Here is a 72,089-nt window from a genome sequence, read left to right on the forward strand (position 1 = left end):
GAAGGTGGCATCACTGTTACATCATAAACTAAACAAAAAGTAAATATAAAAGTGGTTGCTTAAACATTAGGTAGAGTAAAGATGACAACAAAGCATCAATAATTAAAACTATTTAAATTGATTGAAATGGTAAGAAGAAGCATGTGACCGAGCAGAAATTTTCAAAAGAATTCATGTGTTACCCAAAAAAAAAAAAAAAAAAAAAATCAGAGAACTATTTCATGTGAAATATTGTCAATAATATACCATCAAAAGTATAACTACCACAAAAATGACACTGGAATGCAAATTTTTTGCATTTGTAAATAGCTTACCGAGAATAATTCCAGGTGCACCTCTATACTAAGAGCTTATCGATGTTCCAAACCTCTCCTGTCCAGCTGCAAACCAAAAAACTTAATAGCCTCATATCTGAATATTGAATAATATATGTTTGAATAAAATAAGTTCAGTAAAGCTTGTCCAGAAAAAAGCTTTTCTAAATTGTTGTTTTTGTTTGTGTTTCTATTTTGTAGGATAGATACATGTCAACATCTAATTTAAGGGCTCTCCTTCCACAACTCCAAAACCACTCGAACTTGCACAAACACTTTAGCAGTTATTTTTTATCTCAATTTTTCATAAAGGCATCCGTAGGGTTTTGGTATTGAAAAGTAGCTATTTTAGCAACTGTTTTAGCCATTTCACGAGGTGTAAAAAACTGCACAAAAAATCGTTTATGGAACATTATATTACCTAACCACATTTTTTATTATATTTCTCAAGGATAATTCAAAATTCATTGAAGTATTGTGTAAGAAAGTTGAAAAACCACCATTTATAGGCTTAAAAAGGCTTAACAAGCCAGGTTACTGTGAAAATGAAAACCAGTATAAAAAAAAATGAAACATTCCTGCCTTCAGTCGGAGATTTATAACAAAAACATCCAAGAAAAAACTAAAAAATCTGTTACATATATGAGGGGGAAATACCATTGGGATCCAAGAAATTTTCCACATTAAATAAACAAAATAGTTCCAAATAACAAGTCATCTATGTTAATTACCTGTGTCCGAAATCATAGGTTTCAGTCTTTTTCCACCAACTGTTAGCAGCTTGAGGACTTTAAGCTCAATATTTAATGAATTCAAATGAAAAATGAGTAAAGCCCATCAAAAGAAAAATAAAGTGCACATTGATTTTTTAGTTTATATCATTTCCATTCTTCACATGAAAACTATATTAGCTAAACAAGCAAAAAGAAACTGCATTTCTAAGCCAAATTGTTGCATGGAAGTTCAAAAAACACAAGTGGATAAAAAATTGTGAGGCATAGAGGATGTTCACTGCTGAGACTACTGATCCAATAAAAGGTAACATCTAGAGAATGCCAAGTATAGCAAGGATGTATTGCATATTCCATATTAGTAAAGTGCCATTAAGATAGCAAAGCCTTCCTACACAATTAGAAAGCATATTGCTACTGATACCAATGCTAAAGCCCCCTGAAATCTATTGTCCTGCTTAATTTTGCAAATTAGCAAAATGTAAGTCTGAGTGTACATGAGCTTTGCATTGCTGATGCTAAACATCTAGATCATCCAAATCAAATCACCAAAATGGAATTTACAAATTGTAATAACATACTAAGTCGTATGAAGTCTCTGCATAATATATGCCCCAACAATTATGTCAAGCGATAGAAATATGACATACATTATTATTTCCTTGCCATTCTTTTTGGCTCTTTTCTTTTCTTTTTAGGGGTTGCTATTAACAACAATATTAATTCCATCTATCCCCCTAATCACCCATTCAAATATTTTGAAAGGTTGAGTTAAGTGAATATGTATCATTTTCAGTCCAAAAAAAAAAAAAAAAAACCTATTCTCTGAAAGAGTTTTCCTTATGGTATTTTAATTGAAATAAATCAACAAACAAACAAAATCAAGAAAGTATGAATTATCCCAGTATGAGAAAACCCTTACAGAAACTTATGATTCCCAAATGGACAATTCAAAGAGCACAAGTTTGAAATCATAAAGAAACTAGCGATGATCCTCAGCATCATCATGAAAAAATGCCCAAGAACCATTACACAAGCATAAGGTGTACTTCCCTTATTAGCCAACCCAAAAACAGAGCAATCAAATTTGACCCCTGTTTATGTCGTTAAATTCACCTTGAAACTACCAACATAGAAATTTGCAACTAAACCCACAAACCTTCAATCAAATCTTCCAAATGTTCTACTCAAAATTGTTATAAACCCATAATTTAAGCCATGTTTATTGAAGAACCAACTACAAATATTCATAAACCAAGAAGAATCAAGTCGCGCACGCACACCCATGTGTTTGTTTGTATATATGTGTATGGAGAGAGAAAGAGTGGGAAAGAGGTATACCAATGGTAGAAGAGAGATCTCCAAAATCAACATAATAGATTATGCTAAAAGAGGCACCAAGGGGGTGGAAATCGTATAAGAGAATAGACTAACATCTCAATTTTCAAAATTCAAATAAAAAAATTCATTATGTAGTGCAATGAACAAGACAATATGAGGGAATGATTAAAATGATCTCCTATGATATTTATAAATTAAAAAAAAAAAGAAGATCTTCTATGATGTGCCTAAACTCACCAATGACAAAAGGTTGCTTATGAGCATGTTTAGGTGCTGATTGCTCCACCTCTGAATTTCTTAGCTCCAATCCATCCAAGTGAAATTCAGGAAAAATGAACCCCTGATGAACCTTCTATGAAATCAACAACTAATTTAGAATTAGAACCCATGTGGTGAGCCCTCCTACACCTTGGATGTTTGAAGAATAACGGTTAGTGAAGTGGTTTAAGAAATTATCTGCTCACAATGTCAATAAAAACTGTATATAGTTCATAGTGGCACTCCAGCAGAATCACTCAGAACTATGCCATAGTGTTTGTTGATTACCAAGAATCACTAAATCTTGAATCACATTAGCTTTCAATTCTAATGCAATAATAGTCAAGCCAGGCAATAAAAGACAACAATTTCATCGCTTGTCGTTTTTCGAGTTACACAAACAAAACAAAAAAAAATTCAGATGTAAGAAACCCATTCATCAGAGAATGAGAAAATAACATGCACCTGTTGTTCTTAGTCTCCATTCCTACAATTCAGCTACTTAAAACTTCAATTTGCCCTTGTTTTCATCAAATAAATCCCTACGCACTTATCCCAAAAAATAATCTTCCAAATTCTATTATACAATTTGACAAAGATAACATATGGCCACCTGTATCATTGCTATTTGCTTGGGAATCAACTAGTAGGGTATATAATTGATTTCAATAAATCATGGTTATGCCCATTTCCAATCAATCTGAGTGTAGGCATGAAAACATCTCAACCTTAAAGAAACACAATAGACATCCCAACAACAAATATATGAATATCTCCCAACAAAAAAAAAAAATTCCAATGATAAATGATGAGTAGTGAGGATCAATGCGGATACCTAGATTACTAACTGTAGACACCCCATTTTTGACTGCCTTTAAGACTTGGACGCAACTGATGGTTTACATGATGGAGAAAGGAGTGCAGGGGAAAGGTTCAGTTTCTTCGGCAAGAAGAGAGTCAAAGCTCAACTTCATACCCCTTTTTGGACCAAAACAATCTTGATTAAAAGATTTTAGACCTTAAAACCCTCTCTTTCAAAACATTTTTGAAATAAAGTTTTTACGATATTCCGAGGCTCGCATTTTGTCAAATGTTGCGCTTTTCGATAAACCGAGCAAGGACAAAGTGGAAATAAATGAAGGAGAGATGAAATCTTTGAAAAAATCTTTCAAAATACCTTACTTAGGGGTTTGAAGTTGAAGAAAAGAGGAGAAGAGGGAAGAAATCCAGTTGGGGGAGAAAATGGGCATGAACCGTTAAGAAAGAGTCGAACAGCCCTCGCCGAATCGGGCCTATTTATTGGCATACTTGGAATCAAGCTATGAGGCCACCACCGTTGGAAATAATACTTCCGGGGCTTCATTGTGCACTCAAGAATCTCCAAAATCCAATTCCGGACGGGGAAGATATAGTTGATTGAAGTAGGGCATCACTCCGGTTGGACCGAAATCTACGCGACTTCACCAAAACGGGCATAACTTTTTCCACAGGAGGAATTGTAATGCAAGGTTTGTTCCATTGGAAAGATAACTTCCGGGGATTCAATTTGGACACTTGAACGGCCACCATTGGACCTTCCTACCACCCACAGGCCACTTTTCTTTCCGGCAGTCTATTTTTTTGTCCTGAAAGTAGCTGGCCGGCCAGAAAACCTAGCAGGCCGGTCACATAGCTGGTGAAATGAACTTTTTGCCCTTTTTGAGCTGGCCGGCCATAATCCTTGCCCCAAGTGTGTTCTAGCCATGTATTTTGTTTTACACTTCGCCCATGTCCGAGGGTTTGGCCCTTTTGGGGGGAAACTTGATTCATTTCCCTCCATTTCCCCCCCCCCTTTTGTCCCCCTCTCTTGCCTATATATCAGCAGCTCCAGCTGCTGGTTTGAGGGTTACAAAATTGCCCTAAGAGCTTTGCATACATACACCTCCATCTCCCTCTCTTCCAAGCTTCAAACCTCTCAAACCCTACACCATTTCTTCACCAACCCATAGCCCCACCCTTCCATCCTTCATTCCAGCAGCTGGAGGTTGTCCTTCAAGGCCTAGGAGTGCTGCATCTCAAGCCAAGAGGGTGCCAAAGTTTAGTCTACAAGGGTAAGCTCTATTTCCCTCTTTTTGGTCCATATTTTGCATCCTTTCTAAGCCTTATTTTCTTGCTGTTTTGAGCTCCGACCCCAACTGGAACTAGGCTTATTTTGAGCAATTTTTCATGTTTGTTTAAGGGTATTTATCTGTTTGAGGTCTCCTTGTTGCACTTGCTTCATTATCCCTCTTGTATGCCATTGTCTTGTGTAGTATTTTTGGCCTATGTATAAACTGTTTTGAGCTTTGTCATGAACTGAAAAGTAGCTTATTTTGAGCCTTTATTCAATATTGTTGAAGGGCTCATTACTGTTTGAGGCTTCCATTTACCACTTGCCTTTATATCTCTCTTTTGGCCTCATTTTTGCATGATTTGTTAGCCTATTGTGCTTCTGTTTTTTGGCTGAGGTATGAACTAAAAATGACCTTATTTTGACCCCCTCTTCATATTTCATTAAGGGTCTTTCACTGTTTGAGGCATCCTTTATATACTTTGTGTTATATCTCTCTTTTTGGCTTTATTTTGCATAGCATTTTGAGCATTCTTGTACACTGTTTTGGGTCCGGCAACCAACTGGAAAATATCATGTTTTGGGACGCTCTTCAACTTTGTTGAAGGGCCCTCTCTTTTTTGGAGTCAGCAGCTGTGACTTGCTTCTTTATCTCACATTTAGGGCCATTTTTGCATGCTAGTTTTGCCCTATTTGTGTTTATTTTTTGGCCTTCTTTAAAACCGTAAAAATTCTTTTTTTGGGGCTGCCTCAAATCTTTCTTCACATGTCATGATCAAATAATGCATGCTTGATGCAGCTACAAGTCATTTCATGCGCTTAATCTTGCATTTCGGGACCATTTCATGCATCGGGTGCTATATTGTCATGGTTCGGGGCTGTTTTGTGTCGCATTTCAGTTCTGAAATTTGCATGCTAGCATATCATATTTCATGCCTTGCCATGTCTTGTTAGAGTGGTATTTGGTGCCTTAGGTTCGGTCCTCGGTTTGCGTGCATGCGTGCGCGTATCTCGAGTTATCTCTTTTTCATCTGATGGCCTCTTATGTGAGTGTGGCTGAGGTCCACTCATGTTAGTGTAAGTCCGAGTGCATTGTGTATGCCATTTCATTTCATAGCATTGTGTATGCTAGGCCGTATGTTAGCGCATTGTGTATGCCATGTTACCTCGTGCATCGTGTATGCCATTTCATAGCATCGAGCATGCTAGGTTGTATATTAGTTGCATTCATGCATGTCATGCATACTGCATTATGCTTGGGATAGGAGTTAGCCCGAGCACGGGAAACGAGGTACGTTTCGTACTCCGAGTGACGGAACGTGTCTCAATTCCCCAGTCACCGACACTCCGGATTCTCCATGATGGAGTTAGGTCTTGTTGTGTTTATATATGCATTCATTCTATATTGAGTTGCACAATTCGACTCCTCGGCCATCATGCATCGATATGCGTGATTGGTGGCACGAGGATCGAGACATGCATATATTTGTGAAAATACATTACTATGCCCCTTTCCTGCTCTCTATTGCAGCAAATCAAAAACTAGCAACCTTCCGAAGCTTGGCGCGCTTTCCAAGAATAATTATAAAACAGAGGCTAATCGGGGCATCCCAGTGGATTTCCGCGCAAGGCAGCCCAGACATGCATCATCCATCATCTGAAGAAGAGTCAAGGCAGTCCCTAGCTTGCATGCCAGTTTATTATTTTTCTTAGTTAATTGTAAATTAATTAGGAATTTGTATATATTTGGACTGTATTATTTGGACTGTAATTATTTGGGACTGTACTTATTCATTCGGACCCTCTGTGCGAGGGCATAATTATAATTAGTGTAGGTGAGTTTTGATGTATGTCTTCCAACCCCACATCTTTCTTCCCTTTTATTTACCTGCTTATGATGGTTAGATTAGGGCATGTTTCAATTAGCATACAGTATGATAGCATGTTTGCATTCATTCATATGTTTTGCATGCACCGGGCTCGGCGCATCATACTAACTGCATTTGTATTTCAATTCCAAGTTGAATACTTGTTAGCTGTTGCATCTCATATGCCATGTTTAGAATAGCCGAGCCTGCTATAGTTGCATTTTGCATGTGTTGCATTAGGCATTTCTGTATATTTAGGATCATGCATGATTTCTAACCTAGCTTCTGTTTTGGCTTGGAGTACTCGGTGAGTTTTATGCTTTAGCATCCTTGCATGCGTGTGAGTGACTGCCATGAATAGTATGCTTACCATGAGGCTATGTGCTTATGTGATATAAACTGCCTGAATGCCTGTGGGTGAAGGTTGGGTTATTTGGATTGGAACAATTCATCAAATGTATGTTTTAAGCCCACTAGATAGTGGCAAAATCATGTTTTCTAAGCCCACCCGAGGGTGGCAAATCCACGTCTTAGCCTACTTGCGAGTAGCACCATCAAACCATTTTCAAACAAACAAACATGAAATGTTTTGTTCCAATTCAGGCGATCCAGTCTATACTTGTATGCTGTGCGCATCACATAGTAAATCTAGGCTAATAACCGGAATAAGAACACATAATGTTTTCAAAACTTGATATCATGGTTAGTAGAGGCCGATCTTTGATCGGGCGAGCGGGGGTGCTCACGAAGTGACCTTCCCCAATCGTACCCAAGTTCCCGAGCCGAGGCAACTTTGGTGATGACGGACACGTGGCCTTAGGCAACGAGTCAGGATTTCCTAAATTTTCCCAAAATAAAATATTTAGGTGGCGACTCTGTATCTGGCAAAGCAGTCCATGTTTGGCACTTCTTTTCTAAAAATCTGTTTTTCTCAAAACGATTTGCCGGATTTGGACTCTTTGGTTCAGACTTAGAACCGTAACAATTTAAGAGTCCTGAGCTGTAGTGACCCCAAATGAACGGAACGGGAGCTCACCCTCCCGGGGCGTTCGGGGGACGTCTACACTAACCAATGAAATTTTCTTATGGCAATTACCAGTTATGGTTAATGCTAATTTATTACATTTTGCCCTATTATGAATTTTTTTTTGTGGTTTAGACATATTGGCAAACACATGGTAGGCAAATTTTAAAGGGAACCAAATATGAATAAACAAGAGCATGAATGTAGGGCAAGAAACATAATCAAATACATCATTGAAGATAGGATGAGACAGAGGAGAATATACCAGATTTTTTGGTTTGTTGCAGATAACACCTAACTATAGAATGAAGAGTTGTATATATAAAATTTTTTGCATTTAAGCATCTGATGCAAAGCACATAAATCACATGGACACACCGCTTGTCCAATCTGGAGGTCTAACCAATTCCCACAATCTGGAATATGTATTATATCTACAGATTTTGGGGCAAAACCATAGCCACATCTTAGAGATCAATTTTACCTCTTCTCTTACAATCATGTGGAATACATACACATATCTATGCAATTTCTTTCAAACAAGGTAGAAGGCATAGAAGAGGCAATAACCACATGTTAAAGCTAAAGTCTTCACTACTTTCGTTTGTAGCACATTCAGAATTCTTAGAGAAACCATTGAGCCAGCAAACAGAGGTTAAGCGGTTCAATTTGTCTGTTGCAAAGCATTAGAAATGAAGCAAGCAACAATGTTACACCACTGCAAACAGCAGCGTTATACCACTGTTACATGCTTTTTATATAGGTTATAGATATACTTCACAGCTTCATGGCACTGCACTGCACTCAGTATTGCTAGCTAGGGTTTTCTTTGTTAGAGAGCTCCTCTTGCTTTGTAGGTTTTCTTTTGTTTAACCTACAATGAGTGTTGTGGTTGGTTTGTTTCTTGTATTAGTCATATGTGGTGGAGTTGTTGTTACAGATGTTAATGGAGTTAAAGATGATAAACACTTACTTGGCCATCATGAAGGAGGTTTAGGGCATGGGATATACAAGAAGGGGTTTCGAAATGGGTTTGGTAAAGGTGGTAGGTTTGGTGGAGGTATAGGAGGTGGTGGTTTAGGTGGCAGAGGTTGTCTAGGGGATGGTGCTAGTAGTGGTTTAGGAGGTGGAGGGGGTCTAGGGGCTGGTGCTGGGGGTGGTTTAGGAGGTAGGGGAGGTCTAGGAGGTGGTGTTGGTGGTGGTGTAGGAGGTGGGGGTGGTCTAGGATGTGGTGTTGGTGGTGGCGTAGGAGGTGAATGTGGTGCTGGCGGTGGTTTAGAAGGCGGTTCTGATGGAGGCTTAGGAGGTGGAGGTGGTGTAGAGGGTGGTTTGGGAGGTGGAGGTGGTGCAAGTGGTGGTTTAGGAGGTGGAAGGGGCATAAACGTTGGTGTAGGTGGTGGTGGCTTAGGAGGTAGAGGTGGAGGTGGTGCTGGTGGTGGCATAGGAGGTGGACGTGGACTTGGAGGTGGTGCAAGTGGTGTTGGTGGTGGCGTTGGAGGTGGAGGTGGACTTGAAGGTGACGCAAGTGGTGGTTTAGGTCATGGTGAAGGAATAGGAGGTAGTGCAGGTGGTGGTGGGAGTCTAGGAGGTGGTGCAGGTCATCATGGAGGACTCGAAGGAGATGTCGATAGTGGGTTGAGTGGTGGTGCAAGTGGAGGAGCTGGTGGTGGAGGTGGACTTGGTAGTAGCCTTGGTGGCGGAGGTGATGAAGGCTTAGGTGGTGGTGTTGGCGGGGGTGTAAGTGCAGGTGCTGGTGGAGGTCCTGGTGGTGGTGGAGGCGGAGGTGGTTTAGGTGGCGGTGCAGGAGTAGGGTTTGGAGTCGGTGCAAGTTTCGGAGTAGAGGGAGGAGTTGGAGATGGGGGAGGTGGTGGCTTTGGTGGAGGTGGTGGAGTAAGCAACAGTACTGGTTTTGGTGGAGGAGCTAGATTTGGTGCCCGTGGTAGCCATTAATGTCACGCCCCGAATAATATACACAATATAAATCCCTCAATTTTTAATTACATTATCTTGTTTTCAAATCAATCCTTTCAATGCTTAACATGTATAAGGAAAAAAATAAAGTCTCAACGTAGACATCATCATCAATCTCTATCTTGTGTATTCATTTAACTCCAGAGATTTACAAAAACATATTCCACATGCGAGTATATATTCAACATTTCTAGAACATGAATCTATAGCATGTAACACAATAAGTCAAGCATAATCAAACGCCCTTAAGGGCCACAAATTCCAAGACTTATGCCCGGTTACACAAAAGTGATTTCTCAAACCCATATATATAAAGCCCTTGGCTTATCATAATTACAACAAAAGAGAAAAGCCTTGTGCTCTCAAAATATACTCCATGCCTTTAACTCGGCGGGATCACCACATCCTTTCCTGCACAAAATCTCATAGGGTGATCATAAAGCCCAGTAGAAAAATCTTAATAAAGTATATGCATTTTATACGATCTCCTAAGATGAATGCAAATGCTATGCCATGTTCAAAACATACATCTCTATCTTTGAAACTTTTGTTCACAATGCAAATTTGAGAATTTAACAATTCAATGATTTCAATGTACTTCAAAGGGGCGGTAAATACGACTCAGGTAATCTCTAGGTTGGTGTCTGCAAGTAGGCATAACTAGCACTACTAAATCCCCACTTTACCGGTAGCTAACCAGATGGCACGTGGTACCTCCTCCGCGCGTGTTTTCGATCTTTCACCATAGACACTCAGGCTAACTTAACCAATACCAACTGCACCCTCTATCTGAACTTACCAATGTATTTACCCCCAAAACAAATCCATATGATCTTGTTTTACGGATTAATTTCCTTTCTCAAAACAATACTTTTCTAATGCAATATTCAAAATCAATTGCATCAATGATAAAATGGGATGACAATGCAAATGTCCATTAAAATACTAAAGTTCCATTTAATAATCTCAACAGTGCCAATTCAAAGTATTTCTATATCAATGCCTTGAAATTTCTCAATTTCTTAATTCATTCACACAATCTTCCATTGTGATCAAATTCCACATCTCTTATCAATATAACAACATAATATATATTCCCAAGAGATAATGTAACAATATCAACATTCATGTATTCTCCGCATGTCAAACGTTATTTTCTAAACTCGATTTTCCAAGACAAACCACTGATAAGTTTTTAAAATTAACTATTCTCATTTCCTTCATGAAATTCCCTCATTTGATATGTACGGCGGTGAAATATTCTCAATTCTCCGTACTTCTTGAACCCAAGCTTCACGTAATGTCGCTTAACTTGAAAATAGAAAGATGGTGAGCTGTCCGACGGTGTGCTGCCGGATAAACCCTTCGACGATCAAGCCAACACACTTGGAGAAGAATTAGAAGAAGAATGGAGAGAGCCCTTTAGAGAGAGAGAGAGAGTTGGGAATTCCTTCGGATTGCTTACCATTATCCTCTCAATCTTTCTCATTTTCTAGGCTAGCCATGTAGTTTCAGAGATTGTGGACGCACTACTTCTGTTGTTCTTCTCTGGCCAGGTGGCTATGCTCCCATCTACCTTCCTTACACGTGTAGAGACCAATACCTCCAAACAGTATTTGTCGAACTGCCAAATGGTATTGATGTATACCAGGAGTGGATTTTCCCTTATTTACCATTGGTCCAGGTGGCCTACACAACCGGGCTATCACTTGGAATAAACAGACATCACAACGGACTGGAATGACCGAGCTATAGTAAACCGGTCCATCTGAATTGACTGGTCGTAGGGTGCGCGGTTCGGCATCTCGGCCTTGCCCTGCTATCTCGTAGGACGCCTCAGTCCTACGTTAGTCCGGACTGTCCGTAGCTCGGCCCAACGCATTAGTGCGGATCTAACCGAATATCGGGTTTTGCCATCATAGCTCGGTTGAGCACCTGCACGCTTCCACATTCTAGTCGGTGGTCTGCCCAGCCCAACGTAATGGACCAGGGAGCCGTATTGCTGTCGTTTGGTCAGGCATAGGGGTCTTTGGCCCTCGCAAGGCCTAACACCATATCCCGTGCTGCCGTAACTCGGCCCACTTGTTCGGTGCAAATCTCCCTCTTAATTGCCCCTTAATCCCATCCGAGCTGAGTGTGATTAGGATTACTACTCTGACCGAGCTATCCGATCTGGTCAGTCATTGAGGATTGCGCCAGTAGTCTTGTCATCGATCAATCAGCCGTATTGACAAACCATCTTTTTAACGCCATGTGGCTTTCCGTCATTGGTTTCGTGCAATCCCACAACTGTTTACATTATACCAAAGATTTGAAAAATTGCAGCCTATTCAGTTTCCCCTCATATGTACACACAAAAAGCCCAAAGACCCTCATCACTGTTCATCTCCCCTTTGCAAAAACCCTAAGCCTTAGACCTTTAAGCTTCTGCCACCGCCGTCGTTGCTGTCGCTATCGCTGTTGTTGTCGCCGTCGTCACTCATTTTCTAGCTGTTTTCAGCTTTTTCTGTCCTCATGAAGGCCACAGTTAGGGTCGTGGTCGACTGGGTCTTGACTTGGCATCCACACTCATAAGTTTTTCCCACTTTCCTTTCTATTCTCCATTTTTGTTCTTCGTGTTCTTAATTCCTATTTGTTTTGTGACTGTTGAAATATTGTCGATGCCCCTTTTGTGGGATTAACACCAGTGGAAATTAGGCTAAATCAAAACCCAAAGTATTAACGGGGCTTCTTTGCCCTTCATTTTCCTTGATTACTGTAGGTGATTCTGGATTTAGGATGAACACTGAAAATTCTGGGTAAAACCGATCAAAAACCCACTTTTAGATCTAAAAATAGGATTTAGCGGAGCCAAAATTGGTTCGAGGTCCTCCCTTGAGACTGAGACCAAGCTGTGAGTTGTAGGAAGATCGAACTAAGATAGGAACTGAAATATTAGAATGAGCACCACAACTGGTCAAACGCCCCAATATCTCATATTGAGCTAAAACACTTCCTCGTAAGAGTTGTGCAAGTTATTCCGCGCTAATACTTGGACTTATTTTTTAATAATGCAGAACAAACTAGGACCAACCAGGCTCATTCAGCATTACTGTCGGTGAGGCTCAAAGACCGAGCAAACAATCACCCAATTTTGACTGAGCTACAATCAAAATTACCCAACTAAATAAAACCGGGATAGATGGGAAAGTACCGATTTATTGTTTGTTTGCCTGGGGCAATGGCCGAGTTCCATAGAGAATACAATATTCCAGACGATGTCCACTTGGAGCTGGCCAAGAAAGGAGACACTTCCTGGGGTGAACTGGACAAATGCCCTTTCACGGTCATGTTTATTGTGGAAGGCGGCTTACGCTTCCTTGTCCAACCCCTAGTCTGCGAATTTTTTAGGCAGACTGGGCTGTGCCCTACCCAAGTCTCCAACAACACATACAAAATAATAAACGGCGTGGCCGCGCTGAATAGGATACTCGGTCTGAATCTCGGCCTCGCTGAGATATTCCACCAGTATACACTTAGCAAAAATAAAGGAGGATTTTGCTGGTATCTCAAAGTTAGGAAAGGCTGAGCAAAACTTATTGAGGGTAACCCGGATAAAGAGACAAGCGACGACGATTTCCTATGGGTGTCTGGTAATTACGAGGACACTGAAGCGCCCATACTGGGCTGGTACATAAGAAAAGACTATAGGAGCATTGGTGAGCACCTCAGTATGCTTTTAATTTTGTAACTGTTCTTGTTTTTGCCGATCTAACCCTTGCTTTCCTTTTGCAGACTATAAACTCTTGGCGGACGACTACTCTCGCGCCAACCAAGAAGCTACAAGGGTTGCTTTGCGGCACCCGGCTGAGGAGCGAAAGCCTTAAAAGTTGGTCGGTTAGGAACCAAGTTACCGTTACATGGCACCATACAGGAGCAGGGTGACCAACTTCCTTCGTGCCCCTTTTCCAGAGCTAGATCAAACCTTCCGCCAATCAAACTTGTACCACTGACAGAAGAACAAGAAATGGCCAAAATCCGAGCCATAAAGTCTATGATCATGGGGGAGCCGAGTGACTCACAACCGGCTAAGACAACATGAGGCTAAACTTCTAGGCCTGCCATGCAAGAAGGGCCCGTGCTAGCTCTTGCCAGTGAGCAAGTTGCTGGTTGGTCGAAAAAAAGGCCGAGGCGGGAGCAGACCGAGTAGCGCCTTGTCGACAAAGATTCAGCAGGCTGCCATTAGCTGAACAGGGAGAGCAGACTAAACAACAACTTTTCGGGCGATCCACCTATTCCACTGCCCCTCCAGTCTGGTCACCTGAGCTAAAATACAAGGGCCGAGCAATGACGGTGGAGGACTCCGTTTACGGGGATAAGGGCCATTCGCTCAGCTTCAACATGACCAAGGGTTTATTTCTCCCTTTTGACAGGAAGAAGCATAAGGAACTGTCCGATCTGAAAGGCTTTCGGGCGATGGCAAAATCAATCGTTCTAGTAAGTGATTACGTTATTGTACTTCAAGTTATTTATCGGTTTCTCATACTAACTTCTGCCCTACTGCAGGCTACGCAGAAAAACTACTTGGCGCACGAGTGTATGATTTCAGTGCGGTAGAATTTGAGGGAGGCTATTACTGACAAGGAGGCCAAAACGACCGAGCTGGAGAAGTTGAAAACTGCACATGAGGCAATATTGAACGAGTGGGATCTCCTAGCTGAGAAGTTGGCAAAGGTCGAGGAAGAGAAGGATAAGGTCGTGCAGGCAAAAAATGAGAGATATTTGGCCGAGCTATGCAAGCTCTATGCCGTCCACAGGGTTGAGCTGAAAAAAGAAGTGAACGACGCTGAAGATCGGGGAGACGCCAAGGGGGAAAGGATGTACGGGCGGCAGGTGACGAGCACCAAAGACATATTTTTTCAGTGCGGCTGGAAAGCAGTTGCGAAAAAAACTCGGTCAGACGCCGGAGTCCGAGGTGTTCAATAACCCCCCACCTACCTTCATTCATTCCTATATGCATGCATATGCTGCCGCCGTGCAGCAGAAGTTGATAGAGGACGCTCAAGGGGCTAGCGCGGTAAATGATCCAACTCCACAGCCAACTGACAAAACTCCACTGCCGGCCATATCAGAAGAGGCGACGCTGAGCAGCGAGCAGGAGCCATCAACTGCCGAACGAGAAACGAACTCTGGTGCTGAAACCGCACAGAAAGTGGCGGAAGAGGTGGTGGGCAATCTGGAAGACACCGTAGATATTGATTAGGGCACAACTACGCTTATGTTTGTCATTTTTGTTTTTGATGTAGCCGGGCTATGAGCCCCACTTTTGTAATCAGACTTTATTGTGAATGAAAAGTGAAGAACTTTTTGCTCACCATGTATTCGAATTTTTCTATGCCTTGTGGTCGTTTTCTTCAATTTGGCCGAGATAAAATCTTTTCGTTGCATTCTAAGCGTAATGATCTCTGTTAAGCCGAGCTGATTTCTTTTTAAACGCGCACAAATGCAAAATTCCTTTTCGAAATTAGGGAAGTGTAGCAAAATCAGCTTGGGGATGAAAACACTTTAACGAGCCAATACCACTGTTTGATGGGGCAAGCAAGGTCAGCTCGGTCAATTACGAGCCAAATCGGCTTGATGTAATGAGCAAAACCAGCTCTACAACGGCGAGCAGAAATCAGCTCGGTCAATCGCGAGCAAAATCAGCTCGATGTAGCGAGCAAAATCAGCTCTACATCAGCGAGCAAAAATTAACTCGACTCGAGTACAATTTGGGCAAAACACTACTGTTTGTACGGACGAGCAATGTCAGCTCAGCTTTAATACAAGTTGAGCAAAACACCAACTGCTTGTACGGGCGAGCAAGACCAGCTCGGCCTTAACACAAGTTGGGCGAAACACCAACTGTTTGTACGAACGAGCAAGGTCAACTTGGTTTATCGAGCAAAATCAGCCCGTAAACCGCTCGTACCGCAAAAGTCAGGCCGGTTTTGAATACTTGCCCCTGGCACTCATAGTAGCTTAATATCGTTGTAATATTTTTGTACACAAACGTATAGTATACAAGAAAGAAGGGGCTATCTTCTATTACACGTCACAGATTACACCCAATGCCAAAAGGCCAAGGTACAAAAAGCAAAGAAGTAGAAAAAATCATATTTCAAAAGTCAAATATCTTGAGGTTGGCCTAATTCCATGGCCTGGGGATAGCTTTGCCATCTAAGTCTTCCAGGTGGTATGCCCTTTTGCCTGCAAGGCTAGTTATCTTGTATGGCCCCTCCCAATTTGATCCTAATTTGCCCTCCCCAAGAATCACCGTGTTGCCCATTACTTTCCTCAAGACCCAGTCTCTGACCTTGAATAGCCTAGGATGCACGGTCTTGTTGTATTTCTTGGAGAGCTCTTGTTGGTAAGCGGCTATGTGGATTAGTGCCCTGTTCTCTTCTCTCTTTAGCTAGGTCAAGTTCCAGGTCTACAGCTTCATTGTTTAAGTTTGGTTCAAAACTTTTGGATCGGATGGTTGGCATGCCGATTTCCAATGGTATGACTGCCTTCATGCCGTAAGCCAAGGTGAACGGAGTTTCCCCGGTTGAGTGTCTTGGTGTAATGCGGTATGCCCAGAGCATATTGGGGAGTTCTTCAGTCCACCTCCCTTTGGCCTTCTCCAATCGCTTCTTTAGCCCATCCAAAATGGTTTTGTTCGAGGATTCAACTTGACCATTTGATTGAGGGTAGGCCGGTGTAGAGTTGTAAAATTCAATCTTTAACTCCTCACAAAACCCGCGAAAGAGTTTTTTGTCGAACTGAGTGCCATTATCTGAAATGAGGGCTTTTGGGATGCCGAAGCGAGTGATGACATTCTGCCAGACAAACCTCTTTACTTTTTTTTCCTTGATGGTGGAAAATGGCTCTGCCTCCACCCACTTAGTGAAATAGTCCGTCGCTGCGATGAAAAATTTGCGGTTGCCCGGAGCGGTTGGAAGCGGTCCTACAATGTCTAGCCCACAAAGCGCAAATGGCCAAGGACTTGTAAGGGGGAGCAACTCTCTGGCCGGCTGGTGGATTTGGTGAGCGAATTTTTGGCATTTTTTTCATTTGTGAACATACTTCTACGCGTCGGCCTGCATGCACGGCCACCAATAACCCTGAGAAATTGCACAGTATGCCAAAGATCTGCCCCCAATGTGGCTTCCACAGATGCCTTCATAGATCTCGAAGAGGAAAGCTTCAACCTTACTAGGGTGGACACACTTCAGGGATGGCCCAGTAAAGGATTTCTTGTACAAGTCGCTAGATGGAGAGAGCCAAAACCGCTCTGACTTGGTTCTGATCTTGTTGGCCTCTTTCTTTTCAATGGGCAGAATTCGATCCTTCAGAAAGGTGATGATTGGATTCATCCAGGACAGTCCCAAGTCGGCACAGAGTACTTCGGGCGCCTCTTGTTCCTTAATGCTTGGTCGGGGCAAGAATTCTATCATCAATGGATTGGGAAAAGTTGTCTGCATAGATGCTAGGCCAGCCAACTTGTCTGCTTGGCTATTTTCCTCGTGGTCAATTTGCTTGAAATCCGTATGAGCGGTTTCAATTCCGCACGAACAAAAATTTTGCCTTCACGGGTGGTTTGCTCCAAAAAGCTGTCTAGAAAATTCACCAAAATCCGCTTAAGAAGGACCCAAAATCCGCTCGAGCAGTTTCCTACCCAGAAACCTAGAAAACCCTGTGTTGATCCGCTCGGGTGGTTGCCAATTCCACACGAGTGGTTTTTGCCCTGAACCCAGAGTTTGATTTTTCAATCCAAAACAAGCTTCAATGCTCAAAGCTCAAAGTTTTCAACCCGGAAACATTACGATAGGTTAAATAAGAGTAGGAAAGGAAATTACACGACTCAATACGATAAACAAAATCCCGAAAGCAATGCACACTGCTTTACTACACAATACTATTTAAGTCCAATACCTGGGACATCACAATTAAGGTGTCATGTCACATGTTGCTTGCTATTAAATTTGTTACGTTACGTAAGTGAGAGTGGTAGCTATTATTAATATATACATAATTAACAAGATTTGTGCTACTTAGATTTTTCATTTTTCTTTGCATGGTTAGCTTTAATTGTTGCGAACCCTCCCCCGTGCAATATATCTCTCGTTATCAATGTAAAAAAAATAATTAATTAATTTCCAAGTTTGTTTGGGTTTCTTATCTTTTTTGTTTTATTTTCTTCTTCAGTTTTATTTTTTATTATTTTCAGGTCAAAAATTCAAACAAGTTGTAATGATATCGATAATTAGTATGAGATCTTGGCAATGTGCTCATCAAACCAATTTACAATCCAAGCTCGTGGAAATGCTGGTGGCTGTTCATGTTGAGTTGCCAAAGTTACATACAAAACACAATACTTGTTTTTTTAGATTAGTAAAATGAAAATTTTATTAAATAAGAGCACCTCGGGATAAAGAGGTTAAAGAAAAAACTTTCTACATAAAATTAAAAAAAGTTATGATTATTAAATCAATATAATTTTTTTAATGAATGATATAAATTGAGAATTTTATAAAATAAACAGTTCAAATTACTGATAATATATATGTAATAGATCTCATGAGTTTAGACAACACAATCAATGTCATATTTGAATTCGAAGAGATGCCCAAATTCACCTTATAAGTTGCCAAGTAGTTCACCAAATTTTATTGATAGTATGTGAGAAAGGGGTTTCGACTCCATCACACTATGGTGTGGATTTGTCAATTCTATGCCATTCTCACAGTATTTCGATTTTAATAGCAAATTAATGCATGTCTGTACTTGGGATGTTTTATTCTTCTTTCATCCATTTTTTTAATTAAAAAATAATATACAAATAATTTTTTTCTATAGAAAAATATAATCTAAATAATGTGAAAGTGACGTTTTTTAAAGGAAAAATTAGTCTAAGGTCCCTTTCCCATATTTAATAATAAAAGAGATCCACAATATTATTTTATGATGTCTAAAGTCCCTCAACCCTCATACTCATATATCACAGAGAAATTTCTCAAATCAAACCTCATTTTTTTTGTCTCTCTCTCTCTCTCTCTCTCACTCTAAACTCTTCTGCTTAATTCATCTCTTCTCCTTTCTCTCTCTCTCTCTCTCTCTCTCATCTCTATGTCTCTTTCTCTCTCTAAAATGTTCTATCTCTAAAGCAACAGTCTTGATCTTCTAGATTGTCCCCATTCCCACCACTATGCCCATGCTCGTCACCGATCTCTGCTCGTCACTAATCTAGGTGTGTTTGGTTGCTGAGAAGAGCAGAGATCACAGAGCTTCACTTTATGCTTTATTGATTAGTTGATTGTTGTATTAAAGGTTGCGTGTTTGGTTGCTGAGAAAATGTGTGAAATAGAAAGAAACTTAAAATTTGAATATTATTAGGTTGAAGGTCTATGATGAAGATGATGAAGAAGATGAAGTGGGTATGAGAGATGTTGGAAATCATAGAAAATGGAATTTATCTGATTTTGGAGAGAATTTCTCTGGAAAGGTTTGTTTGGGAATTTCTCTGGTTTTGAGAGAATTTCTCTAGGTTGGGGAGTCCAAAGAAATTTTGGAAAGAATTTCTCTAGACTTTGTATCAGTGGTTGCATGTTTGGTTGCTGAGAAAATGTGCGAACTGGGAAAAAACTTAAAATTTGAATATTATTAGGTTTAAGGTCTGTGATGAAGATGGTGAAGAAGATGAAGTGGGTCTGAGAGATGAATAGAGAGCTGCCATTGAAAATCATAGAAAATGGAATTTCTCTGATTTTGGAGAAAAGGTCTGTGATGAAGATGGTGAAGAAGATGAAGTGGGTCTGAGAGATAAGTAGAGAGTTGCCATTGAAAATCATAGAAAATGGAATTTCTCTGATTTTGGAGAAAATTTCTCTAAATTGGAGAGAATTTCTCCAGGAATTTCTCTAGTTTTGAAAGAATTTCTCTGGATTTGGGAGAATTTCTCTGGGTTTGCTCAATGATATTCTTAATAGAGATACTGCTATGCCACATGCCAATTGATTAATTTCAATAAATTTTCACAGTATTCTTTTTGCCTGTAATCAGGTTTCAGATTATTTATGGAAAAAATAATAAAAATAAATAAAATTTGGGCTATAAGTTTATGTATTCCCAAAGCTAGTATTTCAACAAATTATTATGAAGAGCAGAGCTTTCAGCCTTAGAGTTCCTTTCATCTATGGAAATGAAAAAAACACTTGTACGTGTAAAATGCTAGATGGCTTCGTTACGACTTATGACAATGGGGAACACTATGGGACATATTTTAATTTTTTGAGGCATAACTAAAAAAAAAAAAAAAATGTCATAAGTAAACATAACATGAAGAATAATTAAAAAACTCGTGAGTTATAACTAAAATAATGTCATAACTAAAAAAGAAAATGACATAACTAGAAGTGCACATTAAAATTTTGCACATGCAATATAATCAGAAATTTGAGTAATATCCAAATCTAGTTCTTATTACACACTTGAAATCCTGATAAATATTCAAATCTAGTTCTTATTACACACTTGAAATCCAAATGATATCAGAATGTCTTATGCAATTGAAATTCAAACTACTACAAAATCATAAACAGATCACACTTTTTATGTGTGATGTATATTATTTAATCACACGTTTTAAATTTTGTCAAAGTGTAATATTTGAAAGTGTGATTAAAAAGGATCATTTTTAATTACACGTTTTGAGTGTCATTAATCATTAAAAGATGATTCCATCACACATTTTGCATGTGCAATAATTATTTAGATCACATCTTTTATGTGTGATTAATAACATTTAGATCACATCTTTTAAGTGTGATTAATAACTAATAAAATTTGTGATAATAAACATTTAGATTACAGATTTTAAGTGTAATTAATATCTAATAAAACCTGTGATTAATAATGAGATAAAATCACGTGTTATATGCATTTCTCATCACAGTCAATACATGTGATAAAAAAAGGGTTCGACATATTTAAAGAATAATCAACATTGTTTTTGTACGCGCATTTGAAGAATGCAATACATACTATATACTATCGTTTGAATTACAACCACATATTGAATGAAATATTTTATAAATGAAAGTTGAATGTTCAAAAGTATATACAAAGGAATTAATAAAAAGTTTTTAACTATGATTACATATATTAAAAAATGAAAAAACTTCAACCACAAAGTTCTTGAATTCTTTGTCCATATTTTGCATCTCTCCAAGCAATTTCTGGCTCGAAAAATAAAAATATAAATTAATTCAAAGGCCGCTAGAAGCATATTAATAAACTTACTATTTGTAAGACAATTAAGTAAAAATTCATATCTAACACATTGCATGTATCAAGTATCTCATTTATCATACCCAATACATTGTTCTTGCTGACACAAAAAAACTAGCCACTTCACCACCACCAAAACAAACAAAATAAAGAAGTAAGCTAGGATAATTGAATTAAAAACAAGTATATCACCTCCATGACTTCATAGACAGACTAGCATTCATATGTGGAGACACATGCAAATTCTCAATTTTCAATCTTTAGTTATGTATTTATTATCAGCTCAACTTCAACCTCGTCCAAAAACTTGCAAGCCTGGTTTACCTGAACTAGTGCCTCGGGACAAGACTAAAAAATAATCAGGAGAACACCCAAGGGAGATGATGTCTTCTCTAAGATGAATCTGTCTGCAATCTGGATAAGAAAGTAGTCCAAAAATATCAGTTCATGAGATCAATGATGATGATGATCAAAGGCCACGAATAGAAAATCAAAAAGTAATAACCTCTTCCAGAAATGAGAAACAAAAAAAAAAAAATGGAAAAAAAGAATATGGCCAGTTGTGTTGATAAAAATTGTAGACGTGCATTCACATAATTTTCAAAGAAGCTAACCTAGTTTCTTCATTTCTAACACAAGGTGCAAAAGTCAGAATTTGATTGTGCAACAAAAGATAGCTTGAGTAGATAAAGGGAAATATTACTAGTTAAATCCTTTTAAACATATTAATGTTCTTTCTGTACCTTTCCCTTATCAAAATACCCAAAGTCTGAATAAATTAAATCCTCAAAATTCCATTTCAGTACCTTAGGTTTCTTCAAAACACGACCAATTGGCTCTTCCATGTTTGCAAGCACACGAATTGAGTTTGCAAGACTTGAAATTCACATATCATAAGATCGAATTTAGAAACAATAATACATGAATGCCCGGAGAAAGAAAGAGAGGGGTTTCCCAATGAGAACATTTTACAGAAGGAATGCCACTTCTGTAAGTAAATATATCTGGGAAATAATCATGAAGTAAAACAAAAATCGGAATCCAATCTAACCAAACTTCCATAAATCAACAGTCTTGCCTAGCTCAATAATATGCCCTGCTATCTATATCAAAATTAAAAGAAAGAAAGAAAAACTAAACACAAATCGACCAAAGTTTTGCCTTTCCAGGCTTTAGAGTCAGCCAAGCAATCAATGATTGTTCATAGCCAGCAACATCAGCTTCATTTTCTATGGCGATCAGTCTTTCATTTTCTTCCAGGGCATCAGCTATGCTCAGCAAAATTTTACTCCTGTCTTGTGGAGACATGGCCTGCAGGGCAAAGCATATCACAATACTCACAAAAGTCATGCTTCCAAACAAGAATATAAATCCATGCACATAAGTTTTTCTGGCAAAGAGAGCTTCAACTCATATATACAAGGATATCAAATCTTCATGATTTTTTACCTGTAGTTGTCTGCAACCCTCCCTTGCTGCAACTGTCATCTCACGTGCACCAACTTCTCCAAGTGGGACCCACTGGTGCGCATCCTGATGAAAGAGAATACCAATACGCTCTTGTTGAAGTACTTTTATGATATTATCAGTAGCATAGCCAGTTCAAAAAAAATTATTAAAAAAAAAAAAAAGTGTGCTTCAGAAAAAATAGCAGCAGAAGCCTACACATGTCACATGGTATAGCAAACACTTCCATTGCCAGAGCGAAGGGGGTTTTGGAGATAAATAGAATATTTTTTCCAATCTAAAACATTAGAACTCCAAAAATTTAGCCAAGAATCTCTCCTTATTCTCCATATCAATCTCACTTTCCAAATAATTTCCTCCCTGACCAAACTGACAAAGTATTTACTTTGCAATGAGGGTAATGATTAGTGAGACCAACAGAGTGATAAACTTACACTAAAAGTCGATGACGGGTCAAGGGGTCAAGGTAAAACATAAAATCAAGATCCAGAATCCAGAATCCAGATCCTTAAATGTGGCACTCTCATGGTCTTCTGCTCTGCTTTGTGATGAACCTCTGAGATCATAGCACCTATGTATGTATAGATCCAACTATAATACATTTTCCATGACAACAATGAAAACCAGTAGCCATATCAAGTGGTTAATTGAAGCTAGCTAAATAATTCAGATCAAGGAAAAAAATGAATTACTACGTCAGATTAAAAACAAAATTATATACCTTCTTAATAAAAACATCAAAGAATTTCCGATATATACCTTCAGACCTCCAATCAGTCTCACAAAACCATGAACTTTGTATTTAAAATTAAACTGCTTACCTTCACAAAATTGCAAGTCTTGTCCAATCTTGTATTGCGGTTCAGTACCTGTAGAACATCAGTAGCACTTAAGTGTCATGCTCAGAATTCCAGTGGTTATCACAATAGCGGGAGAGATTGATGCGGATGTGGCCCATAGGATTAAGGCGGAATGGTGTAAGTGGAGAAGTGCGTCTGGGATACTGTGCAATAAACGAATACCCACTAGACTAAAAGGTAAGTTCTATAGAACGGCTATTAGACCAGCGATGTTGTATGAGACGGAGTGTTGGGCAACCAAGAAATAACATACAGATAAGATGGGTGTGGCTAAGATAATGATACTAAGGTGGATGTGTGGCAAGACTAGACAAGACAGAATTAGGAATGAGTGTATTCGGGAATGGGTAGGAGTGGTATCAATAGAAGATAAATTGAGAGAGAATCGATTGAGATAGTTTGGTCACATTCAACAGAGACCAACAGAGGCAGTAGTGAAGAGATGCGATGCTGTAACGGTAGATGAGAGTGTTAGGAGACGGGGTAGGCTTAGATTAACGTTGACTAGCGTTGTAAATAGAGATATGAATCTACTAAATTTGACTAACAAAATAGCCTTGGAGAAGGTTGCGTGGAAAAGAAGGATTCATGTAGCCGACCCCATTTGATGGGACTTAAAGGCTTGGTTTGGTTTGGTTTGATTACATGAAATAATTTAACAAACATAAATGGAATGCTATCACTGTCTTTGATTATGAAGTCAAGTTCAAATAAGAATATGATTTCAACATATTCAATAAAAGGATCAACAACAGAAAAGCATCAACTAATTGCGTTAGGTTAGATGAAATCAATTAAAAAAATTCTTAAATAGTGGTTCTTATTGAAAAACCGTGCTACTATATGTAATTATCATCACATGGTAAGACAAAAAAAATGTACCTGTCCTCTTGCTATCTGATATTCATTGTTGTTCAGACCTGTAACAGATGTCATGCTGCCAGACATCAGCAAACAAACAGATTCTCAGAGCCAGCTCTTGAAAACAGCAAAATAAATGAACTAATACAACTATTCAGTACCATTCTGAAAAAGGACTAAAATCAGCATAAGATATAAATACTAATATCGGCATTGCCACCTAGGGATGTTGTTATTATAGTCATGAAACAATTTATGACTACATTAATATCCATATTTGTCATAATTGTTTAGCATCCTTGCATGCACTGGTTATTTGTATAAAATTCAGACATAGATTCAAGAAAATAGATCCTAAAAAACATTAAACTGAGGAACAAAAAATCACAATTTACCAGCCTTCCAGAAATAACGTTTTCAACATCAGAGTCAGCATTTAATTCAACAACAGGAAAAGTGGTATTGTAATCAGCATAATCATTACCCACAGATCCACAATGAAGTTGTACATCTCTTCATTCCATTATAATGATCGTTACCTACGATATTAACTTATTAGTAAGAGAAGTGTAGACAGGTATTAATATGAAAAAATAATGAGTTACAATCCGATGTGGTTCAAAACTAAATAGGTTTGTGATGCTCTCCCCATTACCTGTTTCTGGAGATCAACAATCTCCTTCTGTGTTATAGAGTAGTCTCCTTCACACCTTCTCGAATCAGCCTACGAAGCAAATATATAAGCATCAATGCAAAAATGAAAGAACAAAACCCTTGACCATGATAACATCACAAACCTTCAATTTCTGGATGGTCCTATCCAAATTAGTCTGTTCAGAAAGAGAATGCTTCAGTTTTTGGTTTAAAACAGAGTATGCTTCAACCAATCTCTCATGTTCCACTGTGTAAGTGACAGCAATGCAAAGGAAACATCAATATGACACTAAGAAACAAATCAAAAGAATAAAGTTTACTTCACATAACAATTTTTTAAATCATATTGATTTTAGCTAAATAAGAACAACATTTCTTCTACTTCACCCACTTCTTTCTTATAAGCAACAAAAATATTATTAAAAAAGAAAAAAAAAGAACAATGAAAGGTACAAAGAGTTCAATGGTGGACAAGAAGTCCATCAAACATGAAAAGAAAATTACATGTCACACACCGCACTCCAATCTCTACTACTCAAAACAATGGAATCACCATAAAGGAGACACCAAAACCAACACAAATGTCAAATAAATTTTTTTATCCCACTAACCCTCCATATCTTCTAATTTATCCTCAATTCTTCCGTTTCTTTCTAACCATAGAACACAAAACCACAAAAACTACACATCTTTAAAAAGCAAGAGGCCTTCCTATTACAACCAAATCCCCAAAAGTCAATGATAAGCATGTAAGCACAAGGGGGGATGACCCAATCAACCTCCACCAAATGAAATAATCTCCACCATAAGACCAAAGTCACATGACAATGCAAAAATAGGTCATCGATACTCTCTTCATCCCTTATATGTGAAGATCAACCTGAGACTTTAGTTTTAAAAACCTTCTAATATCGAAGGTACAAACTGATGATTGTTGGATATAGCAATAAAAAATTTGTAGGAGGCCAATTTTGGCAAAGTAACTATAAGTGGAACTGCTGGTAAACATTTGAGTTCCTTTCATTCAGGATAAGTCTGCTGGGATTTAGAACTTGGATCTTCACAGTTTGATTGTCTTATTTTTGTCCTGGTCACAATTTGATTATCTTATTGTTGGATGAAACATTGGTTACTGTTGTGAACTTCACTATGCAATCAGTTCCAAAGATAAGGAAAATTTGATTGGTGTCTGGATATGTTGTAGGGGTGTGCCTTTGAAATCTTGGATAATCTTCTTATCGAAGCAGGAGTTTCCAGGGGTTTTGCTGCTGTTGCCCATCCAGCTGGGTATATCTCCTCTTGCGCTTCCATTTCTACCTGAAGTCTTCAGGAATTTGAACAATCCTTCCAACTAAGTAAAAAAGTGTCAGGTCAAAGTGTTAGTTGGTCTTAAGATAGGATCATTCAGTCCCATGAACAAAGTTGAAACATCAAACCAAGCTCTGCCCACTACTTGCCGAATGATCAAAGCACAAGTGCAAGATGATTTATAAGATCAGTGGCTTATACAGAAGTATTTTATTAGATTCACTGAATCGCTGTCAACTTCTGCTCTTTGGTCGTCCCAGTCGAATTCGTGATGCAGAGGCAACAAGTCTAGGTCCTTAGGTAGGCCTTCGCTCATGTTCATGATTGCCAAAAAGGCAGCTGTATCTGGAACTATTGATTGTTAGCTCATTAACCACAAGTAGCACATTACCCACTATCTCTGTAACTGGTTAAAAAAAACAAAAAACAAATTAACTCAACCTAGAGGTCCTCTATTTGATTCAAGAAAATCAGACAGACACAAGAATATAAAATTTCTAAATCTTTTGTTTGCTATGTCTTTGATTTTGCTCCAAAATCAAACTAAACTAACCCAAAAAACCAAAGGCATGCTCATTTTAACTGAACCCATATAATGAAACACCAATACTCAAAATTTCTATAGTCTGATTGATTTTTCCTGCATTTTCTTGGCACCCAAACAGAAATAACTATCAATACAAAATGAGTAAATCTTCTTACCTTCATTTTGTGGCAACTTTGACTCGGAAAATCTCAATGACCATAAGCAACTCAGTCCAATAATCAAAAGCACAGCAGTGTTTCTATGAAGAACAAGAAGAGAAGAAGAGAAGAGAAGAAGAAAAGAGAAGAGAAAAATAGTTGTCGCCACCGCTCGCCGATCGCTGCCACTGCCGCCGCTAGCTGATCGCCTCCATCGTCACCGCTCGTCACTCTCCGCCGGTCGAAGAATGGAGACAGTGACATAAAAAATATGAATAATGCTTGAGGGCCCGAAATTAGTGGCTCGAATTTGGCTCAAAACCCAAAACGACGTCGTTTTGGGTTTTGATTTTTTTTTTTTTTTTTTTTTTCTCTTCTTCTTCCTCCGTCTGATACGCAGTGAGGGAAGAGAGAAAGAGAAAGAGAAAGAGAGGGAGAGGGAGAGAAAGAGAGGGAGAGGGAGAGGGAGAGGCCGTCGCCGTCGTCGTCGCCGATCGCCGGTCGCCGCGCCTCCGCCTTCGTCGCCTCCGCCCCTCGTCGGCTCTGCCCCGCTCGTCGCCTCGCCGATCGTGTCGCCTCCGCCGCCTCCTCCTCCATTTTTTAGGCCCCCTCCATTCCTTCCTCCCCCTCCTCCGTCGTCCCCCTCCCCCGTCGTCCCCCTCCCCCTCCCCGTCGTCCCCATCCCCCTCCCCCTCCCCCTCCCCCTCCCCTCCTCTTCTTCGTCTGCTGAAACAAAAAAAAAAAAAAAAAAAAATTAGGGCCATTCGGGGGTCCCGTTTTCGGGCCCCCAATCACTACTGAAAAAATATATAATCACATTTAATCGGGGAGTGACATAATTTTTTTTTAATTAGCTGGGATTGAAATATTGATTTGATTTTTGTAATTGTCGTTTCATTAAAAGCGTCATGTTTTGATATTCTTCAAGGTGATCTTTAAGTATTTTTGTGGTAGTGTTAAATAATATAAAAATAAAGATAAATTATAAATATATTATTGTGTTTTGATTAAAATATGAATTGTTCTTGTTATTTTTAAAATTACGTTTCACTTCCCGAGGTTTCTAATTTCATAATAAATCGCTCATTTTATTAATAAATCATAAAGTCAATTAACATTTTTTAATGATTTTAAAAATATGTTTCAATTAATAATTTAGGTAATTTTATTATGGTATAGAATAACAATTATGAACTAATTTTTTTAGTTAATTTTGTTAAATAAAATTTTTTAATAATGGGATATTTATAATTTTTTGAACCAAAAGAGCAATCTGTATTTTTAGTAAATTTTAGGAGGTCTATTTATAATTTACTTTAAAAATACATAGAACACAAACTTCAATACTGCAAAGCTTTAGTAAAAGGGTAAATTACAAACATACCTACTGAGGTTTAATTAAATTACAAATTATCCCATATAGTTTTAGAAATTACATTATACTCCCTAAGGTTTATAATTTCATAATAAATAGGTCATTTTATTAATAAATTATCAAGTTAATTAACAGTTTTTAATAATGTTAAAATTTTATTTCAATTAATAATTCAGATAATTTTATTATTGTATAGATGAACAGTTAGAAATTTCACTTTTTCGATTAATTTTGTTAAATAAAAAATTATGACAAGAAGGTATTGGTAATTTTTCAAACCACATGAGCCAATTCTTATTTTAAGCAAATCTCAGGGGGTGTATTTGTAATTTACTCTTAATAAAACTACCAATGATGTCTTGATTAGGCCTTGGACTCAACGTCTATAGCCAACTCTTGAGCTAGAAGGAATGGAGTCATTACGAGGTGAAGAGAGGAAAGCAGGTGGATTTGCTTGCTCCATTTTCGCACGCCACTCATCAATACTTGCAAATTGATCAGCATTATGCAGACAAAGTGTCACGACCCAAACATGGTACCCAGAGGTTTGATGTCACGACAAGATAATAACTGAAGTCCTAACAAATTAATAAAGTAACAGAGTAAAATAAAAGGGTAGCCAAAACTTTATTTAATAATAACAAAACATATACATTGAAGCTTCTATTTAATTACATTGCCCAAACTTAGACTGTGACTATAAAGTGTCTTGTGCCTACCCCATGTGATGATCCTAACACGTCACCTGAAAGTGGTTAACAACTATAAGCGTATGGTAGAGTGAGAAATATTATACTAAGAGCATAAGGGCATAAAAGTCACCATGGATAATTATTGAGCTAAACAGAGCTTGATATTAAAATACAGAGTATATAATATGGAAATCATTTTAGATAACAGACATATAATACAGAAATCATATAACCAAAATAATCATAACCACAATACAAAACATGACAGAATAGATGTATGGACTCAAGAGGTGGCTCGTGCAAATACTTTGCTTTGCACAACACTTTGCTCCACACCAGAAATCAGAGTGTCAGTGAATTCATGACAAACAGAGGATCACAGAGTGACTAATCAGAGGGCCACTGATTATTTAAGTCCCTGAAGGCATGGGACCTCTATTTATAACATAATTACTTAAAACACATTTTAATAAACAATTATATCCATGAGTTTCATTTTTAAGCAAATATGGTTCATTCAACCAATAATATACTTTAAAAACTAATATAATTTACAAAACATAATTTATATAAAACAAGTTAAGATAACTCAAAAATATAATAAAACTCACCTTAAATTTGATCCCTAATTTTATTCCCGACTCACCCTCTTCTATGGCCCTCGCTCGTTATATTTTCCGTCTTTCCTTGTTCTCCTTTCCTTCCTTTAACTGCGCCACCTATTTATAAGTGATTTGGGTGGCCAAGCTCAAACATGTGGCTTACCATGCTTACACGTGGTAGACCACGTGTTTCCTTTTCATGAATTACAACTCATTTCTTTTTTCTCTCTTTATGTTCTCTTTATTTTCTTCTTCTTCTTCTTATTATAATATAATAAAATATAATATAGATATAGATATAGATATAGATATATATTGTTTGCTTGATTCAAAGTGATCAAATAACATTATATTATTATTTTGTAAAATACAATAAGTTTTAATTTAAAGTACATTTTATATCTCACAATTATAAAATTAAATATTTTTTTGGGGTGTTACATAGAGTAGTTCATGTTGTTCAAAAATTTTCAGAATCTCGTCAGTTTTGCCGAGAAGTTGAGCTGCGAGCCGGACACTCTTCTCCCTCCGTTCAATGGTTCTAGAAAAGCACTTCATGGTTATAACACCAGGTAAGTTGGTAAGGTAAGTGTCACGACCTAACCCTAGGGGCTTAGGGCTGGAATCGCAACTTACTAAATAATTTCTAATCGTAACAAATTAAATGGCGCAGGTGGAGGCAAAATGGAAGTAAGAAAATAATTAAATAGAAAATAAACTTCATTCAACTATTTTGATAAAAGAAAGTACATCTATAGGGCTCTCTTTTTTTTTTTTTTTCCATTTAGTAACCAGCCCTTAAAAAAAAAAAAAGGAAGAAAAGGAAAGAAAAAAAATAACGGATCAATATCAAATTCTTATACGGGTTCCACTACATGAAGTTACGGGTCTTCCTTACATCTCATCACCTGAAAGAGTAACAACTATAAACATACAGCAGAGTGAGAAATATTATGCCAAGAGTATATGGAAAACAAAATAACAATGGATAGGTAGCTAGAATAATTTAATTTGAATAAGCAAATTATTTAAAGTTGCATAAACTGAAATACAGAAATTATGTAAATAAATAATCATAACCACGGTATAGAACGAAACAGAACAGAGGTCACTGGAGTGACAGTCAGAACAGGGGTCAATGGATCCATGACAAACAGAGGGTCACAAAGTGACCAAACAGAGGCCAATGGTTATTTAAGTTCCCCAAGGCATGAGACTCCTATGGTAGTACTTTCAAAACATAATTGTTTATAAAATCATTATCAAATAATTTTTAAAATTTAAACAAACATATTCATGGGTTTCAATTTAAGCAAATAGAGTTCAAAAAATAATTAACGTAATCGAAATATTAATATAATTTATAAAACACAAATTACGTAAAATAAATTATGCTAACTCTAAACATACGTAAAATATTTTATAGTGACTCAAGGTATAACATAACTCACCTCAAGATTATTTCCTCCTGTTTTCTTCCTATTTTCCCTATCTTTTCGAGACTCCTCTCTTTGCAGTACCTTCTCTGATTTTCCTTTTTTTGGTACCATCAATTTTCCTGCCTCGGCTTGCCTTATATACACAAGGCCCCGTGATGACTCACCATCTGGTGAGTATCTTCATAATGATGAATAGATCCAACAGATCCAAATTTATATATTCTGTACAAGTGACTTAACCCACAAATGCCACCTTCCATCCTAATTAACTCACAGATTTGCTATCTTGATTGGATAACTATCTTATTATTATTATTATTATTATTATTATTATTATTATTATTATTATTATTATTACTTTTATATTTATTTACTTAACTTTTGTGTCATTTTATTTGGTCCAATAATTCATATAATTATAAACTATTTATTTATTTACTTATTTATTTATTTAGTTATTTAATTTTTTTAATAATATATTATCACACACAACTATAATTATATATAGCTATAAATATTATGTGGTATTTAATTAAACATTCAGGATGTCACAACAAGCGCCCAATATACTTGCAATTACATAACACCAGGTAGGTAAGTTGATAACACAAGTACCAAGTTAAGTCATGATAAGCGTCTGATGAAGCGTAGGTCACGAGTTGAAATCTCATATAAACTGCTTGATTCTATTTAGGCCACCCTCAGAGTTTGGGCCCCGGTAATTGCCAAGTATGCATGGGTCGGGTGACTATAAAAAGTACAAGGAAAAGCCTCAGACACCCTTGTTAAAAAAAAGAGAAGAAAAAGAAGAAACATGCCTGTGATCACATCAAATAATTTCACGAACAGTTTGCCATGACTTATCTGGTGATTGTTACCTTCATCATCCAACAATAGAGATTTGCAAATTCTGTACATGGAATTAGCTGCTATAACATTAATGGGCCAATTGGTAGGGTTCCTATCAGGGCTTCCATTGATATCTGCATTTCATTTTATAACAATTTTCTGAGCACAACCAGTGAGTTTTTGAAAAGTCTCTCTACAAGATGTTTCTTTGGAAGCTATTTTGGTGAGTTCCTCACCAATCCACTTGCCATCAAATTTGACTTCTAACCGCACTTCATCAGCAGCATCTCTACTATTTATGAGATTCCTTTTAGTATCCATGGTTTCGTCTACATGTCTGACGTACGAGAGGCCTTTGCTCATGTGCGCACAAGCCTGTCAGCCATGTTCTTATTGATTTTGGAAACTGCAATGGCGATGCAAGTTAGAGTCACCACTGGCAGAGCCTAGCAATTAGGAGGTTCTTGAGAATCTAATTATGGAACAGTGTCACTGTGAAAGTCTAATATGCATTTGAAGCCACTTGTAGATTTCTGTTAAAGAAGCTCGATTAAATTTCTGGGCTGCTATTTGTTGGCCTTGACGATGAAATGATCCGCTGCTTTATTAATGTTCTTCAAGGTACTTTGAGTAAGTTCCTCTTAACCTTCAAGAATCAAAACATTATAATTGCCAATATCCAACTTCATAAGGGATGTTGAGTTATGTACAAGCTCCTTAAACAACTTATAGTAACATTAGTAACATGACATGAGCAGGCAAACGAAAAAAAGGGGAATGAGAAGAGTTAATTTGCTTGTTACCACAATCATAACTTGAACCATTATATAGAAGTTCAAAACTAGATTTTTGGTGCGCTGGACAAGTTTTCTAAATTTCGGACCACGTATTTGAAGAACTATGGAGCTCTTCTTCCATTCTTCCAACCTCTGAATCCAAGAACTCTCTGGTTTGAGCTCAGTTTTGAAGCCTTTGGTACTTTTCTCGGAGCATTTGAATTTTATGGCAGTGAACCATCTACATACTGGACCAATAATCCCCACATCCACTGTAGCAGTTTGAATTACAAAAATTAAAGTTGTTAACCCCCATAATCTGATTCCCAGATTATAACAATATCCCGCACTCAGAACTCCACTTTTGATAAAATTAGAGCAGTCATAAGATAGATCGCCCCTGAAGCAGAGCAAGTCATAGAATGTGCCATCACAAACTCTGGGCTCACAGTTTCTATCATCATCCAATACTTGTTGACAATTTTCTTTTAGTTTTTCAACTGCAATTTTCTCTCCAATGCGTTCTCTTAATGCTTTTTTTTTTTGTGTATTTCACTATATTCCAATTCTAGATATTTTTTAGTGGTAGCAACATTAACCGCCGAGAAAGTTGATATTACAAACAACATAAGCATGGAAAAATTAACAAGAACATGTTGTACTAGTATTTCTTTGGAAATTATAAAAGTGCCTAATTGGACGTAGACATACACAATCACAGTGATTATAAGAATACCCAAGGTTGTGATGTTGGTCAACATAACTTTGTCATTAATAGGGCGCAAAGAAGAAATAAAATTACCTATTACAATACACATCATGTCCGTGCTACTAAGTTTTGCAAGTTGATCGCTTCCTCCGTACATTTTGCTACTAAAATCTAGTGGCACCTTTATTGCTACACTTAACAAAGATTTTTTTTTATAACATGATTTTTTTTATAATGTTTCCCAATAACAAAAAAGTCAAATAAACTAAACAAAATATTTTTAAATAAGGACATATAAGTAAATTAAACTAATAGTATTAACTTACAATTGGTTACTGGAAGTAATCGGAAAATACAGAATTGTTTACTGGAAGTAACTGGAGAATACAGCTTCTACTTGCATCCTTAGAAACTGAATTTTAAAACAAACTTCAAATTTTACAGAGACTAAGAGAAATTGCGAAATAAAATTGTGAACTCTCTTTCTTCCTTTTGCCTTGGTCTTTGGCTGAGAAGCCTCTTTTATAGGCAAAGTGGATAACTGTTGAGCTTGTGAAACTTGGAACTATGAGACCCGTGATTGAAGCTGTGAGGCTTGTGACTTCAAAAGTTGGAAAATACTATGAAACTTGTGACTTCTGAAAAGATTGAAAATAAGAGGTACATGGGTGCAGAGAGCATCTTTTTGTGACCAAGAACTTTGTTACTTTTTTTTTTTACTTGCAGTGAGGGAACGTGACTGCACAGTTGACTGATGGGGAATCAATATATATATCAGCAGCTTTTCTCAGAGTAAGAGTAGTGACTGAAGATAATATATACATATATGAAATCCAATGACTGACTGTTTAAGCATATGGGTCCTGAGCATCTTAAAACTGGGGCCCATAAGGATCATTGTTGGTTGAAGCTTTAGAGGAACTAGATTCTTCAGAGGTTTCATCTCCAGTCTGTGACTTGGCTTGGGCCATCCAGATCAAATCATCACTGGATGACTTGGTCTTAGCTTTGGGCTTTGACTGAGCTGACTTGGATTTGGATGATTTGGGCTTCGAAGAGCTGGTTGTTGGGCTTCGAAGTCTGACTGGTGGAATTGGGCTTCCTTGAGTTCCTTGGGTGACTGAAGCAGTTGGGTTCTGCTGAGCTTTGACCATTGCAGGTGTTGGTGCATGGAGATTGACTAGGAATTCTTCTTGAACTTGATCAATTATGCGTTGGGGTTTAAAATTATCCCACCATTTAACAAAGTGTTGGCGAATAACTAGGTTATCAAAAATAGCATATTGCCATTTAAATATCCAGGGGACTTTGTATTTGGATATAAAAATGAGTAACCAAGGAAATTGTTTTTGTTGTTGACTGAGTTTAAAAACAGAAGAGAAATAATTTACTTGTTCAATTAAAACAGAGGGGAAGATCTCAAGAATAACACCATGCTGAGTCCACCATCGAAGAAGCCAAGTGGGAAATTCTGACTTGAATTTATGGTCAAATTGGAGGAACCAAGAGTGACTGTATGACTCATTTTGGTACAAGAGAACTTTAAACCAAGCATCCATAGAGTCATAATAACTATATTGGATTGTATGACCAGGTAAATCTCTGAGTTGAAAAGGAGAACCCCATTCATCAAGAGAAACTATATTGTGGATGTAAAGAGAATTGTAAACAATTTTACTACTGAATGTACGATCATAGATGGGTTTAATGACTATTGACTGATGATGAAAGAGAATATCTTTGTAGTAACAAAAAAGTCATATAAACTAAACAAAATATTTTTAAATAAGAATAGATAAGTAAATTAAACTAATAATATTAACTTACAATTGGTTACTGGAAGTAATCGGAAAATACAAAATTGTTTACTGGAAGTAACTGGAGAATACAGCTTCTACTTGCATCCTTAGAAACTGAATTTTAAAACAAACTTAAAATTTTACAAAGATTGAGAGAAATTGCGAAAGAAAATTGTGAACTCTCTTTTTGCCTTCTGCCATGGTCTTTGGCTGAGAAGCCTCTTTTATAGGCAAAGTGGATAACTGTTGAGCTTGTGAAACTTGGAACTGTGAGACCCGTGATTGGAGCTGTGAGGCTTGTGACTTCAAAAGTTGAAAAATACGATGAAACTTGTGACTTCTGAAAAGCTTGAAAATAAGAGGTACATAGGTGCAGAGAGCATCTTTCTGTGACCGAGAACTTTGTTACTTTTTTTTTTTTTACTTGTAGTGAGGGAACGTGACTGCACAGTTGACTGATGGGGAATCAATATATATATCAGCAGCTTTTCTCAAAGTAAAAGTAGTGATTGAAGCTAATATATACAAATATAGAATCTAATGGCTGACTGTTTAAGCATATGTGTCCTGAGCATCTTGAAACTGGGGCCCATAAGGATCATTGTTGGCTGAAGCTTCAAAGGAACTAGATTCTTCAGAGGTTTCATCTCCAATTTGTGACTTGGCTTGGGCCATAAATAGCTTGGCCATCCGGATCAATTCATCACTAGATGACTTGGTCTTAGCTTTGGGCTTTGACTGAGCTGACTTGGATTTGGATGATTTGGGCTTCGAAGAGCTAATTGTTGGGCTTCCTTGAGTTCCTTGGGTGACTGAAGCAGTTGGGTTCTGCTGAGCTTTGACCATTGCAGGTGTTGGTGCATGGAGATTGACTAGGAATTCCTCTTGAACTTGATCAATTATGCGTTGGGGTTTAAAATTATCCCACCATTTAACAAAGTGTTGGCGAATAACCAAGTTATCAGAAATAGCACATTGCCATTTAAATATCCAGGGGACTTTGTATTTGGATATAAAAATGAGTAACCAAGGAAATTGTTTTTGTTGTTGACTGAGTTTAAAAACAGAAGAGAAATAATTTAATTGTTCAATTAAAATAGAGGGGAAGATCTCAGGAATAGCACCATGCTGAGTCCACCATATAAGAAACCAAGTGGGAAATTCTGACTTGAATTTATGGTCAAATTGGAGGAACCAAGAGTGACTGTATGACTTATTTTGGTACAGGAGAACTTTAAACCAAGAATCTATATAGTCATAATGACTATATTGGATTGTATGACCAGGTAAATCTCTGAGTTGAAAAGGAGAACCCCATTCATCAAGAGAAACTATATTGTGGATGTAAAGAGAATGGTAAACAATTTTACTAGTGTATGTATGATCACAGATGAGTTTAATGACTGTTGACTGATGATAAAAGAGAATATCTTTGTAGTATGTAATTGACTTTTCTGGATGGAGTGGAACAAAATGCCAACCAGGAGGGAAATAGGATTTAACTAGATCAAGAACATTATGGGTATTCTTGTGAATGGGTTCTTTGAAAAAGAGATTAGTTGATTGAAATTTGACATAATTAGATCGGATTGATTTTACTGGGTTAGGAGGGTAAGGAGTGAGTGACTGAGAAGAAGAAGCGAATGGATCTGAAGCAAGAGCGGATGTATAACTAGGTTTAGGGATATTACCAAGAACTTGGTAACGGTTGATAGTGTCAATAAGATGATATCTGGTGACTAGGTCAATAGGAGGAACAACAATGGGTTTACTAGTTAGAACAATGGCTTTACTAGAAGGTCTTATCATCTGTAAGCAAAGAAGGTGAACAAGATTAGTATCCACTGAGGATATCTAATTTGTTCATATGGAAAGGAAGACAATTAGTATAATGGGCAAGTAAATTGTGACGACTGGTAATTTGATGAAATTGTATGAATTGTGCACAGCGAGTAGCTTTGCGAGCTGTCTTAAGGCAAGCAATACGGTAAGCAGTTTGGTAAACAAGTTTTCTATAATAGGTGACTTTTAATTTATGGTAAGAAATAAAAGGAGTGGCCATCCTTTATCCACCCTGTAAAAATTTGTGGTTAAGGAAATCCGGAATAGAATTTTGACTACCAGATATATATTCAATATCAAAATAAAAAATACTTAAAATAGATTAGCACCGTGCGAAAATATGTTTACTAGCAATGTTTTGAACATCTTTTTCTAAAACATATTTAGCACTTTTACAATCAACACGTAATAAAAAATTTTGGATTAAAATATCTTCTTGAAATTTACTAATACATAAAACAATAGATAAAATTTCTTGTTTAATACTATAATTCTTTTGTGCTTTATTCCAGACACCAGAATGAAAACGAACAATTTGTTCAGATGATTGAGGAGTGATTTTCTGAAGAAGGACACCTCCATAACCAACATCAGAAGCGTCAGTTTGAATAATTTTGAAAGAATTTTCAGTAGGAATACCAAGACAAGGTAAAGTCTTGACATATTTTTTGACTTATTGAACAATAGCAGTATGTGTAGAAGACAAAGGTGGAGGATTATCTTTTAATCGATCAAATAGGGGTTGACAAGTTTTCCTAAGGTCCTTATAAAATTCAGCAATGTAATTTAAGGAACCTAAGAATCGTTGTAATTGGGTTTTGTCCAAGATTTCGTCAGGAAACTTGGAAGCAAATTCAATAGATCTACTGATAGGAAGAATAGTACTTTGGTGAATATCATAACCTAAGAATCGAACTTTAGTTTGGAAAAGTTTAATTTTAGGAGCTGAGATGACTAAACCATTATATTTGATAATATGAAAAAAGGAATTAAGATGTTTTCAATGATCATCTAGTGACTTAGAGAAAATGAGGATATCATCGATGTAGACTAAGGAAAAACGACTAAAGGGATTAAAAATTTCATTCATAATGTTTTGAAATTCACTAGGAGCATTTTTTAATCCAAAGGGCATAACATTCCTTTCGTAATGACCAAAAGGAGTAGTAAAGGCAGTTTTATAATGGTCATCAGGATGAATTTGTATTTGCCAAAATCCACTTTTTAGATCAAATTTACTAAAAATGACGGATCCATTCAAATAATTTTCTTGCTACCACAATCATAACCTAAACAATTATACATAAGTTCAAAACTAGATTTTTGGTGCGCTACACAAGTTTTCTCAATTTCAGACCACGGATTTGAAGAACTATGGAGCTCTTCTTCCAACGCCTTAATCCAAGAACTCTCTGGTTTGAGCTCAGTTTTGAAGCCTTTGGTCCTTTCCTTGGAAAATTTGAATTTTATGGCAGTGAGCCATCTACATACCGGACCAATAATCCCCACGCCCACTGTAGCAGTCTGAATTACAAAAATTAAAGTTGTTGACCCCGTATAATCTAATCCCAGATTGTAACAATATCCTGTACTCGAAACTCCATTTGTGCTAAAAGTAGAGCAGTTATGAGACAAATCACCCCTGAAGTAGAGCAAGTCACAGAACGTGCCATCACAAACTTGGGGCTCCCAGTTTCTGCCATCATCCAATACTTGTTGACATTTTCTTTTAGTTTTTTCAACTGCAATTTTCTCTCCAATGTGTTCTCTTAATGCTTTTTTTTTTTTTTTTTTTTTGTATTTCACTATACTTCAATTCTAGATATTTTTTTAGTGGTAGCAACAGTAACTGCCGAGAAAGTTGATATTAAACATGAAAAAATTAACAAAAACATGTTGTACTAGTATTTCTTTGGAAATTATAAAAGTGCCTAATTGGATGCAGACATTCACAATCACGGTGATTACAAGAATACCCAAGGCTATTTTGTTGGTCAAGATATCTTTGTCAATCATAGGGCGTAAAGATGGCATAAAATTACCTATTACAATACACATCATGATCGTGTTGCTAAGTTTTTCAAGTTGATCGCTTCCTCCGTACATTTTGCTACTCAAATCCAATGGCATCTTCATTGCTACACTTAACAATATATTTTTTTTATAACATGATTTTTTTTATAATGTTTCCCAATCACACACACACACACACAAACACACGCACACACACACATATATATATATATATATATATATATATTTGTATACCAAAAGACATTGAAGCAGGAAGCAGGAAGGAAAGGAGGAAATAGCACCAAAATATAGTTTAAGTCAACATAATTTAAATAAACATAAATAATAAAACTTACAATTGTTTAATGGAGTGAAATACACAACTCTTCAAAATACATAACTTGAAAACGGACTTGAAAAAGAAAATTACAGAGATAGCTATTTTTGAGGAAGGAATACTCTTAATTTTCTAACTCTGCCTTATTCTTGATAGAATAGACCCTTTCATAATCAAAAGAGACTACTGTTAGCCTTGTGAGTGAATAATCTGACTTGAAAGGAGCATCAGGAGCACATGGGAGCTGTCTGCTTTCGATGATTGACTAAAGTTGATGGCTGCTTTTTACTGTGCTGAATTTGTCGGTTGGATTGAATCATGATGAATGATGAATAGTAATGTTGACTTTTTGATGAATAGTGAATAGTAAAGTTGACTTTTTTCACTATTCATTTCTTGGAGGCATGTGACTGAGGGAATCAATATAGATATCTATATCAGCAGCTTTTCTCAAAAAACGAGTATTGATTGAAGCTGATAATTATAGCTATATAGAATCCAATGTTGATAAGTTGAACAAGTGACTAGGCATAGGAATGGCAACGGGGCGGGGCGGGGCGGGGCGGGGCCGGGGACTACCCCCCCGGTCCCCGAAAGTAATACTCCCCCCCGTCCCCGTCCCCGATCCCCGACGGGGACCCCTATCCCGACCCTATCCCCGCCCCCGATCGGGGATCGGGGATCCCCGACCCCGGAAAATCCCCGATTTTTTTTTTTTTATGTAAAACTCTATAAACATTAATAAACATTCTCAATCACCCTTCAATACTGGATGTATAAATTTTGAAATTTATCAATATCAACCCTAATAGCTTCATTTTTTTAATTAATTAAAACTGTAGCAACATCCATAAATCTGTAGCAACATCCATCAGTTGGAATATCATTTTTTTAATTAATTAGATCAATAAATATCAATAAACATCCATCAGTTGGAATATCATTTTTTTAATTAATTAGATCAATAAATATCAATAAACATCCATTTAAAAAACCTCATCTGTAGCAACATCCATAAATAAAGCTATCATCAATAAATCTGTAGCAACATCCATAAATCTGTAGCAACATCAATAAATCTGTAACAACATCCATTTAAATCAATAAATATCAATAAACATCTTGTAGCAAAACATTAATAAACATTAATTCAGCAGCCCATACATACACAACCCACACACAAAGCATCCTGTAGCAACAAAATAACACAACCAAAACATGAATAACACAACCAAAACATGTGTCCAGCAGCACACAAGAAAATTCAACAAGTAGCAAAGAAAATAATTAATCCCAAGCACAACCCGCAAGGGATAGGTTACCCAAAAATTGAAATTCAAAATAAAAATAAAAATATCCATTACAACAAAAAAAAGCAAATCCATTGTTTCTTCAAACCCATACAAACCACACAACTTCCATAATCTCCTTCAACTTGAACTCCTGGTAAATAACAAAAGGAAAAAAAATAAATAATTAACACTAATAATAAAATGTAAAAAATGTTAATTACAACAAAAAAGATGACAACTAACACAAAAGTGGCACATGACTGATCCGACTCGATCTCATCATCATCATATATAGTTGCATAGCCCACCGATTCCAATGTTGAATTTCCTAAAAAGTAAAGAATATAAATTCAATAGTGAAATTATTCCATGGTAATATAAATAATAAAAAGTGAAATAATAATATGTAAATTGGATGGAATAATACCTTTCATCTCTTCACCCCACAACCAACTTTGTGCACACATTAATGTTTCTAATGTGTTTGAATGAAGTCTACTACGATGTGGACTCACCAACCTTCCACTAGTACTAAATGCTGACTCCGAAGCAACAGTGGATACAGGAATAGCTAAAATGTCCCTAGCTATTGCCTGTAAAGTCGGATACTTCGGTCCACTAGCTTTCCACCAATTCAAAACATCAAAACCTGAAGTTCTCGGCAAAACATCATCTTCTAAATAATGGTCCAACTCTGATCTTACATTCTTCATTTTTTTACTTCTCTTTCTACTAATAAACAAATCAAATTCTGAAAGGGTCTCTGTAACAATTTCTGGATGAGCAGAAGAGTCACCAACAACAACATCAGTCTCCATACTAACTCGGTGCTGATACTCTTGCAACAAATCATAACAAATATGACGAACCCTATCAACTTCATCTTCAGCTTTGTCTCCATAAAGTTTTTCAAAATAAAACTCCAATACACTCATCTTATACCTAGGATCAAGTACAACTGCAACCCCAATAACACCATGTATCACTAACCAATATTTATCAAATTTTTCCACCATTTTTGATGCCATTGTTCTGATCACTTCAATTTCACAAGAGAGCCATTGAGACAGTGTCATTCTAATCTCACATAAAGCTGGGAAACAAACATTGGCTGTGGGATACTTTGTACCAGAAAACAACCCAGTGATAGAAAAAAAAATCTTAAATCTCCCACTAATCTCTCTAGCAAACTCCCATTCTTGCTCAGTTGGCACAGTCTTATATTGGGGCTCTCTAATTTTCAACCTAGAAAAGACATCCTTATACAATAAGGTTGTCTGAAGCATCAAGTAGGTCGAATTCCACCTAGTTGCACGATCAAGTCCTAATTTCTTAGTATGTGGAATACGCAATTGGTTGACTGTTTCTTCAAATTTTTCTACTCTTTTTGGTGTTGCTGTCCAATAAGCTACACTCTCTCGAATTTTCTCCACACCAACTCGTATGACATCTAATCCATCTTTCACTATCAAATTTAAAATATGCGCACAACAACGCATATGAAATAAAGTACCACCCAACAAAAGCGATGAATTACTTAACTTATCCATCAACATAGTAATCATGGCATCATTTGTGGAGTAATTATCAACAGTAACAGTCGAGATTTTTCTATCAATATTCCAATCCATCATACACTCAAGCAAAGTATCACAAAGAACTTCTTTTGTGTGTGGACATGGAACATAAATAAACCTAAAATATGATGTTCATAAACAAGTATTAATATGCAAATTGAACTGAATAAGATAGAATTTTTAAATGATTTGCAAATTTACAAAAATATACCTCAAAATGCGACTTTGCAATGTCCATGAATCATCAATAAAGTGTGCGGTGATAGCCATGAATCCTTTCTTTTAATTGCTAGCAGTCCACATATCAGTTGTGATTGCCACCCTGCTTTTATTATGCTCCACCAAACTCAATGTCTTCACCCTCTCATAATCATAAATCTTTAAAATATCACTCTTTATCGTATTTCGGGAAGGCACTTTAAACAATGGTTGAAGTGCTGCTGAATATCGTTTAAAACCAACATGGTCTACGATAGAGAGGGGATATTCATGCAAGATTATGGCATGTGACAACTCTTTCCTAGCAAAATCTTGATCAAAGATATAAGAATTCATTTTTGGAATCTCTCTACTAAAGTTGTTAGTTAACACTTTTTGCCTCATGTCCATCACTTTTTTCCTAGTACAACTCTTATGGTGATCATGCAAATGCCTAGTTCCATTTTTTGAATCACCTCCAAGATGCTTATTACAATAATTACATATTGCCTTCCACACCCCATTGACTTGTTGTTTTTTAAAATGTTCCCACACAATACTTGGTTTTCTTTTAGTTCCTCCACAAGTAGTATTAGACTCTTCTAAATCAATAACGTGTTGATTAGAGAGGGGAGACGGTGAGTTCGTAGGTGTATTCGTAGCTGGCGATGAATGTTGTGACGCATCACTCTCAAATGGTACTTGAGAGTTAACGGGTGCTTCAGAGTTAACTGGTGCTTCAGAGTTAACATCTGACATTTTTAACCTTTATAAAAATAATATGGATTGAATTAATATAAATAAATTAAGTACTCATCATCTTTTAAACAAATTATGACATGATTAAACAAATTTCTCTTTGGATTATGTTTTGCTCTTCAATTGTTACAAGTCAGGTAGAAATTTCACCTCGAGAAACAGTAGTGAGCCAAATATCAATGATTTACAGATTAAACATAGAAAATAATATTAGATAGATATTGCTTTCAAAGTGCAGAAATCAGCACAAGACAAAAAATTCAAAAATGTCAAAAGAGCATTTAATTGAAATGATAGGCTCATGGCACAAAGCAATAAAATTTACTGATATCAACAAAGAGATATCTTATACCTGACAATGTTAAAAAACAAATTTCAAATTAGAAAGCAAAGAAACATGAAGCCTTTAAGTTATAGTTAATGCGGGCATTAAATTATACAATTATATTCAGTAGTTCACATAGTGACATAGATACAGGGATTGTAATTCTACTGAACTCAAGTCATAGAGAAATTCAATGCCTCCTGCCAATTCAAGATACCACTTTTAAAGCTATAATTTTAAGTGTAAGCAGCAAAGTGTAGTCTCTAAAACCAAAAAAATCCCTTTTGATGCCATAATTTGACTAGATTACACAAAAAAAAAAAAAAAAAATCAAACTTTTTTGTTTCTTTTTTCCTTTTCAGATTCCATGGGCAGAATATTTTTTTTTTTTAGTTTCCTGAATAATTAGAATCCCAAATTTTGCATGTAAAATAACATACTTCACTGCCTCTACGTGGTATAAAACACTAGAAAATCATTTTCATGAATTCAACTAAAGCCAGACAATATAGTGTTGAAACAATACATAATTTTATCTTGTTGTAATGAGACTATTCAAGATTTGTATTTTTTATCGTGGTATAAAACAATACAAAATCATTTTTATTTTTTTACAACCACTGACATGCAAGAGCTATTCAAGATTTGTTGGTCTTTTTGGTTTCAAATACTTGACAGCATGATCAGAATTTGGAGAAGTTGAGGAGGGATTTGTTTTCTAATTTATTCTACAAAGTTGACATAGATAACATATAATTGTGTAAGAAAACATAATCGTGCAATCAAGGGACAGATCTATAAAATAGATTAAAAAAAAACAGATCTATAAAACAGATCTATAAAATAGATTCAAAAAAAAAAAACAGATCTATATATATATCTAGGGACAGATCTATAAAAAACACAAATCCAGCTGAGAGGGAGAGAGAGAGAGAGAGACCTAAACAGAGATGGGAGGCGCGGTGGTGACAGAAGGAGGATCGCCGGTGATCGCCGGTGACAGAGGGAGACGCGGCGGTGACGGAGGGAAGAGAGAGGGACAGACCAGTGGCGAGAGAGGAGCGGCGTGAGTGAGTGTGAGAGGCTTTGAGTGACGGAGGGAGGATCGCCGGTGACGGAGGGAGGCGCGGCGGTGACGGAGGGAAGAGAGAGGGACAGACCAGTAGTGGCGAGAGAGAGAGAGAGAGAGAGAGAGAGAGAGGAGTGGCGTGAGTGAGTACTGTGTGAGAGGCTTTGAGTGTGTCTCTGTGATGAAACCCTAACCAAGACAAGCATATGCATATATATATATATATATATCCAGGGACAAAAGGGTCATTTCAGCTCTGGGACCATGCGGGGCGGGGCCGGGGGGCGGGGCCGGGGCCGGTTCTGAAACACATATCCCCATCCCCGGCCCGGATGTCATCGGGGATGAATTTTTAAAACCGTCCCCGGCCCGTAAGGGATATTTTTCGGTGAATAACCACTGAATTCGGGGTCGGGGGGTCGGGTCACCGTTGGGCCGGTTTCAAATTGCCATCCCTAACTAAGCATATGGATCCTGAGCATCTTGAAATTCAGGTCCATATGGATTTTGAGTAGTTGAACCTTCAGAAGAGTTTGAACTGTCTGAACTTTCTTCTGAATCATTATTATCTAAATCTGACTTGGCTTGGGCCATAAGGAGACGAGCCATTTGGAGAAGCTCATCCTTGGATGACTTGGATTTAGGCTTAACCTTGGACTTAGATTTTTCCTTTGATTTGGGTTGATCAGTGATGGGCTTTGCTGACATGGACTTAACCTTTGACTTGGATGACTTGGGCTTGGAAGAACTGGATGTTGGGCTTCCAAGATTGACTGGAGGAAGTTGACTTCCTTGTGTTAATGGAGCAACTGGGATCTGCTGAGCTTTAACCATAGCAGGAGTTGGAGCATGTATGTTGATTGGGAATTCAGTTTGGACAATATCAATGATGCGTGGAATTTTAAAATTATCCCACCATTTAATCATGTGTTACCAGTAAATAACATCATCAGAAATACCATATTGCCATTTGAATATCCAAAGGATTTTGTATTTGGATATAAAAATAACTAATGGAGGGAATTTCCTTTGCTGAGGAGTGAATAAGAAAACATTGGAGAAGTAATTGACTTGTTCCATAATTATAGATGGGAAAATTTCTGAAATGGCGCCATACTGAGCCCACCATCGCAGAAACCAGGTAGGTAATTCGGATTTGAACTTTTGATCAAATTGAAGAAACCAAGAGTGTCTGTTTGACTCATTTTGATACAAGAAGACTTTGAACCAAGCATCAATGTAATCATAGTAACTATATTGAATTGAATGACCAGGCAGATCTCGTAGTTGATAAGGAAAACCCCAATCAACCAGAGAAACAAAGTTGCGAATATAGAGTGAATGGTACACAATTTTACTTGTGTAAGTGCGATCATAAATGAGTTTAATCACAATTGATTGATGATTGAACAGGATGTCTTTATAGAAAGTAATTGTTTTTTCTGGATGGAGAGCAATAAAATGCCATCTAGGAGGGAAATAAGATTTAACCAGATCATAAACAGTATGACTCTTTGGGTGACTAGGTTCTTTGAAAAAGAGATTAGTAGTGGTGGATTGAACATAATCAGAACGGGCTGATTTAATAGGATTAGGAGGGTATGGAGTAACTGCTTGACTAGATGAAACAAAAGGATCAGTAGCCAAAGAAGATGTATTACTAGGTTTAGGAATGTTACCAAGAATTTGGTAACGGTTAACCAATTCAGCAGGATGGTATTTGGTGACTAACTCCAATGGAGGCGGAACAAAAGGTTGACTAGATAGGACCAAGGCTTTGGAAGGAGGCCGTAGACGAGACATCTGTGAAATATAGGAGATAAATTAGCGACCACTGAGGATATCTAATTGATCAGTATGTTCATGTAAACAGTTAATATAATGAGCAACTTGTTGTTTCTGAGCTTTAATTCGATGAAATTGTATGTACTGGGCTCTTTTAGTAGGTAAATGGGTTGATATGAGAAAGGCAAGGCGACAAGCAGTATGTGTGACTAAGATTTTATAGTGTTTAATTTGGTGTTTATGGTAAGGAATAGAGGGAATTTCCATGATGTAACTTACTATCCACCCTGTAAAAATTCTTGGGTAAGAAAATCAGGAAAAGAATTTTGACAACCAGATATATATTCAATATCAAAATCAAAAATACTTAAAATAGATTGCCAACGAGCAAAAATTTGTTACTAGCAAGATTTTGAATATCTTTTTCTAAAACATATTTAACAGATTTGCAATCAACACAATGTAAAAAATTTTGATTTAAAATATCATCTTGAAATTTACTAATATATAAAATAGTAGATACAATTTCTTATTTAATAGTACTCTAATTCTTTTGTGCTTTATTCCAGACACCAGAATGATAATGAACAATTTGTTCAGGTGACTAAGGAGTAATTTTCTGGAGAAGGATGCCACCATAACCAATATCAGAGGCATCAGTTTGAATAATTTTGAATGAATTTTCAGTAGGAATACCAAGACAAGGAAGAGACTTGACATATTGTTTGACTTATTTAACAATAGCAGTATGAGTAGAAGACCAAGGAGGAGGATTGTCTTTTAACCGATCAAACAGAGGTTGACAAGTTTTCTTAAGGTCTTTGTAAAATTCAGCAATATAATTCAGTGATCCTAAAAAACGTTGTAACTGGGTTTTATCGATGATTTCATCAGGAAATTTAGAAGTAAATTCAATGGAACGACTAATAGGTAAAATAGTGTTCTGGTAAATATCATAACCTAAAAATCTGACTTTGGTTTGAAACAATTCAATCTTAGGAGCAGAAATGACGAGACCATGACTCTTAATGGTATAAAAAGATGCAGCAAGATGTTTCCAGTGTTCACTAATTGATTTTGAAAAAATTAGAATATCATCTATATAAACTATGGAAAAATGACTAAATGGATTGAAATATCATTCATTATATTTTGAAATTCACTAGGTACATTTTTTAGTCCAAAAGGCATAACATTCCATTCATAATGACCAAAAGGTGTAGTGAATGCAGTTTTATATCTATATTTAGGATGAATTTGTATTTGCCAAAAACCACTTTTTAAATCAAATTTACTAAAAATAACAGCTTGATTAAGTCTTTTTTTATTAGGAATAGGATAGCGAATCCATTCTAAAACTTTATTTAATGGTTTATAATTGATGACTAGGCGAGGGACACCTCGTTCTAATTCAGCATTTTTATTAACATAAAAAGCAGGACAAGACTATGGTGATTTACTAGGACTAATAATTCGATTTTTTAATAGTTCATTGATTTATTTTTTACATATTTCAACTAAATCATGATTCATTTGAATAGGTCGAGATTTAATAGGAATTTGTCTTTCATTAAAATTCTTAATGTATGGTAAAGTGACTACATGTTTTTTCCTATGCCAAAAGGCAGTTGGTAAAGTAGAACAAATCGTTGTTTTTAATTTTAATTTAAATTCTTCAATTTGAGATAGAACAACAGGATCAGTTAATTGTTGTTCAATGCGTTTATAATTAACTTCTTCTTTGAGAAAACGTAACTGACGAGTTAATCGATTGAGAAATAGAACAGTCTTTTAATTGATTTAATTCTAATACTTCAGGTAGTGATAAGAATTTAAAAGTAACTGTTTGACCAAAAGCTTGAGTCGTTATTCTTTCACTAGAAGCAGTAAATGGATATAATAAGAATATAAATGGCGTGCCTAAAATAACTTTATCAGTCACATTTCTTACTAAAACAAATAAGGTTTTGAAACAAACATTATGTTGACATATATGGACTTTAGGTAATTTATATTTAATACCCATTTTATTACCATTGGCAGAAGTTAATTTTTCACTTGTTTTTTCATAATATTTTGTAGGAAGTAAACCTTCTTGAATACAATTAAGATCAGCACCAGTATCAATGAGAGCAATAATATTTAATTCAAAATCATCAATAACGAGTTTAACTTTGGAATACCATTCTTCAATATGAATTTTATTAATCAAATATAATCTTTTATCTTCATGATTATGAGATTGATGTGATCGATTATCAAATAAAATATTATCAGGATTAGTATGTTCAGATTCATTAGGTGATTCAGCATTGTTTTCTTGGAAATTCTCTAGACTTCTATTAAGTTTTAATGTAAGAATTTCATCTTCTAAAATTGTATCTTTATTTTGTAAATCTTTAATAGTTTGTTTAATTTGATTGATTTCATGTTGTAAATCTTGAAGAGTAATTTCTTTTTGTTTATTTTTAAATCTTTCTAAAGTTTTAGATAAGCTAATAATGGGTTTATCATGCTTTGGTTTACGATCACTGTTAGTAAGTAAAGATTTTAATTTGTCAGTATACTTTTTTTTTTAACTGGGGATCATCTAATCGACCAATTAATTCAATAAGGGCTGTTTCTTCTTGGTTTTGTTTAGTAAGAACAGTGATTTGTTTAATGGGTTTTGCAACAAATATCATTACATCCTAATTCAATGTTATGAGCTGAATCATCACTCGGTGAATGGTAGTCAGATGAGGTATTAGGATTGATTCACTCGGTGAATGGTAGTCAGATGAGGTATTAGAATTATCAGAAGAAGAATTATTATCAGATTGGTTTATTTGGAAGATTTCAAATAATTGGTGTTTGGATTCATCATTAATTTGAAGTTGATTAACTTTATCTTTTAATTTTTGTTTTTCTTTACATTTGTTAGAATAATGACCTTTTTTACCACAGTTATAACAAGTAATATCTTTATTAGATTTAGATTTTGGATGAGATTTTTTTATAATATTTCTTTTTGGGTTTAGTATAGAATTTATCATTTGATTTTGAAGGTGAATAATTCCTTTTATACTTACGAGAATATTTGTAAGATGATTTATGCTTATGGTACTTATGTTTTTTTACAGTGAGAAGGTGCTACAGGAGGTAAATCGTATTGTTCACAAAAATTACCTAATTCATATTTAGCCTTATGTTTATCTTTAGCAGCTTTTTGACTAAGTTTAAGATCAATACACATTCTTAATCCTTCTTTTTGAATAGTACTAATGATATCACCATAAGTTAAATTATCATATTCAATAACACCAGTAGGTTGACTAAGGATATCTCGAATTTTGTGAGCAAACAGACTAGGTAAACCATTAATAAATTTTTCTTTCCAAAAGGATTTAGTACAATCTTCTCTTAACATAACTCTAGAGGTAAATACATCTTTATACCATCTAAAATTGCTTAATGTTGGACAAGTAAGGTTACTAAATTGATCATGTATGCGAGAATATATATTAGTAGGGGTACCTATGAAATGTCTGACTATGGTATAGATTAATGTATTAATGCCATTGGGTTTATAATAGCCAATAGTTTCATCAAATATAGGTAAATCATTTTCATCTTTTTGACTAGCATGTAAAATTGATTCGCGTTGATCTTCATTAAGATATTTTTCCCACCAAGATTTGAGCATTCCAGTAAAGTCAGAAGTAATTAAGGAAACAATTTTAGGTTAAGTATAATCAGGGTAGTTACTAAGATAACTATTTGCAACCATAGATAAATGATTTAATTTTTGAAGTATTTGATCTTCACTGAGACCATCAATATTCCATTCGTATAATTTTTTAGCAGATACAGAAAATTGATTACTAAGATTATTTTCTTCATATTGGAGATCAGGGGGAGTAGGTCGTGAATACCAATTTTTTGTGAGCGTTGTAGGATTAGGTTTAGGATAATGAAGTTTATTCAGAGTAGGTGATTGAAATTGTTGAGCTAAATGATGAATTTCATTATCAGTTGTGTCAGGGTCTGATTGAGTAAAAATAGATTCAAAAGTAGGATGTTGGTTTAACACAGTAAGACCTTTCTCAATAGATGAAGAAGCTTGTTCAGAGGTAGTTAATTTAGTAAATAATTGTTCAATAGCTTTGACAGTAGAATTATCATGGGTGAGTAAACTATGACGTTTAGAACAGTTACTAGGTAAATTAAGCAATGGTTGGTCTAAAGATTGTTTAGTAGATGTATTGTTAGCCGAATAATCATCGAAATTAGTTTCTATTTTATCTAATTGTTTACCAATTGTTTTTAGACATTGATTAGTATAATTATTTTGTTCAATAACTTTTTTGATTTCCGGGTCAGTGCTAGGTAACTTAAAAGGAGAGGCTGGGACTTCGGAGCCGTGATGATCAATAATTATGGTAGATAAAGGAGGATGGCTAGAACTAATAGTAGTAGTAGGAGAAGTTTTCCATTTATGTTGGTAATTGCTTGAACTTCTTTATAATGGTCTTCTAAATATTCAAAGAAAGGAATTTCAATTTTATGTTCAATCATAAATTTGTACCATTGACGAGTTATTTTAGATTGTTGAAGCAAATCATATTTGGTACGATATGCATAACGTTTAGTCTTATTATTTTTAGATTTAAATTCAATATGTAATTTATCAAGATCAGGAGTAAAGAGTTTACTAATAGTCATTAACTGAGGATTTATTGGAGGTAAAACTTCGAAATCAGTTTGAGTTGGAGAGTCTTGAGACTCAGTATCTTCTTCATGTAGATGTGTGTGAGTGGAATAAACAGGTTTACTAATTTGGCAAGCTGTGGAATTATCAATTCCTTTCATTTTACTATGGGAAGGTTGACCTAGATGAATTTGACTATTTTTCCTGAATAAAGGTGTATTAAAGGTGTGAATATAGAGTGAATGGCCCAACTTTGTATATATATACATAGGGAACTTTGTATGCTTATCTTCATTAACATCCCCAAAATTATATATAGGAAGGATTGAAAAAAAAAACTTTGTATGCTCATCTACATCTACTTCTTCTTCTTCTTCTTCTTCTTCTTCTTCTTCTCTCTCTCTCTCTATGATGTTTCCCAATCAAAGATATATATATATATATATAGGGAACTTTGTATGCTCATCTTCATTAACATTCCCAAAATTATATATAGGGAAGATTGAAAAAAAAAAAAAAAAACTTTGTATGCTCACCTTCTTCTTCTTCTTCTTCTTCTTCTCTCTCTCTACACACACACACACACACATGTATATATAGGGAACTTTGTATGCTCATCTTCTTCTTTTGTTGTCTCTCTCTGTCTCTCTCTCTCTCTCTAATGTTTCCCAATCAAAGATATATATATATATATATATATATAGGGAACTTTGTATGCTCATTTTCATTGACATCCCCAAAATTATATATAGGGAAGATTTTTAAGCATTTTGTAGTAGTGAAATAATGAAAAAACAAATAGAACATAGAATTCAATACTGCAAAGCTTTAGTAAAACTAGGGAATGTTGTCTTAATTAGGCCTTAGACTCAACGTGTACAGCCAACTCACTTGAGCCAGAAGGAGTGGAGTCATTACGAGATGAATAGAGGGAAGTAGAGGGATTTGCTTGCCCCATTTTCACACGCCACTCATCAATACTTACAAATTAATAAGTATTATGCAGACAGAGTGTCACGACCCAAACCCATTACTTGGAGGTTCGGCGTCGCAACAAGATAATTACTGAAGTATTAACAAATTAATAGAGCAGTGGAGTAAGATAAAAGGGTAGCCAAAACTTTATTTAATAATACCAAAACATATACATTGGAGCTTCTATTTAATTACATTGCTTGAGCTTAGACTATGACTATAAAGTGCCTTGTGCCTACCCCACGCGATGATCCTAACACGCCACCTGAAAGTGGTTAACAGCTATAAGCGCATGGCAGAGTGAGAGATATTATAGTAAGAACATAAGGGCATAAAAGTTACCATAGATAATTATTAAGCTAAATAGAGCTTGATATTAAAATACAGAGTATATAATATGGAAATCATTTTGAATAACAGACATATAATACAGAAATCATATAACCAAAATAATCATAACCACAGTACAGAATAAAACAGAATAGATGTATGGACTCAAGAGGTGGCTCGTACAAACTCTAGAGGTGGCTCCCACAATAGTGTAGCACTTAGCTTTGCACAACACTTTGCTCCACACCAGAAATCAGAATGTTAGTGGATCCATGACGAACAGAGGGTCACAAAGTGACTCAGCAGAGGGCCAATGATTATTTAAGTCCCCAAGGCATGGGACCTCTATTTATAACATAATTACTCAAAACACATTTTAATAAACAGTTCTATGTATGAGTTTCTTTTTTAAGCAAATAGGGTTCATTCAACAAATAATATACTTTAAAAACTAATATAATTTACAAAACATAATTTATATAAAACAAGTGAGGATAACTCAAAATATAATAAAACTCACCTTAAATTTGATCCCTAGTTTTACTCCCGACTCACCCTCTTCCAAGGCCCTCAGCTGTTATATTTTCTATGCCTTTCCATGTTCTCCTTTCCTTCCTCTAACCTCACCTATTTATAGGTGATTTGGGTGCCCATGCTCAAACACGTGCCTTACCATGCTTACATGTGGTAGATCACGTATTTCCTTTCCATGAATTGCAACTCATTTCTTTTCTCTTTCTTCTTCTTCTTCTTCTTCTTCTTATTATTATTATTATTATTATTATTATTATTATTATTATTATTATTATTATTATTATTATTATTATTATTATTATAATATAGATATATATATATATATATTGTTTGCTTGATTCAAAGTGATCAAATAACATTATATTATTATTTTGTAAAATATAATAATTCTTAATTTAAAGTACATTTTATTTCCCACCATTATAAAATTAAATATTTTTTGGGGGTGTTACACTGAGTAGTTCATGTTGTTCAAAAGTTTTCAAAATCTCTACAGTTTCGTTGAGAAGTTGTGCTACGAGTCAGACACTCTTCTCTTTCTTTTCAATGGCACTGGAAAAGCACTTCTTGGTTATAACACTAGGTTAGTTGGTAAGGCAAGTGCCCAGTATACCTATAATTACATAACACCAGGTAGGTATGTTGATAACACAAGTACCAAGTTAAGACGTGATAAGTGTCTGACGAAGCATAGGTCACGAGTTGAAATCACAAATAAACTACTTGATTCTATTGAGGCCACCGTCAGAGTTTGTGCCCAGTAATTGCCAAGTATGCATGGGTTGGGTGACTACAAAAGTACAAGGAAAAGCCTCAAATACCCTTGTTAGAAAAAAGAGAAGAAAGAGCAGAAGCATACCTGCAATCATGTCAAATAATTTCACAAACAGTTTGTCATGATTTATTCAGTGATTATTACCTTCATCATCCAGCAATAAAGATTTGCAAATTCTGTACATGGAATTAGTTACTATAACATTAATTGGCCAATTGGTAGGTGTAGACACCCTATTTTTGGCTGCCCTTAAGACTTGGGCGCTTTATTTCGAACACCCGATGATGAAAGTTACACTGTGCAATCTTTTGAATTCTCAGCGAAGAAATTGGATTCAAGCTCTAATCCCAAACCTTACACCCCATTTTGGCCAAATTATTTTAGACCTTAAAACCCTCATTTTTAAAATATATATTTTTAAATGTTCCTACGATGTTCTGAGGCTCGTATTTCATTCAAAATATTGTACTTTTCGATAAACCGAGCAAGGACAAAGTGGAAATAAATGAAATGGAGGTGAACTCTTTGAAAACATCTTATTTATAGGTTTGGAGTTGAAGAAAATAGGAGAGGACGGAAGAAAAACTAGTTGGGCATCAATCCGTTAGGATAGAAATGAGCAGTCTTCACTAAAATAATCATATCTCTTTGCACACTTAAATTTAGATATGAGACCACCTCCATTCGAAAGTAGACTTTTGGGATTTTAATTTCGACTCAAGAATCTCCTAAAGCTGAGTTCGGATGAATGAGATATGCCTGTTTGAAGTCGAGCCAGAATGCAGATTTTTAAACCCGGCCAGGTCCATTTAGAATTGGCTGTGCCTCATTGACACCTGGCCGAGACTCAGTGAAAACTTTTCCTAGGTTACTTTTTAGGCCTGGCCGTGGGTTTTGGGGCCGGGCTAGGTCTCAATGGCGCCAGACAGACAGCTGGCGGGAATTGAACAAATATCTTTGTTTGAAGATATTTTCAACCAGTTTGGCTCAAATTCTACAAATAGAGCCTCTTCCTTTAGAATTCAAGATTATCAAATTTTCCAAAAGCTTTGAAGAGCTAAAAAGATTTCCTTCCATCTTCCTTCCACCTTTGACTCTCAAACCTCTTTAGCTATACATACATAATACATACACCATTAGAGCTTGTTCTTGAATCTTTTTGCTAGAGTTTCAAACCATATTTTACAAACTTGAGGGTGTTTGGAATCAAGTTTGATCAACAACCAAAGCTTACTCTCTTCAAGAGGTATAAGCTTTTCACCTTTTTTCTTGCTTTTATTTCAATCTTTTTCTATATTTTCTTGTGTTTTCCTACTATTTTGGACCTATTTCAAGTGTTGGAACTTGGGGTTAAAGAGCTACCAAAGGTAGAGAGGCTTAACACCCTTTCTTGTACCTTATCCCATAGCACATACCCTTTGTTTTCCCACTTTTTTCTTTGGTTTTCATATTGATTTTCAGAGCTTAAAAAGGCTGGAAAGCATGGTGTAGATGTCCCAAAAGTAGACGGGTTAGCCACCTCTCCTTGATGTTGCTTACTAGTGTAGACACCCCATTTTTGATGGCCCTTACGACTTGGACGTCGTCGCTTGCACACCCAATGATGAGTGCATATGCTTGTCAAGTGCCCGAAGTCCTCAGTGGAATGGCACAGCTTTGAGCCTTTCAAACCTTGTATCCTTGTTACCTTGTTTTCGGACCAAAACCTGTGATCTTCAAGCCTGCGGCCTCTGGTATGGTCTGTCAGCCATTTCTCTTAGTTGCCGGCCATTGATGTGGCTTGCCAGCCACTAGTGATGGCTGGTCGGCCACCAATGTGTTTTGCAGATATTTTGTGACAGTTGTGACAACTGTTTGCACAGATATTTGCATCTGCTCCCACGTGTATGGCTGGATGTTTGTGAGGGAAATTCATGTTTCTATATATAGAGAGCCTCCCCTCTTGCTTTGGGGTTAGAAAAATTTTGGAGCAAAATTTTTCCTTTCTCTCTCTCTATAATTCTCTCTCTCTCTTTAAAATTTCTTAACCCTTGCTTACATATCCTTCACCTTTGCCTATACACTCTTAACCAAACATCTCCATCTTTGAGCTGAGGTATCTTTGAGTCTTGTTTGAGCTCTTGAGGATGTGTTTGCCTTGGTTTATCGCTTGAAATTGGTTCTCCTCTTCAAGAGGTATAGAGCTTTGCCTCTTTACTTGCTTTATTCACTCTTTTTCTTGTTATTTTTCAACTGTTTTTGGGCTGTAAAAACTCTATATTTTTGGGCTGAAACTTGGGTTTTAAGGCCAATAAAGGTTAAGGGGTGGTTCACCTTTCTTTACACCTTGCTCTCAAGGCCTTTACCCTTGTGTTTCCCACCTTTGCGCTATCTTTTTTTGAGCTTTCAAACATTGATTTTCAGAGTTATTTCAGTGGCTAGAATTATGTTTTGAAGTCCAAAATTTTTTTTTGGGGGGGGGGGGGGGGATAGCCTCCCCTCCTTTTGTTTTGCTTATTAGCCTAGCAGGCTTCATGTTTTAGCTTATTAATCTAGCTCTTTTTGTCTTAATTCCAGCATGTTTTAGGGTTGTTTTTAGATTGTTTTAGGACTATTTGTAAGTGTTTGTTGCATTTGAGCTTTGTTTTGCATGCTTGTAGTGTAATTGTCTTCATGAGTTTGGTGTTTTAGGCTTTAGACACCATCTTATTGGAGTTGATTGGATTTATTTATGGCTTTCCATACTTGTGATCACTCTTAATCACTTCTGCAATCTTCCTCATTTCTTGGCTTTTGTTTTTCTTTGAAAGTGGTTTCGAACTACTTGTTTGTTTAAGCATGAGATTGAGGTGTCATGCTTAATGGTTTAATCCCTTCGGGGGTTCATTACCAATGGTATGATGTCTTTTTCATACACAAAGTAACTTTTGGTTTGAGCCCTCTTTCCTTTAGAGGACTTAAATTCACCTTTTGGACTCAATTGACTAAAGAATGGATGATAATCTAAAATGAAAGTAATAAAACTGAGGCTAAAAAACGGTGTAAGATAATAACTTGTTTGGGTTCAATCGGACGTTAATTGAACCCTTGAGTCTTGAGTTGTTTCATACTCATTAGTGATGAAAACGGTTCAAGATTCATTGTCAACTACTTCCCTCAATCTTTCATGATATGGAGGTGGTTTTGAGAGTCTTATTTTGTTGCATTTATTGAGCTTGCACACTTTGGTTCATAGGCCATCATGCAATGAAATTGCTTCTATTGATGGTTTGTGAACCAAGCTTACTATTCATTTGATCTGTTCATGATAAGGATGGGTAAATTGTGCAAACAAGCCTTTGAGAATACACTGTCTCTGCTCTATTTGCTCTCTGTTGCAGTAGGGAAGTTCTGTCATCAGTGGCTAGCAGGCCATCTTTGGTGGCCAGCAGGCCACCTTCAGTGGACGGCAGGCCCTATGCCAGCCACCAGTGCAAAATTCAGCAGTGTTCTTTTGAAGCGGAATAGAGTTGGTCTAGAGTTGGAAATCAATTCAAGTGATCTACTGTGCAACAGAGGCATTCAGCAATAGAAACATTGACTTTTCGGTAGAAAACCACATTCATGTATGAGCCCTCCATTGATCCTCGGGATCCCTGTTGTAATAATATTAGCGTTGTGCTTGAAGTAGTGGCTTTGTAAATTAATTAGTTAGAATAGCTAATTAGTTACGTGTTGTAATTCTTTTAATTAGCTAGCTTAGTTAATTAATTCGGTTTGTAATAATTAGTTAAGTAGTTTAGCTATTTATCTATTTCGGTTTGTAATAGTTAATTAATTAGCTTAGCTTTAATTAGTTAGCTAGTTAATTCATTCAGACTCTCTTTCGTGAAAGCGCAATGTTGTAATAATGTGTATGTCTTCCAACCCTACGTCTTTCTCCCTTTTATTTACTAGCTTATGACGGTTAGATTAAAGCATCATGTTTTGTTTAGCATTCTTCATGTTTGGATCCACTTGTATTGCATGCACTGAGGCTCGGTTCATCATTCAAACTCGCATTATTAATTGAAAAAACATTATTTGAATACATGTTTAGACCACATGCAATCAAATTGCTTCATATGCCATATTAGTAGCTGAGCCTATTAATTGCATCTCGCATGTGTTGCATTAGTCATATTGCATAGTTAGGATCATGCATTGTTCTAACTTTGTTATGTTTTGGCTTGGAGTACTAGGTGAACCTTTACTCGCTTTAGCATAATTGCATGAGTGTCGATGTTGCCATGTCTAGCATGCTTGCCATGAGGCTAAATGCGTAAATGATAAATTGCTTGAATGCCTGTGGATGAAAGCTATTTGCTTGAGTTGAAATAATTTGAGTAAATGTTCATATGCGATCACTTTTTCAAGTGGTACATATGCGAAACAATTTTCAAAACAAACATGAAATCAAATATTCCAATTTTTGCAAATTAGTCTATACTTGTGTGTGCGTCACATAGTAATGTTAGTATAATAACCGGAACAAGAGCATATGATGTAAATAAGATTCATATCATGACTAGTAGAGGCTGATCTTTGATCGGGCGAGTAGGGGTGCTCAATTCATGACCTTTTCCTTTCATACCTAAGTTCCCGAGTCGAGACAATCTTGGTGATGACGAACACGTGGCCTTTGGCACGAGTCATGGATTTCCTAAATTTTCCAAAAATATTTAGGTAGCGAATCTGTATCTGGCAAAGCAGTCCATTTTTGGCAATTTGATTCAAAATCGATTTTCCAACAGATTTGCCGGATTGGAACTCTTTGGTGTTTTCTATTTCACATTGCACTTGTGAGATCAGATTCAGAACCACGGGAGTCCAATACTATAGGGCTTCTTCGTCTTCCGAAAGGGGGTGCGAAAAAGTCGAGCTACAACTAGCTTTATATCTCTTGCTTTTGTCTATCTTTTTGTGCTCTTTAAATACACTTTTAGCCACTATTTTTGGGCTATTTTGGGACTGTTTTGGGGCTGAAATATGTGATTAAAACTTGCAAAAAGTGGAGGGGTTAGCCACCCCTCCTTAGGCTTTGTTCCATAGCTTTTTCTCTATTCTTTTTACTTACTTTCTCGTGCTTTTACCACTATTTTCTTGGGTTACAAACTAATTTTCAGAGTTTAAGAAAGGCTAAAAAACATGGTTTAAGGTCTCAAAAATGGAGAGGTTAGCCACCTCTCCTTGCTTTTGTTCACTAGCCTTGCATTGACTTGTTCTTTCCTACTTTTTTATGCTCTTTAACATAATTTTTAGTCACTGTTTTCAGCATATTAGGGGCTATTTTAGGGCTGTCCTAATTGATTTAAATAGTGTATGCTTTGAATATCTTCATAAAAAATCACTTGAAAATAGTTTTAGGTACGAGAGGGGAAGGTCATGAAATCAAAGTGTTCCAATCTTCGCAAATTATTCTGTACTTGTGTGCATCACATAGTAAAAATAACTAATAAACTGGAACAAGAGCATATAATGTAAATAAAAATTACATCATGATTAGTGGAGGCCGATCTTTGATCGGGTGAGTGGGGTGCTCAATTCATGACCTTCCCCTCTCGTACCTAAGTTCCTGAGCCGAGACACTTTGGTGATGACGGATAAGTGGCACTTGGCACGAGTCTCGGGTTTCCTAAATTTCCCAAAAAAAATATTTAGGTGGCGACTTTGTAATCTGGCAAAGCAGTCCATTTTTAGCATTTGATTCAAAATCGATTTTCCAAAGACAATTGCTGGATTTGGACTATTTTGTGTTTTTTTCTATTTCACATTGCACTTGTGAAATCAGATTTAGAACCACAGGAGTCCGAACTGTAGGGCTAGTCGTATTTGAAAGGAGCACGAAAAGCAAGCTACAGTAAGGTTCCTATCGAGGCTTCCATTGATATTTGCCTTGCACTTTATAACAATTTTCTGAGCACAATCAGCAAGTTTTTGAAAAGTCTCTCTGCAAGATGTTTCTTTGGAAGCTATTTTGGTGAGATCTTCACCAAGCCACTTGCCATCAAATTCGACTCCTAACCACTCTTCATCAGCTGCATCTATACTGTTTGTGAGATTCCCTTTGGTATCCATGGTTTCGTCTACATGTCTGACGTACGACAGGCCTTCGCTTACTCTATACACAAGCTTGTCAGCCATGTTCTTATTGATTTTGGAAATTGCAATGGCGATGCAAGTTAGAGTCGCCAATGGCAGAGCCTAGCAATTAGGAGGTTCTTGAGAATCTAATGATGGAACTTTGTCACTGTGAAAGTCTAATATGCATTTGAAGCCTCCTGTAGATTTTTGTTGAAGAAGCTTGATTAAATTTCTGGGCTGCTGTTTGTTGCCCTTGACGATGAAATGATTCGTTGCTTTACCAATGTTCTTCAAGGTACTTTGAGTAATTTCCTCTTCACCTTTAAGAAGCAAAACATTATAATTGCCAATATCCGACTTCATAGGGGATGTTGAGTTATGTACAAGCTCCTTAAACTACTTATAGCAACAACGGTAACATGACATGAGCAGGCAAATGAAAAAAACGGGAATGAGAAAAGTTAATTTGCTTGTTACCACAATCATATAACCTGAACCATTATACAGAAGTTCAAAGCTTGATTTTTGGTGCGCTCGACAAGTTTTCTCAATTTTGGACCATGGATTTGAAGAACTATTTAGCTCTTCCTCCATTCTTCCAACCTCTTAATCCAAGAACTCTCTAGTTTAAGATCAGTTTTGAAGCCTTTGGTACTTTCCTTGGAGCATTTGAATTTTATGGCAATGAACCATCTACATACCGGACCAATAATCCCCAGGCCCACTGTAGCAGTCTGAATTACAAAAATTAAAGTTATTGACCCCATAATCTGATTTCCAGATTGTAACAATATCCTGCACTCAGAACTCCACTTGTGCTAAAATTAGAGCAGTCATAAGATAGATCACCTCTGAAGCACATCAGGTCACAGAATGTGCCATCACAAACTCGGGGCTCCCAGTTTCTGCCATCGTCCAATACTTGTTGACATTTTTGTTTAGTTTTTCAATTGCAATTTTCTCTCCAATGCGTTCTCTTAATTTTTTTTTTTTTTTTGTATTTCACTATACTCCAATTCTAGATATTTTTTAGTGGTAGCAACAATAACCGCCAAGAAAGTTGATAGTACAAACAACAGAAACATGAAAAAATTAACAAGAACATGTTGTACTATTATTTCCTTGGAAATTATAGAAGTGTCTAATTAGACGCAGATATTCACAATCACGGTGATTATAAGAATACCCAAGGCTGTTATGTTGGTCAAGATATCTTTGTCATTCATGGGGCGTAAAGATGACATAAAATTGCCTATTACAATATACACCATGACCGTGCTGCTAAGTTTTGCAAGTTGATCGCTTCCTCCGTACATTTTGCTACTCAAATCCAGTGGCATCTTCATTGCTACACTTAACAATGATTTTTTTTTTATATTTTTTATAACAAGATTTTTTTTTTCAAATTTTTTTATAATGTTTCCCAATCAAATATATATATATATATATATATATGGAACATTGTATCCTCATTTTCATTAACATCCCCAAAATTATATATAGGAAAGATTGAAAAAAAAAAACTTTGTATGCTCATCTACATCTCTCTCTCTCTCTCTCTTTGTATTGTTTCCCAATCAAAGATATATATATATATATATAGGGAACTTTGTATGTTCATCGCCATTAACATCCCCAAAAATATATATAGGGAAAACTGGAAAAAAAAAGAAAAAACTTGGAATGCTCATCTTCATCTCTCTCTCTCTCTCTCTCTCTCTCTATATATAATGTTTCCCAAGCAAAGATATATATGGGAATTTTTTTTGAGGTCCCTGGTACTAAGATTTTATAGCATAAATGATACCTAATATTTTCATAATGTCTAAGGCTCCTCAACATTGATCTAGAGAAAATTTGACCCAAAGAATTTCTCTGGACTTCCTAGAGATTTTCTGTCCAGAGAAATTCTTTCCAGAGATTTTCTCTTCAGAGAAATTAACTTCTCTGGACTTTCCAGCCTCTGCACTCCCAGAGAATTTCTCTGGACTTCCCAAAGAATTTCTCTATATTTTTGACCAATTTTCTCTGTGTTTTTTTATCAAACCAGACTGTAAGCCATTTAGACAACAACAAACCAGAGAAAATTGAACAACCATCATTTTGACCAATTTTTTTTTGGATTGTAACAGGTGCACTAATGTCGATTGAAGCGATCTTGCTTCTAGTGTACGCATCAAATTTTGCATATACAAATAGAGCAAGTGAGAGTTACCTCATCAAATAAGAGAAATACAGAGAAAATTAAACATCATAGAGAAAATAAAACAAGGCAGAGAAAATTAAACATGCTAGAGAAATTACACTTGGCAAAGAAAATTAAGCATGTCAGAGAAAATAACACACACGAGAGTGTTAAGCGGCAGTTCTCTCTTGTCGTCCAACTTCATTCCTCATCTTCCCAAATTCTCTAGTTTGCTTATAATTTTCTCTATGTTTTGATCAAATCAAAGAAAATTGTATTTTGACTCAACGAGAGAAAATTGATCAAAAAGGAACCTTAAGATCAATATATACCAAATCATTATCAAACCAAAGAAAATCCATTCAAAATCACATTTTTAATTTTTGTTTTCCTTCCAATATCTGAGCAAGTAATCAAATTAATAGAGAAACTGAAGCAACCAAATATCAAAAAGGAACCAACACATCCCTGAGTTTTGCAGAAAAAATTCACAGTGAACAACCAGAGAAAATACACACAGTGGCCAAAATCCAGAGAAAATTCACATAGTAACTAAATCCAGAGAAAATTTACATATAATCTGCATAAACCCCAGAGTCTTTAAGTGAACAATCACCACTATCATCATATCCAAACTCTTTCCCTTTTCCAAAAAAAATTCACAATAAACCACTAGAGAAAATTCACACAGTGGCCAAAATTCAAAGAAAATTCATATAGTGGCTAAATCCAGAAAAAATTCACACAGTGGCCAAAATCCAGAAAATTCACACAATAGCCAAATCCAAAGAAAATTCACACAGTAACTAAAATCAAGAAAAAATTCACATATAATCTTCATAAACCCCAGAGTCTTTGAGTGAACAATCACTACTCTCATCATCTCCAAACTCTCTCTCTCTCTCTCTCTAATGTTTTTAATGTTTTCACTCTCTTTCTCTTTCATTTCCTTTTGTTTTATTTTCGTAGAAAAGTGTGCTTCTTTCTTCTTCTACTTATCAGTAAGTAATCTCTTTTTGTTTTCTCACTTTATACATATATTCGCTCATTGCGAGTCTTAATCATCTTTCGTGAAAACCTAGTGGTATGATATGATCTTCTCTCTCTTGATTCATTGATACAAAATGTATTTGGGTATTTTGTTTTGATTTGATTTGATTTGACAAATCAATTAATCTGTTGGAATTGCTTGTGATTGTTTGTGGGTTATTAAATGATTTTGATTTTATAGTTTTTTTTTAATTAGATTTTTTTTCGATGAATGATTGTGGATTTGATCAATGTGTTTTGATTTTTCGATTATTAGTTCTAGCTATGTGCATTAGTTTCTAATCTCTCTGTCTCTCTCTCACGTGTTTGTGGTTTTTTCTTTGTGATATATGAGTGTGGAGTTGAGGGACCTTAGACATCATAAAATAATATTGTGGATCTCTTCCATTACTAAAAATGGGAGAGGGACCTTAGATTAATTTTCCCTATATATATATATGTGTGTATGTGTGTGTGTGTATACATAGTGATGAAATTGAAATTAAATAACACGATTTTTTTTATATAATGTTTCCCAATCAAAGATATATTTATTATATATAGCGAACTTTGTGTGCTCATCTTCATTAACATCCCCAAAATTATATATAGGGAGAATTGAAAAAAAAAAAAAAACTATGTATGCTCGTCTTCATCTTTTTCTTCTTATTCTTCTCTTTCTTCTTCTTCTTCTTCTCTCTCTCTCTCTCTCTCTATATATATATATATATATATAATATTTCTCAATCAAAGATATATATATATATATAGGGAACTTTATATGCTCATTTTCATTAACAACCCCAAAATTATATGTAGGCAAGATTGAAAAAAAAAACATTGTGTAGCTCGGCTTTTCGCGCCCCCTTTCGAAAGAATGAATAACCCGTATAGTTCGGACTCCCACTTGTGTTAGTTCTGAATCTAATTTCACAATTGCAATGTAAAATAGTGGAAACACAAAAAGAGTCCAAATCCGGAAATTAGTTTTTGGAAAATCGAGGTTTGAATCAAATGCCAACAATGGACTGCTTTGCCAGATTTCAGAGTCGCCACCTAAATATTTATTTTGGAAAATTTAGGAAACTCGTGAATCGTGCCAAAGGCCATTAGTCCGTTGTTACCAAAGTGTCTTGGTTCGGGAACTTGGGTATGAGAGGGGAAGGTCAATAATGAGCACCCCACTCACCCGATCAAAGATCGGCCTCTACTAATCATAATGTGATTCTTATGTACAGTATATGTTCTTATTTTTTCTTTAACATACAAGTATAGACTAATTTCATGAACAGTTGGAACATTTGATTTCATGTTTGTTTTAGAAAACAAGTGTTTTACATATGTATCACTTGAAAAAGTGATCTCATATATATACATTAATCAAAGTATCCCAATGCCAGTGAATAGCCTTCATCCACAGGCATTCAAACAGTTTATCATTTAAGCAATTAGCCTCATGCTAGTATGTTTGATACGACAACAATCACACTTATGCAATATTCTAAAGCATAAAAACTTACCTCGTACTCCAAGCCAAAAAAAAAGAACTGTTAGAAAAGAAATGCATGATCCTAACTATGTATTATGGCTAATGCAACACATACAATATGTAATTTAATAACCTTGGCTACTAGCATGGCATGTGAGTCAATTCAAGGCATGTGATAGCGCACGTATTCAAGTAAAGAGTTTGAATTTGAATAATATGATGAGCCGCACTTTTATGCATGCAATACAAGTGAATGCAAACATGAGTATGCTAAATTATACATGATGTCCTTAAACTAACCATCATAAGTAGATAAATAAAAGGGAGAAAGAATGGAGTTTGGAAGACATACAACTTATTACGTATTTGTCCTCGCGAAGGAGGGTTCGAATGTCCAAGTGTCCGAATAATTAATTATTACAAATCCGAATGAATAATAATGAAAAGGGGCTGTCTAATTTATTACAACAAATAATATGCAATGATTGCGTGATGCTCCTCAAGAATTAGTCTGTCTGCCTTGTTGAGACTTGTTCTGTTTCACCTTATCATTGCTTTCGACCAAAAGTGTATTGTTTGCAATTTATTGGAGCCTTGCTGACCCAAAAAAAAGACTTAGTTGAGCTCCAAATAAATCCAAGCATACCTTGTTTTCTTTACGGAAATCTATTTTTTGTGGTTGAGGTGAAACAGTGCAAACATGCAGACAGGGTATTCCTAGCCATGTTTGTTTCTTCTACTCTTCTCTATCATGGAAAATACTCAAGAAAGGAGCGAACTCGGTTCCCAAACCATCTATGGTCGCAAGTTGATTCGCAAGATGATTTTGGACATGATAGGAGAAAGATCAATAAATGCAATGCATAACAACCACCCCTCCCTCTTATGATGAAGCAAATTCAAGAAGGAAAGTAGAGACGCTTCAAGGTTCATGACATTATCATGAATTGATGTAAGACAAGCCTTGACACAATACACTCGGTATAACGTCCGACCGAATTCAATCTATCATATTGGTTCTTTATGTTGGTTGATTCATTTTAAGCTCAATTTTATTAGCCTCTTTTATATTACCTTCCCTTTTCTTTAATCCATTAAGTCCACGGTGATATTTACATCCACTAAGTCTGAAATGCAATAAAGGAAAATAAGTGTTGACTTAACCCGAGTAAATAAACCTTATTTTCTTCGGAGGAAATTACAAAGGAAGATTCAAACTTATTTACAAGTTAGGGATTTCAAGTCAAACTCAAGATGCACAACAAGAACTAGTCAAACTCAGAAGAGTGATAATGACTTAGAAAAACCCAAAGTGAGCGATAATGACTTGAAATGCAAACTTGATAATAAGTGATAATGACACTTTCCTTGGTGATTTTCAAGGGTCAATTAATCCCTTAACAGTAAACACATTGATGATAAATTCTTCAAGGGAAATTACAAAGGAAGAGTCAAACTCATTTACACGCAATAAGGGATTTCAAGTCAAACTCAAGATGAGCAACAAGGACTAGTCAAACTCCAAAGAGTGATAATGACTTAGATAAACCTACAGTGAGCGATAATGACTTGAAATCCAAACTTGATAATAAGTGATAATGACACTTTCCTTGGTGATTTCCAAGGGTCAATTAATCCCTTAAAAGTAGACACACTGGTGATAAAAGGAACTGAAAAATAAATGATTGTACTTTAGTATAAGAAAGTTTTTATGCCTTTGGTAGTGAACCTCCGGAGAGATTAAACCATTAAGCATGAGGAAGTTTTATGCCTTTGGTAGTGAACCTCTTAAGAGATTAAACCATTAAGCATGAGAAGAGTTTCTTTCATATGCTTGAACCACAATCTTAATTATTCACCTTTAATGAAAATAATAGAAGAATGGAGGGAAGTTGCGGAGGTGATTATGCAAAGTTGATTAATTGGCTAATATAATACAAACATAATATGTAAAACAAACTTGTTGAAATAAATTAAACAGCCCCCAAATAACATACAACAGTGCTGAAATTTAAACTATAGAAGGTGCGCAATCATAGAGAGATTAAAGCTAGTACAAGTATGAGGAAGGGTGGCTAACCCCTCTCCGCTTTCACAACTTGAAATCACGTAGTTTAGATGTTAAAAAACAGCCCCAAAACAGTCCCAAATCAGCCCCAAAACAGTGGCAAAAGTTGACGAAAACAAATGGGAAACACAAGGATTTAAGCTAGGAGTAAGGTTCAAGCAAGGGAGATTGACCTTTCCACCTTTGGGTAGCTTTAAATCACAAGTTTCAGCCCTTAAAACAGTCCAAAAATAATATGAAAACACAAGAAAAAGATGAACAAAGATTGAAATAAGAGCAAGAAAGCTTTACCTCTTGTAGAGAAGGTGTTCTTGTTGTAAATCAAACTTGATTCCAAAGCACCCTCAAGATTGAGTATGATTTTCAATTCTCAAATCAAGTTCAAGTTCAAGCTCTTGTATGGTATGTATGGATGATATGAGAGCTTCAAGGCTTGTGGAAGAACAAGAAGAATGATAGCTTTGATCTTTTCTACCTCTTGATATTTCTAACTCATTTGATATTGATTTGATCTCTCTTACCAAATTCTATATATGTTTTTCAACCTCTATATAGCAATCTAAACCCTGCTATTTATAAGCCCCGAGCAAGTTTGATCAAAATATCTGCAGAATTGGGCAGCTGGCAGAATACTACTGAATCTGTCTGAAAAGTCCAGATGTCCGGCGAATGTTGGTATCTTCGGACGAATATCACTTAGGTCCGGCCGGACTTCAATGTATTTCCACTATCTCTTACTTTCAGGTTCAATACAAGTTGATACCAGGTGCAATACTAAAGTTTCGGGATAGAAATATAGTGGGTATAACAAGTTGGAATTGTTTAGAGCTCGAACTCAGATTCTTTTATTGAGAATCTAAACTAGGGATGGCAATGGGGATTAATGGGGTGGATATTAATTCCTCATCCCCATTCCCCTATAATAAATTTTCCCCATTCTCCATTCCCCATTCCCCATGGGTACCACCCTCCCCATTTCCTAATGGGTTTGGATTTTTCCCAACCCACTTTAATCCCTATTTTTATTTTATTTTTATTTTTTATATTTAATGTTAACAATTTTTTTTTTTAAGGTTCACAACAAAAGCTAAATATACCTTCAATTTTTTTTCTTTCTTTTTTAATATATTTAATGTTAACAACAAATTTTTTTTTTATTTTTTTATTTTAAGGTTCACAACAAAAACTAAATATACCTTCAATCTTTTTTCTTTCTTTTTAAATATATTTAATGTTAACAACCCTTTTTCTTTATTTTTTTTTTTTTTAAGGTTCACAACAAAAGTTAAATGTACCTTCAATCTTTTTTCTTTCTTTTTAAATATATTTAATGTTAACAAATTTTTTTTTTTGTAAGATTCACAACAAAAGCTAAATATACCTTCAATCTTTTTTCTTTCTTTTTTAATATATTTAATGTTAACAACTTCTTTTTTCTTTTTCTTTTTCTTTTTTTTTAAGGTTTTAGCTAAATATACCTTCAATCTTTTTTATTTCTTTTTTAATATATTTAATGTTAACAACTTATTTTTTTATTTTTTTTAGGTTCACAACAAAAGCTAAATATACATTCAATCTTATTTATTTTATTTGGTTCAACAACAAAATCAAATACACATTAATTGATTAATTAAAAAGTTTGTTTTATAATAATCAAATATATAATTTTGAGACAATCAAATAAGTTTTAGTAATTAAAAAAAATGTGGAAGAACGTGGAAGATTAAAAAAAAAATTACAACCATCTCTCTCTCTCTCTCTCTCACTCTTTTCCCCTACATGTTATAAGAACCTGTTTACAATGTTATAAGAGCCTGTTTGAAGAAATAAAATGTGAAAGAACCTGTTAGATATTAAACCATCTTTCTCTTAGCAAATTTGAACCATTCATTTTAATTTATCAAAAATCTAATTATACCTTTTAACAAATCTGAACCACTCATTTTAAGATATCTATGCCTTACCACACCCAATCCATCCTCCATCTTCTTCCTTTAGTCCCCACGAATTTTGTTGTTTGTTACTTTTAAAAAACAAAAAATATTTTTTCAATTAAATTTTTACTAATTTCGCAACACCATTGTAATACCCCTGTTCCGTAATATGCTAATTGGTCCTTAAATTGAGTGTGATTATGTGTTTACCATGATTTTATGTGCCATTATGTGAATATAGGTGATTTTGAAAGTTTTATCTGTTCACCGTAGGAATATCTGTGTGAATAATCAGCTTTGGAAATTAAATTGGAGGCTTTATCGGCCACAGAACCCGAAATTGATTTCGCCATTGTGATTGGCATAATTTTTGGAGCCTACGGTGAAATTTAATTGAAAATTGATTCTGGTCAATTTAAACTGATTAAAATAATAAATTAAGTACCCCATTATATTATATTATTATATTGACTTAGTGGGGCTTGTTGTATACAAGCACTACTCAATTAAACTCCCTCTCTAATTCTCACTTGGCTGATATACACTCTAAGGAGAGGAGAGGGCCGGCCATTAGAGAGAGAGAAGAGAGAGAAATCTGTGTTTGATCTTGAGGGCTTGGAATCTTGAAGTCCAACTCAAATTGGACCATGGATTGAAGAATTGGACTTCTAGGTAAGCCATTGACTCTTGAAATTATGAATTGAACTTATAATCTGGTGAGTTCAAGAGTTGTTTGTGATCAAGAGCTTGTAATAAGTTGATTTTTGTTGAGTTTGAAGTCTTAGAACTCATGCATGTAAGAAATTACTTTGAATTTGCATGTTTGAGCTAGAAACACATGATTCATGTAGAGTTTTAGTTGAAACTCATGTTTTGATCACCATTTGTGTCATCTAAGTTGAGAATGTGGCTAATTCATCACATGCATGTACAAATCATGGGAGTATAAGTCTTGAATGTTTGAATTTGAGCATGTTGATGATGGGTTTGAGATATTTTGGGACATGCATGTAGATAATTCATGTAATTGAGCTTTCCTAATGTTGTAATCTTGCATTAGTAGCATGTTAGCATGTGTAAATGTGTAATTTGAACCATTGCATGCAAGAAATGTAGATGGAAAACCGATTTGGAGCTCAAGAACACGATCTGGGAAACCCAGATTTTTGAGGTCCGCTCGAGCGGGGTAATGGCCGCTCGAGCGGGAAAATCGTGCTCCCAGCATTTTTGCAGAGTTGGATGTCCGCTCGAGCGGGACACTCCACGCTCGAGCGTGGATTTTTGTAGACATGCCTTCAGCTCGAGCGCTCTATTCCACGCTCGAGCGCATCTTTCGTGCAACCAGTACTTCTGCAGGCCTTAAGGGTCCGCTCGAGCGGAGAAGTTTACGCTCGAGCGGGGACCCTGTTTCCTGGAATTTTGTTCATGCATTCTGTGATTCGTTTTCCGTTCTCTTTCACTTGTAAGCACTCTTAGGCATATGTTAAGCATTGTAAATGAGTTAATGAGATAAGAACAAAGCCTAAAGAGGAATATGTGAATTAAAGAACGGATTGAACTGTTAGTGACCCTTTTGTATTCATGAAATGTGTAGGGTCAAGCTCCAGGGCGCATCCACAAGCCGATCACTGTGAGTAATATCAATATTTGAAAACTTGTCAATGTCCAATTGTTATTCCCCTATAAATATTATGAGTTGTTAATTGGGATTGTGGACAAAAGTCTGACAAGAATAAATGAATGAGTGGGCCAAAGGCCGTTTTGACATGAATGAGTGGGCCAAAGGCCGTTCTGACATGAATGAGTGGGCCAAAGGCCGTTCTGACATGAATGAGTGGGCCAAAGGCCGTTTTGACACGAATGAGTGGGCCAAAGGCCGTTTTGACATGAATGAATGGGCCGAAGGCCGTTTTGACATGAATGAGTAGGCCAAAGGCCGTTTTGACACGAATAAGTGGGCCAAAGGCCGTTTTGACACGAATGAGTGGGCCAAAGGCCGTTTTGACACGAATGAGTGGGCCAAAGGCCGTTTTGACATGAATGAATGGGCCGAAGGCCGTTTTGACATGAATGAGTGGCCCGAAGGCCGTTTTGACATGAAAGAGTGGGCCAAAGGCCGTTTGACATGAATGAATGGGCCAAAGGCCGTTTTGACATGAATGAATGGGCCGAAGGCCGTTTTGCCATGAATGGAAACCCGGATGGGCCAAAGGCCAGAATGTTTGGAACTACAGTTACTTGACTTGCATTTCGTATAGTTATATATATATTTTGTTGTTAAACAGAAGTATGAATTGGGCCCAAGGCCGTTTGGAGCATGTTGTTCTACATATTGTTATGTAACTGTTATATTTGATATTATTCACTGGGCTATCGCTCACGCTCATTCATGTACTTGTAGGTGAGCCAAGGGAAGTCCAAACCCAGCCCCAGTGAAGTCTGCTAGAAACAACAGGAGTTTTGGGAGAGTCAGCCTTGTGCCTCGCGCATGAGACCATCCTTGCCCTTTCACTATGTACCTATGTTTTGTCTTGTTGGCAAGGACCTAGTGCATGTCTGTACATAGTCTGTTATAGGTTGACTCGTTTTGGACGATCCTGTCTGTAATGAATTTTGTGACACCGTACTTTTGATGTGAGTTATTAACGTATCTGAGTATGGTTTGTTTGATGTGCATATAAGCACGGCTCTATGGACAAAGTTTTTAATTTTGCTTCTGTTTGGCCCCCATTAACTCTGCTAAAATACGTTTACAACAGTTTGAGGCCGTAGGTAATCTCATGATTACTGGCCGGTTACGTCCTTAACCCACGGGGGCGAGTTCGGGTTGTGACAGAGTGGTATCAGAGCACGAGTTAATAACTCACACACTTGTCCAAAAAGAGCAATAAGCGTCTAGATAAGATCTAGGATGCACTCATGTGATAAATACGAGTTTGGAAGCATTGATTATATGCTTAAATGTTTTGTTATGAATAATTATATGTGTAAGTTGTGAACTACTTGCATTACGAATTATCTGGAAATATGGGCTCCTTAGTGTATGTGTACTTGTGTACCTTTGGTATGGAACATAATGCAAGTTTAATCAGATGGTGAGAACCAGAGGTGATGAGTTAGAGGAATCCTCTACTGCCAGACTGGACAGAATGGAAAGACTGATTCAGGAAATGGCAGAAGCTTTGAGACAGCAACAGGAGTGGCAACAACAGTGGCAGCAACCACACCCGCCACCTCCACCTCCGGCACCACCCGTGCCAGATAATCAAAATGATGATCGGGTAATCGCTCTCACCAAGGAGTTCAAGAAAATGAAACCACCACAGTTTCATGGTGGACTGGATCCTTTGAAAGCGGAAGCTTGGGTTCTTGGGATCGAAAAACTGTTTGAAGTATTTCCATGCTCGGATACACAGAAAGTACTTCTAGCCACTTTTATGCTAGAAGACGAAGCGAGAAGATGGTGGATGTTGATGCGAGAAAACCACAGGGATGTTGACTGGGTGAAATTTTTGGAAATCTTCTATGACAAGTACTTCCCGCAGTGTGTCCGGGACAGGAAAGTGGCAGAGTTCATGGAACTCAAGCAAGACAGCATGACTGTAGCTGAGTATGAGGCCAAATTTACTGAATTGGCCAGGTTTGCACCACACGTAATTGACACTGATTATAAGAAGGCAAGGCATTTTGAAGGTGGGCTCCGAAGTGACATCCTAGAGCGAGTGAATGTCCTGAAGTTGGAGACCTACATCGGGGTGCTTGACCGGGCCATCATATCAGAGGCTAACATAGCTAGACAAGCTAAGCCAACAATCGAATGGAAAAGCAACAAAAGACAAGGC

The 72,089-nt window shown here is 36.3% G+C and overlaps 1 long non-coding RNA gene across 1 annotated transcript; it reads right to left on the minus strand.

Annotated features, from left to right (window-relative positions):
• Positions 1 to 21,167: 21,167 nt before the first annotated feature.
• On the minus strand, positions 21,168 to 26,975 carry LOC145792697 (uncharacterized). Its single transcript, XR_014332457.1, has 10 exons — positions 26,738 to 26,975; positions 24,871 to 24,974; positions 24,729 to 24,797; positions 24,558 to 24,612; positions 24,095 to 24,149; positions 23,174 to 23,221; positions 22,787 to 22,943; positions 22,335 to 22,418; positions 21,692 to 22,196; positions 21,168 to 21,299 (listed from the first exon to the last, which is right to left on the minus strand). It is a non-coding gene; the product is annotated as an uncharacterized LOC145792697 (long non-coding RNA).
• Positions 26,976 to 72,089: the final 45,114 nt, after the last annotated feature.

Source organism: Camellia sinensis, chromosome 6 (genome assembly GCF_055761805.1).
Source record: "Camellia sinensis isolate YWXY chromosome 6, ASM5576180v1, whole genome shotgun sequence".
NCBI classification, from domain to species: domain Eukaryota; kingdom Viridiplantae; phylum Streptophyta; class Magnoliopsida; order Ericales; family Theaceae; genus Camellia; species Camellia sinensis.